The sequence below is a fragment of the Morus notabilis genome, unplaced genomic scaffold, assembly GCF_000414095.1.
Source record: "Morus notabilis unplaced genomic scaffold, ASM41409v2 Scaffold695, whole genome shotgun sequence".
Lineage (NCBI taxonomy): Eukaryota > Viridiplantae > Streptophyta > Magnoliopsida > Rosales > Moraceae > Morus > Morus notabilis.
Genome location: NW_010366382.1, coordinates 129,004 through 200,680, shown reverse-complemented (window position 1 = coordinate 200,680; position 71,677 = coordinate 129,004). Strand labels below are relative to the sequence as shown.

The 71,677-nt window shown below is 35.0% G+C and overlaps 5 protein-coding genes across 7 annotated transcripts in view; 1 reads left to right on the top strand and 4 right to left on the bottom strand.

Moving 5' to 3' along the window:
- Positions 1-1,226: 1,226 nt before the first annotated feature.
- On the bottom strand, positions 1,227-3,635 carry LOC21393965 (superoxide dismutase [Mn], mitochondrial). The gene is made up of 6 exons (XM_024173547.1): positions 3,304-3,635; positions 3,116-3,162; positions 2,688-2,813; positions 2,522-2,578; positions 1,956-2,033; positions 1,227-1,602 (listed from the first exon to the last, which is right to left on the bottom strand). The coding sequence occupies exons 1-6, from the start codon at positions 3,599-3,601 to the stop codon at positions 1,510-1,512; spliced, it is 699 nt and encodes a 232-aa protein (XP_024029315.1). The 5' UTR covers positions 3,602-3,635; the 3' UTR covers positions 1,227-1,509.
- Positions 3,636-4,919: 1,284 nt separating this feature from the next.
- LOC21393964 (UDP-xylose transporter 3) lies at positions 4,920-8,966 on the bottom strand. Its single transcript, XM_010110180.2, has 9 exons — positions 8,749-8,966; positions 8,589-8,656; positions 8,315-8,484; positions 7,332-7,516; positions 6,950-7,017; positions 6,153-6,285; positions 5,898-6,059; positions 5,520-5,792; positions 4,920-5,356 (listed from the first exon to the last, which is right to left on the bottom strand). The coding sequence occupies exons 3-9, from the start codon at positions 8,433-8,435 to the stop codon at positions 5,243-5,245; spliced, it is 1,056 nt and encodes a 351-aa protein (XP_010108482.1). The 5' UTR covers positions 8,436-8,484; positions 8,589-8,656; positions 8,749-8,966; the 3' UTR covers positions 4,920-5,242.
- An 8,249-nt stretch (positions 8,967-17,215) lies between these two features.
- Positions 17,216-19,020, bottom strand: LOC21393962 (expansin-A4). The gene is made up of 3 exons (XM_010110178.2): positions 18,689-19,020; positions 18,197-18,509; positions 17,216-17,823 (listed from the first exon to the last, which is right to left on the bottom strand). The coding sequence occupies exons 1-3, from the start codon at positions 18,834-18,836 to the stop codon at positions 17,520-17,522; spliced, it is 765 nt and encodes a 254-aa protein (XP_010108480.1). The 5' UTR covers positions 18,837-19,020; the 3' UTR covers positions 17,216-17,519.
- Positions 19,021-25,408: 6,388 nt separating this feature from the next.
- LOC21393960 (nardilysin-like) lies at positions 25,409-39,614 on the bottom strand. The gene is made up of 19 exons (XM_010110176.2): positions 39,214-39,614; positions 38,628-38,703; positions 38,455-38,501; positions 37,842-37,954; positions 37,450-37,523; positions 37,244-37,339; positions 37,046-37,165; positions 36,673-36,906; positions 36,043-36,191; positions 30,666-30,822; positions 30,286-30,435; positions 29,668-30,047; positions 28,793-28,942; positions 28,476-28,658; positions 27,856-28,059; positions 27,633-27,739; positions 27,027-27,180; positions 26,361-26,482; positions 25,409-25,846 (listed from the first exon to the last, which is right to left on the bottom strand). The coding sequence occupies exons 1-19, from the start codon at positions 39,571-39,573 to the stop codon at positions 25,603-25,605; spliced, it is 3,120 nt and encodes a 1,039-aa protein (XP_010108478.1). The 5' UTR covers positions 39,574-39,614; the 3' UTR covers positions 25,409-25,602.
- A 26,519-nt stretch (positions 39,615-66,133) lies between these two features.
- LOC21393957 overlaps positions 66,134-71,677 on the top strand; it is a 9,769-nt gene continuing 4,225 nt past the window's right edge. For 2 of the 3 annotated variants that reach the window (XR_002903275.1, XM_024173545.1), the window contains exons 1-3: positions 66,134-67,170; positions 67,721-67,798; positions 68,026-68,480. Coding sequence is in view for 2 of the 3 variants with exons in the window: in XM_024173545.1 (XP_024029313.1) it covers positions 66,342-67,170; positions 67,721-67,798; positions 68,026-68,480 (1,362 nt within the window). In the remaining variant the exon portion in view is untranslated. The remainder of the gene's footprint in view (positions 67,171-67,720; positions 67,799-68,025; positions 68,481-71,677) is intronic. The other variant, XM_024173546.1, reaches the window with a different exon arrangement.

Below are 71,677 nucleotides of genomic sequence, written 5' to 3'. Positions count from 1 at the left end.
TGAGCCCAAAAAAAAAAAAAAAAGAACTTAGATGTAGATTACGGTTTAAAACAAAACTCTATCACTTTACTTTTTGTCATACCTTACCATTATAATCTGATTATTCTAGTCTTTATTGTTTATTATCACTTTTTTTTTTGGACAAAAAAATAAAATAAAAATTTGCACCGTATGTTCTCATTCTCTTTTGAATTCTTCTCTAATTGCACTACCAGAGGAAACAAATAAAAAGAAATGCAATGTTTGAAAAGAAAAATTAGTAAAAATATTGCTTAAGGAAAAAATTGAAAATCTTGGAAAATACAAGTTTTCAATCGTACAAACAGAGAGAGAGAGAGAGAGGGTCATCACATTAGGTTAAAATCGTTTACCGTATTCAGTTTGTCAAATTAACTAATAAAAGAACAATATTTTACTTTCAAAACTGTAGTTGTTTACATTTTGTCGAATTAACTAATAAAAGAACAATGTTTTTCTTTCAATACTGTCGTTGTTTACATTATCAAACGACATGACCTATTCAGTTCAGTTTGTTACATTTAAATGATATATAACGAAAATACACGTCCTATTTAGTTCACTTAAAAAAATGATATTTTATGCTCCGTTTATTTCACTGATTTTAGTTTAAAATTTGAATTTTGTTACGGTAAAAAACTCTCAGAAATAATCACATTTAACTTTTTTACTACAATAATAAACTCTCACGTAAAATCACAACTCAAATCGAATTAAAAACTCAAATCAGCGAACTAAACATGCCTTTAATTTCTGCTTTCTTGTCATCTAGGTTAGAAGATATGACGCATCCCCTACCAAAACATTGTCATTTGTCAATAAACCACATGACGCTTTTGTTACAAAGGTTCATTGTCGTTTATTGGTTAAACGGCAAACCGCATGAGTCTAAAGTTTGTTGTCCCTGATAAAAATAATCAAATTTTTCTGCAAACCAAGAGCAGCAAAGCCATGGTTACAACGTTTAGAGGGTGTTTAGTATGAGAATTCGTGTCATGATTCGAATCATGGTCCGTGACTCGTTATAATATTTTCTCTCATAAAAAACACACGTAAACCGAAAATGATTCTGAATCATGACTTTGAATAATATTTCTAAGACTGAATCAAAGGGGTAATATTCTGCCGAAATTACAGATATACCCTTGCCTTTTATTTCTAGTTGAACTTGTACCCACGGCCAAAGCTCAAATGATTAACAGTCGAGATCCACAAAATTGAGCTTCGTGATCGAGTATTGACTATTGAGTATTGACTATCTCAACTTACAAGTCTTATTTGAAACTCAAAGGGTTTACATAAAAGAGGGAAGACAATCCAAAAGATCAGCCCCAAAGAAGCTAAAACACAAGAACAACAAACATACAGCAGATTTCGTAGCTTGGACTTCCATGTACACGGATGATTTATTATTTCTGTACAGACATAAGAAACTCCTACATTTAGGAACTGAACCCACTCAGCGAGTGATCATGTTATTCGCCTGTCGCCTCAAGGAGACTCTTTCTCGAACACTTCACTCACATATTTCCAGTTAATAACCTTCCATATGTTCTTCAGATAATCGGGTTTAACATTTTTGTACTGCATTGTGATAACATTCTAATTGTGAAAACATAATTCATCCAGAAAATGAAGGGTGGTCGCTAAAGATTAAATCACAGTATAGAAACATTAAACGAAGAAATTAATAGAGGGCAAAATCACTATGCAGGTTGCATTCCAAGTCTATGTGCAACCAATTGTTCTAAAATTTCAATCATCATTTTCCCCAAAACAGTTTCCCAAAATAATTATGATAAAAGCTATGCAAACATTTATGAACCTAGCAGAACACCTTATCTGTTTCATGCTTTCTTTTTTTATTTTTATTTTTATTTTTTTTAAAGAATTCCAAAATCCCATGTCACAGAGAATACAGTATCCAATAAATTTACCTGTAAGTAGTACGCATGCTCCCAAACATCAATTCCCAGCAGAGGAACTAAAGTTGCCGCCTTTGTCACAAGCGGATCCTATGAAATGTTTTTGTCAGCCAACATAATATGCAGCAGCCTGATGTAAATATTTGCAAAATATATTTACAAATGAAGGAAAACATTTCAAAAAACCAGACTTATAGCATTAAGCAATGTCCCTAATCACAGATCGTGCATTCATGACAAAGGCACCAGGACAATTTTACCATCTTTGCAGAAGCTGAAGCAGCTCAATAGTTAGCAATATTCAGTTCACTTACATCAACATAACAGGCTTGCAACCAATTTGATTAACCAAGTAAGCAAATTCAACCTTCTGCCTTAGCAATAAAATGCACCTTTTCTACATTGTCGTGAGTTGTATACTACGCAATACCTGAGATATTCTTGGGAAAAAAAAAATCTAATCCGCTTACTAATAAAACCACAACAAAGTTTCCGGGGAAAAAAATCCAAAGGAACAAAGAAAAATAAACAGATAAAGCTTCAGACTTACAAAGTGGAAACAAACACATGAACAGTACCTGATTAGCTGTGGTCTCAATAGAAAGTTTCTTAAATTCTTTGTCAAGAGCAAGCCACTACAAACATTTCAAATAAGAACAAAACCTTAGCAGACGTGCATTTAGTCAACAAAAACAGATGAAACAAAAAATGAAGTGTAAAAAAAAGAAGCGACAGAGAATATACCACCCATCCAGAGCCTTGCAGTGCAGCACCTTCTGTGTTGATTTTCAGAATCAGAGACTCCAGTGACCCAAACTGCGTATCAATGGCCCATCCCAGCGAGCCCTTTGGAGGCTCACCGCCCCCTTCCTGCCATATACATAGCATTTCACAAAACCTTCAATTCAAATGAGACAAAAACAAAATATTTTAGACTTCATTACCAAAACTATCAAATTTCGACCACTTGAGCGTTTCATTCGAATTTACCCATGTTCCGCGTAGAGTTTTCTTGTGCTTTGGGACCATTTGTATCGGTTTCGGTATTTGTATTTCTCTTACATGTAACAAAATTTACTCTTTTCAAAAATTAAAACTTAAGCATATATATATATATATATATATATATATATAACAAAATTGGGACTAAAATTTTGAGGAAATGGGCTTACGTTAACAGGAGCGAGATTCTTCCAGAAAATGGAGTGGTTTAAATGACCTTCAACAAGGAAGAAGCAAAATTCAGTTAACAGCGAAAAGGAATCTCGAAATCCAAGAACTTCTCATGCATGACAAGAAAACACAAACGCGAGGTTGAAATTCTGGAGAAAGAAGCAACGAGAGAGAGAAAAGAGCGAACCTCCGCCGTTGAATTTGACGGAGCTCTGCAATTTGACGGTGGTGGAAACGTCCCCCTTGTCGATGGCGTGGTCGAGCTGCTCTAGGGATTTGTTGTAGTTTGTTACGTAGGTCTGGTGGTGCTTCTGGTGGTGGAGAAGCATGATCTCCGCGCTTATGACGGGCTCAAGAGCGCCATAGTCGTACGGAAGGTCCGGCAGCGTGAAGGTCTTCAGGCCACGCACGAGCCCTAACCCTAATCGTCCTCCATTTCCGCCGAGATCAAGCAGAGCTTTTCTTCTCAGGCTTCCAAGTGCCATCTTCAGTCCTCTCTCTCTCTCTCTCTCTCTCTGGGCAACGCCACATACACTCTCACTGTCGCTGAATGACCGTTTTATAAGTGAAGAGTCAAAAGTTGTACGAATTTGCAATCGAGCCCCTCAGCTTCTCGTAATAATGTATATCCCCCTCTCTCTCTCTCTCTTTCCTTTTCTTTTCCTCACGAGAAATGTAAAAACTTCAGTCTTCAGTTACATTTTTTTTTCCCTTGAAAAAATAGTTTTTTTTTTTTTTTTTTTAAATATTTTTTTGTGGTAGGATGGAAATTTTTTCATGCAAGAGGCGAATCACCTTCTTTTAAAAAATAACTCAAAAAGACAAACAATCAAATTAAACTACACTATAAATAAACTAAGCATAAATAACTAAACAATAGATTACAGAATTACAGCAAAAGTAACCTTTTTAATGCTACCGATAACATAAGCTTTAGGTGCTCTTTGATTCGAACATCAAATGGCTTGAATGACATTGAGAACATCGACTCAAGGATCTACTCTTGAAAAACCACCTCTGGAGAATAATCAAGCTTATAAACAGTTGTTTCTAACACAAGCAAGTCTGACGGATATTGTGCAAAATACTAATGATGGTGACGATAATTATGATGTTGATGGTGATGAAAATCTTACAGCCCAAAACTGAAACTATTATTTTTTAAGTAAATATGTAGATTTTTTTCATAGCCAAATACTGTGTTCAAACTTGCAATATACTCCAGTTGACCTGCTCCACACTTGGCAGCGTCCCTTTAGTTGGTGCTTCTTTGGTGAAGTCCATATGGATGACTATTATACATACACATATATTACCATAAATATTTTGGCATATAGTCCATAGTGCTCACATTACACGCGTATTGAACTAGCGTGACATCGGCAGTAAATTTAAGATTATGAGAAAATGAGACAAATATTTCTTAAAATATATAGGTCAAAATTTTTACGCATTACTTTTAATTAATATTCTTTTTAGTTAAATAAGTATTATATTAATTAAAATGATATTAATTAAAAATAAAAGATATAAATCTATATTTATACACCCTGAATGTAAGCTCAAGATTTTTTTAATAACTTAATTCTTTTGGATGCGCCACATTAAGACAACTGCAACAGTTAATGTGGGCCCGAGAACAATTTTCACAGGCCACCACATACAAAAATCCTATCATCAAATTTGGCCACTAATCTGTCGCTCACTCCTTCCCAGTAAAAGGGAGCGAGGAATATAAAGATAAATCTAGAAATTGAATATCAAGGACAATTCACTGGCTAAAAGAAAAAAAATGATAAGGAGTTAAGGACAGTAACAACTGATTAGAATAAACAATAATAATGAATGTTCTTTTAGTATAGGTGACAACAGTATACATTTGCCATACCAAATTCTGGTATCTCATTTCCATGCCTGATTGATTCGTACAAAAATAATAATCAAAACTTCTATGTGAAAGGGAAAATCTTCAACTCTCAAAACTACTTCTACAGCACAAGATGAGACCGTGAGTTCGACACTGATGTTGAAATGCTGTCAGAAAACCCTTGCCAGCAACATCTTCATTGCCGGAGCCGCTAGATTTCACCTTAGGGCAAATGAATTATAAAAGCATTGTAAACATTTTATGCATGAAGGTCCTTGTTTGAATTCCACACAGGAGCCTTTGCAGCACCATCTCCTAGCATCCCACTTCCATTTTCCACGGTAAGCAAAGGATCTGATTCAGCTTCTTTTGCCTGCAACCATTTTCGGGAGTTAAAACAGAATTATAAGATTATTATAGAAGCAGAATATGTAAATCAACATCAGAACGAGAGGATAGGAAACAATATCAGAGATTGGTTTGACAATCATTTGCATCAAATGCATGAATGAGAAGGGAAAGAGAATTCCAATTACCTGGGATATTTGTGCAGATGCTTCACTGGCTTTCTGTTGGTTCTCAAGAGTGCAGTAATAAGAATAGAGTACCATTCCAATTACAGCAACTAAGATTCCAAGGATGTTGCGCCAGCTAAATGGGTCACGAAGCAGAACATAGCCAAATGTCAAAACTAGGCATGTTTTCAGATGTCCGAGGACCTGATAGGTAACAGGAGATGTCTTTCCAATAACCAAAAACGTGCTGAAGTTTACAGAGACTGATATCAGGCAGGACAAAACAATGAAGAACTGCAACACAAGATAAGAATAAATCTCAGAAACTAGAGAAATCAGAGACATGGAAGTAGGAAGAGGGAGTTTAGAAAGATTAGCTTTCAGTTTTTAGACGCTCACCAGCACTTGAGGGGTATAATTGAAAGCAAATACATTTTGATTAGTCAAAAGCCCATCCAGAAATGGACCGATGACAAACAGAGTTAATGCTTGATAGGGGCAAGACTGATACAGAAGTTGAGTTGAAGAAACTTTGAACTTCTTCTGAATGGTGTTGGTCATCTGAAATAACTGGTTAAGGACTAGAAAGAACATATAAAATAAAAAACAATCTTTAATCAGAATAGAAAAACCATGAGATACAGCTTAGGATACAATCTGAGCAACACAGGTTGTAAGAACTGCAAGCAGGGACAAGAAGGAACCCAAGGCATTGAGTTGAAGATCAGTCACTGTTGCAATCCCGACTCCCAAAAGTAAGATTGTAAGTGAAAACTGGATGCTTCGACTGTTAGAGGAAAGAAGTATCAATAAAAGGTCCATATTAATAATTGAGTTCAAATACTATGAATCAATAACCAACGCAAACCCTGTAGTAACCTCTGCAAGAAAACATAATGTGCATGACATAGAATTTAACACTACAGAGTTGGAATAAGTGACATAGAAATTATGTCGTTGGATGTTTCATGTAGCCAGAATTGAATATAAAGAGAGAGAGAGAGAGAGAGAGAGAGAGAGAGAACTAGAGAGGGATACAGCACAAATAAGGAAGGGGTGGATAACTAAAACATGCGCAAGAAACCATACAAAAAGATAGTTAAGATCAACACCGGCGACAAATATTATGCCATAAAGCTCATGAAAATCTCATAATCAATAATGCATGAGTGACGTGCAAATTTTTATTCTGCTTGACAAAAATTTGGACTCTACAGAACCTAAGAAAGTATCATCAAGTTAAAAGAACAATGCCACATTTCTCCATATAGCATTATGCATTATCCAAAAGCACATTGCTAGTATTGTGAGCAACTAGATCACACTCCTGATGCTAAGGGAAAGTTTACATATTGCTCTACTTGTATCAATATTGGAACTGGTCATACAACCAAAGGAGGATGAACACAAAAGACGTATCTCACCAGGTGTTGAAATGTAATCTCACTCACCTGAACTGCTTCCTAAAGAATAGTGTCTCCAAAAGAACAGTACAAGGGATAATTGCCAGTTTTGTCATCTGAAACGCAAAAGACAGAGCTATGGTTTAGCTTAGCATGAAATAAAGGTTGTCTTCAAGGAATGTAAAAAGAAATCTGAAGGAAACACATAGAGATATGTATTCTGAAGGATGGTCAGTACGTAGAATGCAAAGAGATATGTATTCTGAAGGATGGTAAGCTACAGCTATAGTCCAGCATATCGTAATAGACAGTAAAACCAAACTAGTAACCATTCAATGCTAGTTCTGATTTGGGAGAAAAAGAACAGAAAATAGAAATCCAGAATTTGAGTTGCAAAATGATGAGAAATGAATAAATAAAACAAAATTACCTGATAGAAACCAACAGAATTAAAACCCAAGCTAAGATTCAGAAGTCCAATGGAGATTCCATTCAGTATACCAAATCCCATGACAGCTCTTGCATCAAAAGGCTTGTGTTCAAACAGTTTCATCCATAATGCAACGTGAAGAGAACAAAATGTGACCAGAAGATGCCAGCTTGTCAGAGTTGTGGCTGTGCATTCCATATTCTGAGTTAGTATAGTAATTGAAGTCAAGGAAAGTAAATCCTATACGGCAATGAGCCAGTGACTATAACAAAATTGTCAGTAACGGTGTAATATTGACTCAAAGGGACCATAACCATAAAAAAAATACGCGTCAAAACTATCTGTATCTTGCCTGATTAAATGAGCGATGTTATGTGGGAGTTTACACCCACCTACAAGCAGTAAAAATAATAAGCTGTGTCTAAAGATTTTGGAGAAGAAATAAATCACAGAAATGCAAATTTTTGTTTCCCAATATGATTTGTAAAACTAACATATTACAAACATCACTAATAGTATATCGTTAAAGATGTAAGGGTATAGTAACACCCATCTCATAGAACTTCAAAATTGGTAGGTGATTTGCCTGAGCGCTGAGAAGGTATTGAATCTTTTTACAATTCCCAAATAAGAATATATGGTTATCAAGCCCATTCATTATTGTTGACTTTGAACTCCTCTATCACCAACCTCAATTCAACATGTTTTTTTACATGGACCAACATGACTATTATCAAATTATACTTCTTTATCCAAACAATCAACATCTATGCGAAGCAAATCACACTTAGCATCGTTCATACGTCAAAAATGGAACTTTTCAAGTGCAGTTGAGAGAAATTCACATTCCATAAAGATTCAAAAACCCATTTGAAATAACTTTGCAATTAGCACATTACCAATCCTGAACAGCAATAATATTGACCCCAAAAACATCAAATTTAAAATACTTTTAAATTGAAATAATATCTCTCGTCACTCACCAAAAGTGAAGCCAAGAGTGCTAATGAGGGCCTTGTTGCAAATGACAATGGACACAGACGACACCACCGACAAGCCCAAAGCTCCAATAGTCCCCAGCTGGAACCTCTGGCTCTCACCCATTTCCACTCTCGATCTAATTATCCCCTTACCAAACTAAAACTCGTCTTATCTGGATCAACCAATCACCACAAAATCAACAAAAATAAAAAATAAAAAATTCTCCACCAATTTAATTCCCAGACGAAAATCGCCAATCAACTACAATGATTATACCTCATTAAGCCAAAAAATCTAGTCCAGAATTCTGAAAACGCCAAAAAATCTCCCACCAAACAGCTTAACTGCAAAGACAGAACAATTCAGAAATAAAACTCTCGCGATCAATTCGTAAAACCCTAGATCTGCTGAGAAAAGAGAGAAAAAAGAGACTCACGGAGAATGTTATGCTGAGAAAGAGAGAGAAAGAGAGAAAGGACAAATCAAATCGTCGAGCAGTGAAGGATGATCGTGATAAGATCGAGAGAAACGCAAAATGTCGAATCGAAATTAATAAAGAAGCCCTGGCATTGAAATTGTTGTGTGATGGTGATGAGAAGGACTAGCAATGTTTCTTCAATGTTTATTTAAAGTTGGGAAGAATTGAATGGGAAAATGAAAAATTTTTAAATCTATAAAAAATAATAAAAAAAAGAGTGGAAAAAAGTGGAAAATAGAAAATAAATGTTTTTGGAATATCTTGACTTTCATGTCTGCTTCTCAGATTCAGAGGACCCTCATTAAAGCCGCGGGATGTATATGTCACTTTTTTATTAGTTTATGTTTTTTTAAATTTCTTTTTATTTTTTAAGTCTTTTTTGAGTATGAAAATAGGAAAATGTTTGTTGTGTTTGGAATTGTTCTTATTTTTATTTTTTATATTTTTTAAAAAAAGAAAATAAAAATAATTTTAAAATGGTGTTTGATATAATTAAAGATAAAAAATAAAAATAAAAATAATTTTTTAATTTAGTATAAAATGATAGAGAAATAAAAAATAAATTTTTAGTCGTTTTTAATTTTTATTTTCGTTTTCTTTTCTTCTATCTCGAGCAGAGAGAGACATTAATGAGTTTTTTATACTGAAAATAATCTCTTGATAAAACTACCAAATGCATTTTCAAAAATAATTTATGTCTGAGATTAAAAACGTTTTCATTTTCATTTTCATACAAAAAATAAAGGGTGCATTTGCAACTCGTTCTAAAATCTCGTTTGGTAACGTTTTCAAAATGATTTAATTTTCAATACAAAAGTAAAAATGAGATTGTTTTGAGAATCATTTTAGGATTGATTCTAAAATTGCGTTTACTTAATTTTTTAAGAGAATGTTTTGAGTATAATAAAAAAGTATAATCGTATTTGGTTATAATTTTTAATTAATATATTATACCTTTGTTAATAAGTACTAAGAAATGAAAACAGAAAAGGAAAAATAATTTTCAACCGTTTTCTAATTCCTTCATAAAAATCATTCTTACTGTTTTTTGTTTTCGTTTTCAAAATATTTGCTAAACAAACACAGTTTGAAGACCGTTTTCATTTTTGTACCTCAAAAGATGTGCAAAAACATTTTCAAAAACAAGCAAAAATCAATTCCAAACGCACCCAAAATGTTTTCAATCTCAGACAGAAATTATTTTTTAAAATGTGTTTGGTAGTTTTATCAAGAGATTATTTTCAGTATAAAAAACACATTAATGTCTCTCTCTCTCTTTGCTCGAGAGAGGAGAAAACGAAAATAAAAAATGAAAAATGACTAAAATCAAAAAATCATTTTTTATTTATCTCTCATTTTATACTAAACTAAAAAATCGTTTTTATTTCCGTTTTTGGTCTCTAATTGTGTCAAACATCGTTTTAAAATTATTTTCATTTTTTCTTTCTCAAAAAACATGAAAAACAAAAACAAGAACAATTCCAAACATGACATAAATCATTTTGAAACAAATTCTAAACGCATCCGTTATATTTTGTTGAGATAACCATATTAATATACTTTTTTTGTTTGCAATGACTTGTTTTTTTAATTTATTTATTTGCACAAGATTAATAGGTCATAAGAAAGAGAGAGTTAGTGAGTGAGAGTGAGAGAGTTTCACAAGAGTTTAGATTTTGGGGTTGGCGGTATGGCTTTTTACTTGACTACTGGCCTCCAAGTCTTGATAGAAAAATCACAGTAGTCACTGGAGACAGGTTCGTACCGACAAAAGTGTAGATAGCCATCGAAATGGAGCCATTTAAGGAGAAAAGGCCGCTGATATTTTGTCATAGACCTAGGAACGTTCGTCGCAGAATCTCGTTAAAACTCCGAGAACTAGATCACAGGAAAGAGGCGAAGAAGGTGCTCCGACGCGTGCATCAATCGCCGCCGGTCGACGAAGGAGCATGTGCCCCATGCGCCGCCGAGTTTCAAGTGCTTTCGTTGCCGTTTTGGGAGGCTTTTTCCGACCATGTTTCAACTGTTATTCTCATATTGTTAGCTTTAAGAGATAAAGCCGACTTATTCTTAAAGAATAATCAAGTTTAATCAGTGATAAACTATAATCAATCATGATTGATCACTAAATTAATCAGTATTGACCGTTAAATTAATCAATGATTAACTACTTAACTTAATAAAAAAAGTAATTTTTGCAATTTTATAAAATTTCGACTATTTATTAAAAAACATCTTTCAAAAAAGACCATTTGTAAAAAACATCTTTCAAAAAAGACCATTTGTGATGAAATCCAAAGAAAACCCTCCCTCCTCAGTCCTCACCTCACCCTGCCCGTCACGGCCGCCCCCGCCCCAGCTCTCCCGCATGGCCGCACCTCTCCCCACTCCTCATCTCCACTCACACCCTTACCGAACCCCGAAACCCATCATCACTCAAGCTCAGAACCCAAAAAAAAAAAAGCGACAAACTCAAGTGAGAATTTGAGGATCCATCAATCGGTGGACTTGCAATGGTGTGGGTCCTATACTACTTTTTACTTTTTTTTTCTTTTTCTTTTTGATATTTGCTATTTGTTTATTTAGGCCTCGTTCGTTTCGCTGATTTAAGTTTAGAATTCGAGTTGAGATGTGATTGTATGTGAGAGCTTTTTACTGTAGCAAAAAAGTTAAATGTGATTGTTTGTGAGAGCTTTTTACTGTAGCAAAACTCGAATTCTAAACTCGAATCAGCGAAACGAACGAGGCCTTAGATAACGAGTTTTACAGAAGTTTGGATCTCAGTGGAGGGTGAACTACAAGTGTTCGACGAAATGCAGCTATGGAATCACTCTTTTGTTCCCTGTCTCGTCGCCAGAGCCAAGGAGAAGGCTTCACTCTTTTGAAATTTAGAGGGTAACGTGTTATAAAAATCTTACTTCAGGAGAATTTTTGAAATTAATCCCAAGAAGAATGATACGGTGAAAGAGCTCAAGGGGCTCTGAATAACCTCATTCGACTTTGTTGATGATGAGAGTGTTCGCTCAATTGATGATATGAATAAAAGAGTTTTGAAATTTTTTTTTTTTATCTCTTTAAGAGTATGTGTGTCAATTTGGGGTCTCAACTAACTATTAATTTAAGATAGGGTACACATTATATTAAATCTAATGTTAAGGATATATTTGATAAAATTAAAAACTGAAGATATACTTTTTTAGTGAGAGATTTTCTTAGGTACGTCAATATACCGGTACGTCATGTTTTATATGCGTTAAATTTGTATAAAATCACGTAAAAATAAAAAAGTATACAGATTTAACTGTTAAAAAAATCTAACTTATCAATATGCCAAACGTATCAAAAAATTTCTCTTTTAATAAACTTAAAATACATGTTATAATAATGTAAACATCCCTAAAAATAATAATGATTTTTTGCTCAAACCTTTACATGCAGGTGAAAATACTATAAAACATAGAAGTATATGAAAAGAATTCAATTTTGAATAGTGGATTTGTATTAAGCTCTGTCTTTTTTATTTACATTGTATTTTGCTAAGATTTTGATATGCTTGGAATGATACAGTATAAAATCCTATTGTGTTATTTTATTTTATTTTATTTTTTGCTGAAAAGATATTTATAGTTCTCTTTTTGTAGCTTTTTTTTTTTCTATGGAAAAAGGTTTTGTGAGTATATTTGCACAGTTGCATTCTTACCAAATTAAAAGCTTAACTTGGCTTTCAAGTGATTTTCCTACAAAATTTTGGGTTTGTTCATTTGCATTTAAACTTAAAAAAAAAGATTTAAACTCAAGTTATAACTTTATTCAAGTTTATGTTCTTTTGTAAAATTTGAGTTTGAATTTGAATTTTAACTTGAGTTTGAGACTAAAATCTGAGTTCAAGTTCTCCCTTTAACTTAAGTTATTAAATTCAAACTCAAGTTAATGAACAATATTTTTTCTATTCTTAATAACGCCATAACTTTTTCGTTTTAATTCCGATTGAGATGATTTTTTTTCTATGCGTTCACAATGAAGAGACGAATAAAACCCCACCCATATACCCTATTAAAATTTTTCATAACTATTGAGTTTTTATTAAAATACTATCCAAATACAAATTCAAGTTTTGATCAATCCAAACACAAATTCAAGTTTTGACCCATCCAAACACAAATTCAAATAGATTCTCAATTCAAACCATAACTCAAAATGTGCACATCCAAATACAAACTCAAATTAAAGTCTCAACTCAAATCATACTTAAATACACCTTAACTCAAATCAAGATATGAACTCAAGTCACCGTAACTTAAAAAACGCAAATGAAGAAGCCCTTTGTTGCTCGCCAAGGTTTTTTCTACATTCTATTCCTGCTACGGTTGTTGCCATTTATCAGCTTTTCTTTTTCTCCATTTTTGGCTCTTAAACTAATAAGAAAGTGGGTTGGACATAAATCTTAGAAATAAATCTGATAGAATATAGTTTGGAGCATTTGATGTCAGTAGGATATCAATTGATTTCAGTAACAGTTTTTTTTTATTATTATTTTTTTTGTAAATAAGAAACTTCATTACCAAACGCCAACAAACGAGACAAAAGCGAGCTAGTGCACAACTAGGAGAAACTAGGCCAGAACCCACTCAGAAACATCCAAGAACAGACTCTCAGGTAACAAAGATAACTCAACATAACCAAAATGACAATTCTTAAGGCACCACTTAGCTACATTATGCGCTACAAAGTTGACAGACGTAGGAATCCAGTTGATGATAAGGTCATGAAGCAAGGCCAGTTGCCCAGGCATAGATTCCCAAATAAAACTAGCCCTCCAGTTTGAAGAAGGGTTTGTCGCCGTTTCAACCACAAATGGCGAGACCCCCTTCTCAACAGCAGTGCGGACAGCTTCCCTTAGGGCAAGGAACTCCAAAGTTTCAGCATCAGACGGTGGAAAATGAGCACTCCAAATCCAGGATACTATTTCATTCACGTTCCGGGCCATTACTGCCACCACACCATTTCTTTCGTCCATCGTAGCATCAATATTCAGTTTGATCCATCCTTGAGGGGGGGCTCCAAGAGACTGGTTTCTGAGGATGATCATAGATAAGGATAGCATGGTATTAATCAGTTTGATAAAGAATTAATCTATATTAATTAAAAGGGTATTAATAAAAAATTTAAAACAAAAGTGAATTCACTAATTTTCTCAAAAGTTTGTGATATTGCTCGGTGCTCATTTGATTGGAGGTTTCTCATAGGTTTGAACCCAAAAAGCAATTTAAACCCTTATTTGGTTGCATAATGTAATGGTTATCCCTGCCTCCCTTCCCGGGGTTTAATCCAAAATACTATTCACAAAACTAACTTAAAAGGTTACCACCAATTATTTTTACTAACATTTTAAAAACTCTTTCTAGTAATATAATCAAATGCGGGTTTAGATTTTATTTTTTATTTAGACCTTATACCATCAAATATCAGCTAAACCACAAAAAATGTACTTAAAGATTCAAATCTAAATATATAAACTCACACAATTTAAATTTACGAACTGAGAGAGAGAGAGAGAGAGAGAGAGAGAGAGAGAGAGAGAGAGAGAGAGAGAGAATTTGCAACGATCCTGAAGCCATGAGCTTAATTCCTCTAGAGGTTATTTATTTATTTATTTTTTTTTTATATTTTTTATCCTGAGATAAAAGAACTTTAAATTATCTAAACCTGCTATTACATTGAAATAGTTTTCTGTAGAATAAACGTTTTACTCTATTGTACTTTGCCAACGGTAATAGGTTTCAAATTGTTGCCGACATGGTAACTGAAAAAACTGTATTCACCTTATAAAATAAAAAAGGAAAAGAAAAAAAAAGACTAGGTTAACAATAGAAGCCCATTGTTGTCCCTATACTCCAGTTGTTTGGGTCATAAAGCCCAACAAGACGAGTGACTACAGCCCAAACCAGTTGGTTGACTCTTGACACGCGACATGAATTTTTTTTTCTCTACCTAAAAAACAATACAAAACTGTAATCACATAAAGCCTTTGTTTGGAAGTTTGGAACACGCCTTTTTCTGCCGAAATTTTTAACATTTTAAAATAATTTTATTTTTTAATATGAAAATAAAAATAAAAATATTTTTAATCTCAGACAGAAATTATTTTTAAAAATGTATTTGATAGTTTTATTAAGAGATTATTTTCAATGTAAAAAAACTCATTAATGTCTCTTTTTCTCTCTCTGCTCGAGAGAGAAAAAAACATAAATAAAAAATAAAAAACGATTAAAAGTCATTTTTTATTTCTCTATCATTTTACATTAAATTAAAAAAATTATTTTTATTTTTATTTTTTATTTTTATTACGCCAAATGTCATTTTAAAAATATTTTTTATTTTTTTCTTAAAAAACGTAAAAAATAAAAACATGTGAATTTCAAACACCACCTTTATATCTTTCAGGGACTTTGAAATTTCAGTCCAAGGTAGCCCCAGAAATTGGATAAAGTTTGCAACAAAATAATGTGAATACCGAATGGAATTGAAAACAATTTATCTTGCATCATTTTAAACGTTTAAAGAAGAGGAATTTTAAATAAAATAACTATGGACTGTTTTTTATAGGTCGTTCTATTATTATGATCCATTTATTATTCGTTAGATCTAATTAAAATTAAATAAAATTAAATAAATATATAACACATATAATTTTTAGTATAAATCTAACAGTTAAAAAAATATAACTATCAATAGTTTTATTTTTTCAATCCCAGAAAAAACTCCCAACTCTTCCAAATCAACATTAGCAAATGTTTTGAAATTCCCTCCCTCTCACCTTGGTTACTCGGATAGGACCAACCAAAAAAAAAAGAAAAAGAAGAAAATAAAGACAACTGTTTTTTTATTAATAATTTGCACAAATAATTTTTAAGTAACAGTTTAATCTTTAATTTTTTTTTTTAGTAAAAAAATTTTTAATTTTTTTAAAAAGTGACAATTTAATTATTTTTATTAAATTTTTAATAAAATTAATTATGTATAAAAAGTGATCTCGTTAATTAAAAGGATATTTTGATAAAATACGAATACAAGCTCTCTTTTTGTCTCTTTCTCTCTCTCATCTCTCACGCTCTCTCTTCTCTCTCTCATCTTTCTCTCTCTCTAGACACTGCAAAACCATCTCTCTTTCTCCCTCTTCGCACTATAAAGCAAAGAGATTCTTCCACGGCGAAGAGGAAGCGAGAGAAGGACGAGAACCAATCAGAAGACAGAAAAGAAAAGAAGAAGAAGTAGAAGAAGAAGTAGAAGAAGAAGAAAAGAATGGCAGAGGGATGATCATATGCACCTGGAGAAGTTCAACCATAACTGCTCCTGGGATCTTTAAGTTCTTCCAAGTTAAATAGAATCTGCTCTCAGAATTTGGATTTCTTTCTTGTGTTGGATTTGGAGGTCAAGGTTGAAATTCTTGAGTTCTCAGTGTTGACTTTTTCTCTTGAGTTGCCAGATTGAAATTAGTGGCGGAACTGGTGAGGAGGGAGTGTTTGGTTGTCGGCGGCTCGGCGGCTGTGTTTGGAGATTAATGGAGATGATCATGATGTTGAGGAGAAAGAGATAATTTTTTTTGGGGTATTTAAGTCATTTTATTAAAAATGATGTCACATCATGAGTCACGTCATGTTTTATTAAAAATTTAATAAAATTTAACAAAAAAAAAACTAAACTATCACTATTTAAAGAGATTATGGGCCCGTTTAATTCGCTGATTCGAGTTTTTAATTCGAATTGAGATGTGACTTTATGTGAGAATTTTTTACTGTAACAAAAAAATTAGATGTGATTATTTGTAAGAACTTTTTACTGTAACAAAACTCGAATTCTAAACTCAAATCAACGAAATAAACGGGGCCTGAGTCGTTTTACTTATAGGATGTTGCAATATTTAAGAAGTATTTCTTTCACATGCTCTCAATTGGGATCAAGGTTCACTTTAAGATTCATGCTTGATAAATAAACTATGGGGGATTTGTTTTCTGGCGGTGTGAGTGAAACCAAGTCAATCCTTTGAGTAGAATTGAACCGTGTTTTTCTGTTTTATAGGTAAATCACTGATTTTTTATTATAAACGAAGAGAACGAGAAATGTAATAGCTCTAATGATCCACCTTTTTATTGAGAAAAAAAAGAAGACATCAATTTCTCAATTTTTAAAAACTATTTAGAAGGAGAAAGAGGCAGTGCTACAACTTCCCCCCCCCCCCCCCCCCAAAGGCCTTTTTTTTTTTTTTTTTTTTTTTTTTTTTTTTTTTCATTATCTCTCGTGCCAAATTTAGTTATGAAATTGGTCCCCAACGGCCACCTTGGAGATTCTATAGATCGCAAAGTTTCCGCTTTAGAAAAGTTAAGGGATTTCTACCTTCATGCCAATGTCATACTCATTGCTCGTTTTCTACAGTTCTGACATCCATAAAAATGTGTTGTTCTTATAAATATTATAATCAAGGTTACAACTTACAACCGAGAAATGAGATAATTCCCTACAATAGGAAAATTAAAACATTTCTCAGAACTCTTTAAATTGTGAAAAGGCCTAGCGGGTGCTATTTAGTCACCACAGCTTTCCTAGGGCGAGGACTTACTCTGCCTTCTCAAACTTGGGAAAGAAGCAGAATATAGACTTATAGATATAATGATATACAATATTTCTTCTTTTTTGAAATTATAACTAAACTTACTTAATCCGATTAGAATTTAGAATTGAGACCCTTCGAATGTCTGACCGAACTGCCAACCGGCGGGCGCCACGTTGAAGCTTGTCACCGTCCTTCCGTCACTGGCAGTGACTTGGAAGGAAAGGCTCTGGCCATTGAGGTATGAGTTGCTTTGCCAGTTCTGGCCCCAGTTTCTTGACATGGCTTGCCAACCTGTTTTGGAGCCCTTGATGGAGACTGCATGGACGTCCCCTGCACTGCCGACGTTGGTGATCAAAACCAGGTTGAAGTAAGAGTGGCCGTTGATGGTGAATCTTATTCCTCCTTTCTTCACACATGGGACCCTGCCATGACCAACACCAAAGTATCACATCAGTAAAAAAAAAAGGACGAGTGAAAACATAACAATAATTATTGATTCTAATTTGTCATACTTGTCACATGTGCGGTGCCATATTAAAGAGCATTTTTTAAGACAAGAACTATTTGCCCAAATTTCCACTTTTGGAAAAAAATTTTGATATTTCCCTCAAAAACAGATATATTTTTTTTGTGAATATTGAGTTAGCAATGATACTAATATAAAAATATTCGAAATAATAATTACTTTCATATTACCTATAAAGGGAATAACTATAAGCGCAATAACTTTAACTAGGGGTGAACCTATTATATTTTACACAAATAAAAATACCTAAAATTATTTTCTCTTATTACCTTCTGAAGACGACGGGCACGATTCCAGCGCGGTACTGTGCAATTTGCAGGAAAGCGGGTTCCGCCAAGTCGAAGTGTTGGAGGGGAGGATTGCACCACCCACCGTTGTTGTTGGACAAGGCGAAGTTAGGCGGACAAAAGTTTGTAGCGGTGACGGTGATGGTGCCGGGGAGGCACCATCTGGGGTCATTGTTGCACCTCATTTGGTAGCAAGCACCACATGTCAAGCCATTGTTGAATAGGGCCGTGCTCAAAGCTGCAGTGTTGGTTCCGTACCCCTGGCTGTACAAGTTCCCATAACCACAAGCTCCTCCTACAATAGATGCAAGTCACAAAATGTCAACACTCCAATTAACAAGCCAAGGCACAAACATTGTACATTTATAGAAAATGCTAGATATCACCATATAATTTTTCATAAAGAAATTCGTCATTAGTTAAAAATCAGTGGTGTATGTAACGGTGTTTATAGTGTAGGCATCTTAGACTCACCCATCGTGCCCGAGGCATCACCGCCGCCGTAGAAAGTGGCGTGAGCGTTCTGCCAGCCACCGTAATTGGCGGCGGTGCCATGCAACTGAAGTTTGATGATGAGCATGAGGAAGAGAAGGGGAGCAAAAGACAATGCTTGAATTGCCATTGAAAAAGGTTTTTGGAGAAAACTAAGAAAAATAGAAGAATATTTGACGAAAAGGTATTTTTATTTTTTTGGTTTTTCTGCTGTAGAATGCTGCTCTTGGAGGGCCTCTATTTATAAGGAGAACAAGTGATGCTTAGTCGGGTTTAGACAGCCGGCCAAAGAGACACACAAGTTATTGAGAGAAAAAAAAATCAAGAACTGCACATGCGCTTGTTCTTGTTGGGCCTTAGCTACCAACTGCTAGGACCCTTGGGGCCCCTTGGGGGCGTTTTTTTTTTTTTTTTTTTTTTTTTTTTTTTTTTTTTTGCTTTCTCATCATCTTTTCTTATAATTTCATTAGTTAGTTAATGACTAAGATTTTCCTTTGTTGTCACTAGTACAAGTCTTTAGTTTTTGTGTGTTTATCTGGAAAGCAGGGAATAATACTCATTGGGCCATTGAAAAAGTTGAAAATTGCCCTTTCATTAAGATGATTCCTGCTCAATCGGATAATAGTATATCTAGGCACATGGGAGGAAATAATCATTTCCTAAAAGAAAAAAAAAAAAAAAAAAAAAAAAAATAAATAAATAAGGGAGCTTTGTTAATTAATCAATGCCGTTTTAATTACTTTTGGGGTCCAAATATTGCCCATCAGGCAGTCACACTAGGCCATATATACTCGTCATAGCACTATAGTGGATAAGCATCTTGCTTGGCGAAAACAATAGCTTGTTTAGCATCAACTTGGAGTCTTTATAACTACCTAAAAAAGAACTTGGGAGTCTTTATAAATGTACATTTATAGTGGCAAATAGCGATCACGCATAATAGAGTCCTGGTATTAAGTTTGGTAATGCATGTTTCATGTCCGAAAGTGGAAAGAACATAGCCCCACCAAATGGTCCATATATCCTCCGGATGGCACCAAGACCACAAAATCGTGGCTCTCATTTTAGTATTGTTCTTTCTATGTCCCATGCTCAAATATGGCCTCAAAGAGTTAAATTTCCCCTAAAACTCAAACTCCAAGCAAAATCATATCATATAATTACTATACAAATAGAGTTAATAGACAGCTGGATTATACTATCATTTAATCATATACTATGACGATTGAATTACTTTGTTAACGATCGATATGAGCGTCAATGTTAAAGATTTACAGTGCTCAACACAAAATTACTCCCATTCATAAATCAAATTGTTGAAAAATGAATAAAAAATGGCTAAAACTATAAAAACTACCGGTACAGTGAAAAATAAGAGTTTCAAGTAGAAATTCAGCGTTGAAAATCCAGTCATTCGAATGCTCGGCTGTCGTCGAAACTCTGCCTATAGCCACCATGAATAATAATTAATTGAGAGTAACAAAGATTTCTCAACGGAATGCAGAGTTTGAGGGGCTTACGTGGAGGTGGCAGACATCAGAGATGATATGTCCGCCTATTTGTTGGACGTTGAGTTCACATGCATGGCCGACTTTCATTGAATAGTTAAGGGGTGACGTGGAAAATTTTTCTCAACTTTGCCAATGCCATGCCAATCAAGCAAAGCAATATGACCTTGTTGAAGATGACATGGTGACCTTTAATGTGAGTCATTCCGAGATTGGAGGGTCAAAGTCTTAAAAAAAAAAAAAAAAAAAAGCACCCCATATTTATTTGGCGACTGTGTTATTGTGGCAATATAATGCAATTTTACACGTAGATTTTCGCCTGTATTACGTGACTATACTAAATAGGTGATCACAATAGTTAATATACGGTCAACGGTCAGCCCTGAGCCCTATATATATTTGCGTTGAAGTCAACACTGTTGGTGTTGTTTGTAGATATTTTGTAGCATTAATATTTACTAGATTACAAGGGGTGTACGTATTACATGCAGATGATCATATATGTGTTTTTACGTGACATTCTTTTGATCATATGTTTTGTTAGCACTAGTAGTATTAAAGAACAATATTGACTTTTTTTTAAGTAATTATTATATATGATCAGCAAAAAAAGAAAATTATTATATATGTTTTGCTTGTGAGATCATGGTTAATGATTTTTCCTGTTTTTTAATTGGACAAAGAAAATATATATCCATAAGGATCAGTTTCTTGTGAAGGTAATTTAGAAAGGGTTTAAACTGTAGTGCTAATTATGGCCGGTTGGTATTGGGACTTATGTATCTCATTTTTCAAACTATTACGATCTTTCTTTGTTATTCCATCTAAATAAATATAGACGTATAACTGTGTAAACAATATAAAAGACAATGAGCATCATTTGTAAAAAGATGCTATATGGCTTAAAAAAAGATGCTAAATGTTTTGAAAGACTTCTCATCATATATACTATTTACATATAATATATATATATATATATATATATATATTAAGATTGCATATGGACGTATATTCTGAGAAGTAGAGATGTGCACATCTATTGACATATATATGCAATCGAAAATTGATCAGACTCATGTACAAGCATCAATTAATACACGTTTCATGATCAAAATCTATTCAATGTCGGTGACGCGTGTGTGATTTATTATTGTGGGAATATAGAGCATAAAAATCCAATCTACATGGTTTAATGCATATGAATTTTAAGTTTAAATTAACTCCACAGAATCTTATAGTTGTCATTTCTCAGAAAAAGCAGAAAGTCTAGTTCATTTGCTAAAAGATATAATCTCTATAGCATCCTTTTGTCTTTTGGGATATACCAAAATTTTGATGATGAATAGAAATAGTGGCACTAAAACTATTGCATCCGTTGGATTTTGAAGAAAATTCTAATGGTTTGCATGGGCATCTACAACTTGAGAAAACATTTTTTCCCAAATAAAAAAAATTAAAAACGGAAAGAAAACACAATAAACTTATATATACTTGTTAATTCAACATGTCCTGGAAGGGTGTGACAGATTTGGATTTTGTTGTGTAATTTTGCAGTTTATAAAACACCAAAATCTGCCTTGAAAAAAGAAGAAAAGAAAATTGCTGATCAGAATATACTTCACCAAGAAACAGAAATAGAAACAGCCACGAAAACGCTAAAGCAAGACAAAACAAACAACCAGACTTCTGCACACTTAATTGGTGGTGGTGGGGCTAATTAGGATTAGGTAAAGTTTCCTTCCTAATTAATCTTTTTAAAATAATGTTAGAGATTCTAACATTTATATGTGATTTGTAAAAAAAAAAAAAAAAACTATTATGTCAATTATAATATTAACAGATTACATTTATTAATAAAAAGATTATAATTCACCGCTATATTTGAGTTTGTACCATAAAATTTGAGATAAAAGCTAATAAATTAATATCCTTAGAATTGCTCCTCTATCTCTTCTATTAAAGTGGTACGACACCATTTTTCCTGGTCGTCTCATTTATGAGTTGTTGTTTGAATAGGCCATATATATAGGGCTAATAAATATCCTTCGTTCGTTGTCGGTTCCTGAGACCCTTATATAAAACTATACTCACATTTTCTTTTAGCGGTTTTCACACTTGTCCTGGTTTCATAATCCATATATCATTAATTTCTTAAATTGACTATTGTTGTTGCGATTGCTAATAATACATAGATAGAGACGATGAAATTATTAGTACTTGTCTAAGAGAGAACTCCATTTACAAGTTTTAATGGTCCTACCATGTTAGTAGCACATGCAAGTTCCGGTTTTGCTGCGCCTAATATTCATGCATCGTTTTCAACAATCGTATAACTATAAGAAGAAGCACACCAAAATGAAATAATATATAAAAAAAATTATTTTTTATTTTATTTTTAGTGGTAGCGAACACAAAAAAAAAAAAAAAAAAGGCGATCAGTAACTGCATGCCAAGAGATGAAACAGAGAAATCAATAATAACCCAATTCTCTATGTCTTCTAATTAATACCAGAAAATCTTGCTCCTTTGGCTGCAACATGATTTTTTGTCTGCCCCGCAGAGAATATTTGAGTTGGGTAATTGAGGTTTTTATGGTAGTCTTCGGGATTCCACGAGGATGGGCAATCTATACCAGTGATTTTACACATCTTTCGGAGATTGCCTTGAGATTTTGATTCCCTCAAGGCCATTATTCATCTTTTTGCCACATTTCTATGGATCACTTACATAAAAAAAATGAGATTTATTATTTATATGTTTTTGCTCTGACTTTAATTTTCCAGTTTATTAATATTTTAGATGACGTTTAAAATTTAATTATTAAAGGTATTTGTGAAAATTTAAAACTTTAGGTGAGTGTGAAACGGTATAAAAACATTGAGAATACTTTTTGGATTATCAGAAATATAAGAGCACACATGATAATTAATAAAAACTCAAGGGGTATTTTTTAGATTTTTCCTTTGTTTTTCTAAAAGAAGCTTGTATATATGTACTTGGGATACCAAATTTGAAACTAAACAATAACATGGATAGATTGCAATAATCCAATCATCATAAAGTACCTTAAACAAGGTAAAGTACAATTTTTAAAAATACCCCTTAAAATAGAACCTCTTTCTATTTTTACCCCTTAACATTATCTCATATATTTCTACTTTTTAGACTAGAACTAGTTAAAAGATAAAGATTTTAAAAAAAGTACTTTTAGTAATCATGATTTATAACCATTCTCGATTTACATGTGTTTTTTGTGAGAAAAAATACTGTAGTAAGTTACGAACCATAATTTGAATCATGATACGAATCCTCGTACCAAACACCAATTAATTTACTTAAGAATGTAGAATCAGTAAAGGTAAAAGACAAAAGACAAAGCCCCAATCATATTGTACCAATTAATTTTCTAACAATGCGGTGTACTTGAAAGGCAAAGCATATAATAGTCTAAAGCCAGTGAACTTATTATATCAGCAATATTATAATACCATATATCTGTAGTTACTTAAATAGCAGTTCTAATAATAATCTGCCCGGATTACTTTATAGCTAGCCAGCTACACGTAAAAATTATAAGTTAAAGTAGATTTGTTACACCAACCTATTTTATTGGAGCTTGGTATTGTCACATAAAAATTGCCATCTATCAAAGAGGAAAACAAAATTGTCACAAAAAAAATATCCCAACCACAGAAACAGCCAAAGGCTGCAGTGTGTTCAGCCTAATAGTTAGTAACCCAAAATAAGGAATCTTGGCAGCAGTGGAGATCCAAACAACTTGAGCCATAGAATAAGAAACAGATTTTTCATTTCCTTGTCAATAATGATTTCAACTCCTTTTGAGAGATAATGTCGTAGGGGAAAATAGATTTGGTGATCCGAAAGCTCCGAGACATCCTTTTCCAGGACAATGGTTCAATCAAATTTTAAATAATCCACAAATGAGGCATACAGATTTCTTGAGTATCTTCTTTTGCTGTTAGTTAGGGGTGGCTGAGGGTGCCCTTCACAAGGGGTTGTCTTGAAATAAGTCCCACTGGTCTTGAGTTCAAAAGGGCAAAGCTGTCCTAACAGTTGTTTCATCACTATTTTCTAGATGCCCTTGGTGGGATTAAAGATAGCACGTTTCATTTCTTGAAACAAGTAGTTATGACCCAATATGGACATTCCTTAGTGTGCAGGGGCCGCTTTGATCATGACATGAGGTAACTATTGTTGGCCGCCCTTTCTTACACTTTCACTCACCAAAATTATATGAAAAATACTTGGGAGCGCCATCGGTATTGAGTATCCCAAGTAATAAAGAGTGACTATATACCAGTGTATAGTGTTAAACATTATTGGCGCCCTTAAGCATTGTTCAAAAGATAAAAGGGCAAAGCAGTCTTAAGAGTTGTTTCACCACTGTTTTCTAAGTGAGGGCAAATAGAGAACACCGTTGCAATGAGATTCAGCAGAGGACCCCACTTGAGCCCCCACGAAGATGCAGCTCTCAGTTGCCCCCACCACGTGCATTTTCCACTGGAACTCCAGAAAGAAGGAAGGCAGACTCAAAAATCAACATGGTCCTCTTTTTGAACTTTGTAGTACTGCTACTCCAATTATTTATGACGTTGGGGCTCTGCGTGGAAGTTGATATGTTTCGAACTTTGTCGGGATGAGAGAGTAACATGTAGGATTGTGCCAAGGACCAAAAACTTGTTTAACGCTCCATTCAGTAGCAAAACATACGCAATTGCTTTTATTGAGACGTAATTCCTTTGTCGTTGGTGTTCCATCAGTTGGTTGAAATAGATAATTGGATTTAAGCCACAATCAAAAAATAAAAAATAAAAAAGAAGAGAGAGAGAGAGAGAGAGAGAATTGGAGAATTATACTTTTATGTATAGGGTAGATGAGGCTTAGTTCCATGATTAATCCTAAATTACTGCGGAAATTTCATTTCAATACTTAAAACTAAATGCTGTAGTCTTTATAACTAGTTAAAAATTTTGCTTTCAAACCTTTAACCAAGAGGCTAGAATGAAACTTGCGTCAAAGTCTGGGCTACAAAATGAAGATTTTTCCATGCAATGTAGGAGAAAATGTTTAGGTACTACTCAATTGATTTGCAAGTCTAGTAACTGAAACAAAACTTTCATCATAGTTGAGATCAATCAAAGGACTAATCCGAGTAGATTATATCAATCTGACAACAACCGTTCACTTTATTAGTGACTTGCAAAAATGTTTTATATCAATGTGATACAAACGAAAATGTATCTATAAATCTCAAATTTTTCGTGCTTGAAATAATGCTCTGAACGAACTCGACCCCAGTCAAAATCAAGATCTTCCAACCGCTGAGACATAATAATTCGCAGCACATGTTGATAATGGCCGTCATTGTCAACAAATGCTTGGATAGAACCTAGACGACATCTTAAAAAATACAAGGTCTTTAATGACTTGCTCAGGCTCCGGTCGCATCTCCACCTCTTTCAAGTCTGTGTTGCAACCCCACACCCTAACTGCGAGCCTCCGACACTTGGGAGATGATTGTTGCAGATACGTTTTGTACCAGTTGACAACATCATTCTTTTGGATGCTTTCTAGTTCCTCAGCTTCTTTCTTTGACAAGTCAAAGATGTATCTAAAGATCAATAAGATTTGGATTAGAAACAGCATCAACAAAGCCAAAATTCAGATAAAGAAACTATTAACTTTCGGTGTCATGGTCAGTTAACACACTTTTCATCCTTAGACAAGGCATGTTCTATATTGCGTCACTGAATTACCAGGATCCATGACTGATAACTGAATGAACAGTCATATTCAAATATGATTCAATGGATTAAACAAGGTGACACTGCCATGTAGGACCCCTGCTTTTACATCTTTTCTTAATAACTATGAAAAGCGTATATCAAAGCAGAAAAAGCATTTAAGCAACATTTCTATTATCCCCTGATTGTATGCATATTTGCTCATTTTCTTGTTTCCTAAAAAACAAATAATTAAGTAAAGAACTTCTCAAAAAAAAAAAAAAAAGTAAAGAAGTTCTCAAAGTTCAAATGGATATATGCTGACAAAAAATTCTTATTTACTCGTGGAGAGAACATACTTGTTTTTAGTAAATACCTAGACTAACCACAAAGCGTACACACCTTTTATCAACAATCTGATTCCACAGACGGTTGGTTTCGTATGAAAGGGATGGATCTTTCTCCAATAGCTTTGCCATTAAACCACCTTTATAATTCTCGAAGGAATTATCGTCAAGCCCTTCCTGCAAACGTTAATGCTTTCTCAATAACGTAGGTTTTTATTCAACAATATGCATTATTTTAAGGAAATGACAAAATCTCACGACAGGAATCGATGTATGTGAAGTCAAAGTTTGAATCTATTCAAAAGCAAAGAAAAGCGATCATTTTCTTTAATTAATGCGCTTCTCATGTATTAAATAGAGCATTGGTCTCAAGTATAATCAATTTCTCTCCTTTTTCAATTATCTAGTACTATTCAAGCAAAAAAAATATATATATATCTAGTACTAGGGACTTTACATTGCCAGATACAATTTGCATGCTAAAACAATGTGCCATCTTTCTAGCGCATGGTCTATACCAAAATATGGGTTCACATGACGCACTACTTTAAAAGAGAATTCTGTGAGGCAAGTTTTTAAGTGCACAAAGTTTTTTTTTTCAAAGTATTTTTATGTGTATTTTTAGAATATTTTAAGCGTACAAAATTTTACAACAAATCGATCAAAAGTCAAAGATGGACATGGACCATAAAATAAGCAGCAGGAGTTGGAACATGCTTACCAATAATTCTTCAAGACCACATATGAAATTATCAACTCTCTCTTGCAAATAGATTGGGCTGCACTCGGATGATTGGACACAAAAACAAAATCCAAAAACACGGTATGTTATCCGTGGGCTACATTCGACAACATAACCCAGCTGCTCCTTTGTTCTACATTTGAAATTACGGAAAATAAGTTTTCAGAATGTATCAAAAACATAAATAATCCAGTCAGTTCAAATTCAAGTGGAACAAAGTACTAGCAATGTAAAGCAAAAATGGACTTCAGCGACTAAGATAAAAATAATGGTGACGCAGGCAGTTGTAATTATGCATCATGGTATCACAAATTAAAGAAGATCTAGCTCAAATACGTCTAGATTATTTATCTAACATTCCATCTGAGAAGGGGAAGAAATGTGCTAGTCTTGCAAAAATGATATTTTTGGCAACTTCTGTTTTCTCAGGCTAACATTGACGTAGGAATTGCCATAATACAGTCTCCAGAAAGCGCACGCATCCCCTCCCAACAAAGAATGATAAATAGAAAAGAAAAACCGAATTCAAGAATTAACAATTAGCACGGTCCATTATGAATCACTTCCAGTATCAAAGAAAATCACCTTAGCTGATTAAACATTGGTTCTTCCACTATTTCATTAAAGAGGTCTATCAATGCTTTCAGTTTAATGGAATCCATACCCAGATCCTGCTCAACTTGAAAATAACGCTGCAATTCAAAACCAAAAAACTCAGTGAAAAAATATACAAATACGTACAAAATGAGAACACAAAATATCATACGTCTTGTATCTATAGCTTGTAACTAGAAAAGTAATCCATTACCTCAATAACTGAGTTCTTTTCCATCTTATTCTTCACATTGACATCTCTAACAAGGTTAGCACCAGCAGAAAGACAGATGACATATTCTTTGTGCCTCATTTCATACGGAAGAGGTTGTGCAGAAAAAGTCGTCTTGAATATATTTGAGATTGCAATTGCTTCTTCTTCTAATAAATTACCATGGCAAATTCCCTCCACGTACAGCTGTACAAAATAACAAGTGAGATGTATGTAACAAATGTTTCAGCCAATATATTTTTTTCAACGATCTAATGGAATATAAAAATCTACGAAAACGAATAACTAGATCTATTTGGGGTTATGAATTGGATAAAAAACCACTTGATGTGCGCAGCAGAATAAAAGCAGTCACACACGAATCTTTTAGGTTAGACATCAGACAATAAATTATTAGACATGTGCAGCAGACTAAAAGAACTCAATTTGTAAGGGGATTTGTCCAGCTTTTAGGTCAGACATGTGAACAAGATTGTGCTGGCCTCCACTTATTGCAAGCGACTGCTAAATACTATGAAAAGAGAAGTTGAAATCGTACATAATGATAAACTTGAAGTATTGACTGTACTATGCCATGTCCAGTATGTCATATATCTCTATACCTGGGAACGACACTCGGGAATAAATGCCTTCAGATCATTAACAGACAACCGCTCTAAAAACTGAAGCTTCTCATCGACATCGTAAAAACTCTGACACAAAATTTGCAATCTCAAATATGATGAATGACTCAGAGGCTTCATATTAGTGTTCTTCAATGTTCTTTTCATATCTTCTCTAATCACCTGTTAAATTCAGAATCACCTTATCTATCAAAAGCCATAAAAAAAACAGAAGCTAATGAAAATTAATTAACTTAAATACAAATCAAACAAACTTAACAGGAAGTATAACAATGGGAATAAAAAGTGAAATATACTTCGAATCGATCTTCAGTTGGCAAGAAACTTTTGGCTCTTGCCAGAAGTTTGGACAGGAGAACAGGAAGCTTATTGTTGAAACCATAGATCTTCAGCTCCAGCTTATCACTAAAAACAGATACAGAAGTTTCCAACTTGGCAATGCTGGCCTGCATCAAAGAAAATCAAGCAGGTCACTACAGAGCAAGATTTTGGGAAAATGATAAGCAGAATAGGCGAGTTCAAAGCTAAATTGTGCACAATTATTTCAGTAGCAGAATAAATCTGTCCTTTAATTACTTACTGATGAAGAATAAGAAGTTGACTTTGAGAAGACAAATATAGAAAATAAATTAGATTGATTGGGATTGATTTTCAAGTTCTATCTAATTGATGCAGAACTAGAGAGAAGAAGAGGATTGAGAATAGAAAGAGGGGGAATTTAGAAGAAAGGAGAGAGTAATAGAAGAGGGATTAGGGATTTAGAAAGAAATTGAGATAGAACTTGAGAGAGAGAGAAGAGAAGAATATGAGAGGGAGAAACAATCTGATAATATTTTTCAATATTCATTCAAAATCAAAGCAGTGTCTAAAATTGAAATGATTAAATAAAAAGATTGAAAATGAGAAAAGTTGATCGAGAGAGCTTGCTAATATCTATTAAATGACTGCTATTGGAAAGAACACAACTCAATCTCAAAAGATGTGATTTTAATTTAGTCAAGTTTAAAGGCTGATTATAGTTCTAGATTACGTAAATAAAGCATCTCTGCTAAGCAACCAACCACAACCAGATTTATGACTGCATTGAATGTCACGTTTCCATGAACCAGATAGGAACATTAAGATACTCTTGTGTCAAAAAAGTCATTACTTGTCAAGATGAACTGCTAACCTGATATATAATCTCATTCAGCTCGTCCTTAAGAAGGAGAATAAACAGTTCCGTTAATACACAATTCTTTACATTGTCATATCCACCCTTCAAGTTGATCCTAAAATATGTATTTGCACGAGGAAGTTTGAAAGTGCTATCAAGCTTGTACCAGAACTTTATTAATGGCTCATCAAGTATGCATCTCGGAGAAGATACAGTTGCATGATTGTTTAAATCATTATCGGCATGGATGGAAAAATCAGAAGGAATAAACTCATTTTTTGAAGGCAGATGTAATGAAACATCAATTTCAGGAGGGTCCTTCCAAATATCCATCAGAGAAGAAGAAATATCTTCCTCAATATAGTGCGACCCAAACCAAGGCTCAACTTGGCATGCTGAAAAAGTGAGATTACAGAAGTTGACATAAGACAGCTCAAACAATTTCATATGCATAATTATTTTCAGCCTTCGTTATTTGGATGCAACACACATTTTGTTCCGTATTAGTCACATCCACCAGCCTAACTAATAAATGCTACTTGCAAAATAAGAAGACACAGACTGTAAGGAATATGGAAAAAGGGTAAATTTCTTATATTACTTTTTGGCTGTGAAAAGGTAATAGGAACTCACCTTTTGAATTAAAGGACTTTGATACCACATCAATCCTCATGTTTTCAGGTCTGAAGAAGTCAAGGACATATTTTAATAGTTCCTCATCCCATATATTGTATACATAGTCTCCATAAATAACATGCTCTGCAGGATAAAATAGTAAATTCTCTGCAAAAAAGAAGTTTGACGATGGTTAATTAAATGTATTGACATCCCAAAATATAGCAGATGGTGAGAATTCATTTACATGTAAATAAGATAAACAGACAGTAAATCTGACACCACGAGAGGAATTAATGTCAGATGCAAGTGTCACTTAAGACCGTACTAAATAAAAGGCAAAATAAGGAAGAAAATGAAACGTTAAAAAAAAAAAAAAAAAAAAAAAAAAGAAAAACCTGCAAGTTCTGCAGCATAATCATCCTGCGGCTGCTCTTCTGCAAATCTAAATTCCATGTTTCCAATCTCTTGGAGTTCCTTAAATATCCATTCTTGTGGAGAAACTTGTCGCATTAACTTAAGATATTGATAAACAAAACCAATGATCTCGAATATCTGCAAAAGATGCATTTCTTGTAACAAAAAAATAGAACACACGAAGCAGACTTTTGTTTCTTAAGAGATGTTCCACTTATGATAGGTGCTTCACGGGAACCTTGCAAGTGAGTGTTTATGATTCAATACTGTAGAAAAAACAAACTGTTTTTAGGAAAGAATCCGTGTATAGCTGTAACTGTATCATTAGTTAGATGTCAAATCTATATATTTAGGAAAGTATTGTTAGCAGTTATTTACTTTCTAGAATTAGTGATATTGTTTCCTTTTTTACTTAAGCTGTAATTGTATAAAGGTCTACTCAATGAATAAAATTATTCATTCCCCAATATTCTTTTTCGAGTTGGTATTAGAGCCTCCTTTTGTCCTCCTCTCTCTCGTTCTTTGCTACCCTTAATTCACCATGTCTGATATGTCGACTGAGTCTGAGTCCACTACCATTCCACCCGATCCTATCAAGACTAGCACAGACTCCCACTCTGTTCAGATTACAACCATTTGTTTGAATGGTGATAATTTCCTGCGCTGGTCACAAGCTGTTCGGATGTATATCAGAGTACGTGGAATGATGGGATATCTGATAGGTGAAAAGACAGCTCCACCAGAGACGGATCTAGCCTATGCTACATGGGATGCTCAAAATTCCATGGTTATGACGTGGCTCGTGAATTCTATGGAAGAGGATATTAGCTCTAACTATATGTGCTATTCAACAGCAAAAGAGCTATGGGAAAACGTGAACCAGATGTACTTAGATTTGGGGAATCAGTCAAAGATATTTGAATTGGCTCTAAAAATTGGCAAGATGCGGCAAGGAGAGGACAATATTACCAAATACTTCAATTCGTTGAAGCGTATCTGGCAGGACCTGGATCTCTTCAACACTTACGAGTGGAAATCACCCGAAGATGCAGGTCACCACAAGAAGGTCGTGGAAGATGGCCGTATCTTCAAGTTCTTGGCAGGACTCAATGTTGAGTTTGATGAAGTCAGGGGGAGAATCATTGGGAGGCAGCCTCTCCCTTCGATTGGTGAAGTATTTTCCGAAGTGAGGAGAGAAGAAAGCAGGAGGAACGTTATGTTGGGCAAGAAAGGACCTGGGACTGCTGCGGAGGTCTCAACCTTGGTGACCACTGGGGCAACATCGTCCAAAACTCTTGTGTATCAGCGCATACCTGGTGAGAAACCACATGTGTGGTGTGACTACTGCGACAAACCACGCCACACTTGCGAAAATTGCTGGAGGTTGCATGAGAAACCTGCGAACTGGAAGAGCAAGGCAGGAGAGAAAACTGGACGCTTCCCCACTGCTCATGAGGCCGAAGCCAGCCCCTTCACCAAATAGCAAATGGAGCATCTTCTTACACTGCTGAAATCTGGTTCGTCGTCATCTGATCCTCCTAATGCTTCTGTGGCACCCATGGGTAATAAATCAAAAGCTCTATCTTGCTGCATTAATTCTTCTGCTCCAGATAATAGATTCAGGAGCTTCCGACCATATGACTAATTCATTCAAATTATTTCAATCCTATACACCATATCCTGGAAACAAAAAAATTAAGATTGTCGATGGCAGTTTTTCCCCTATAGCAGGCAAAGGCCTGATACAAATCTCAAAAAAAATAAACCTAAAATCTATCCTCCATGTCCCCAAACTTGCCTACAACCTTTTTGTCTGTTAGCAAACTTTCCAAAGACTCTAATTGTTCTGTTACCTTTTTTGCATCTCATTGTGTTTTTCAGGACAAGAACTCGGGGATGACGATTGGCAGTGCTAGAATGACCGATGGTCTTTATTATTTTGAGGATAATTTACCTAGTTCTAAAATTGCTCAAGTATTTAGTAGTATCAGTTCTATGTCTGCTTATGATCAAATAATGGCTTGGCATTACAGATTGGGCCATCCTAGTTTTATCTATCTAAAACATTTGTTTCCATCATTGTTTAAGAATATTGATCCTTTAATATTTAAATGTGAAAGTTGCTTACTTGCAAAAAGCCAACGGAAAAGTTATATTCCAAGATCATATCAACCTTCAAAACCTTTTTATCTTTTCCACAGTGATGTTTGGGGGCCTTCAAGGGTAACCACAGTTTCAGGTAAAAAATGGTTTGTAACTTCTATAGACGACCATACTCGTCTTTGTTGGGTCTATTTGATGCGTGAGAAATCTGAAGTTGAAAGAATATTTAAGGATTTTTATAATATGATAGAAAATCAGTTTCAAGCAAAGATAAGCATTTTAAGGTCAGATAATGGAACGGAGTACAATAATAAAGTTTTAGAAACCTTTTTACAAGGAAAAGGAATTTTAAATCAATCTTCATGTCGTCCAGATACTCCTGAACAAAATGGAATAGCCGAGCGTAAGAATAAACATCTTTTAGAAGTAGCTCGAGCTATGATGTTTTACACGAACTTGCCAAAATATTTGTGGGGGGGTGCTATTTTGACTGCATCATATTTGATTAATAGAATGCCTACTAGAGTTTTACAGTATATCACTCCCTTGGATTGCTTAAAAAAAAATTTCCAGAATCCCGAATAAACTCTGATTTGCCATTAAAAGTCTTTGGCTGCATTGCCTATGTGCACATTCCAAAAAGATCACAGTCCAAATTAGACCCAAGAGCAGAAAAATGTATTTTTTTGGGCTATGTTCCAAATCAAAAGGGTTACAAATTTTCTAACCCATTGACCAAGAAATTTCATATTACCATGAATGCAACTTTTTTGGAAAATTTACCTTTTTTTTGCAAAAATTTAATTCAGGGGGAGAATTCAGGAAAATCAAATTTTTGGGAAACAGAACCTTTACCACAAATATTTTTTGATCCTATTAAAGTAAAATCTACTGAAATAGATAAGGAAACTAGGATCAATCAATCTGGAAACACTGAAGTTGACATTGGTCTGTCATATATGGAAATATTACGAATGGAAAAAAATCAATCTAATCTTGAGCCTGTGGTTTATTCTAGGAAAAATATCCTTGAAAGAGATAAAGATTATTTGTTTCGCTCAGCACGCGACCATGAGGAATTCCCGAGTGAAGTCCATCCAAACGCACTAGGTAACTCACCTTCCTTATCTTATATTCCAAATTCTAATGAAATAATTTCTCTTGAATCCAGTCCGGGTCCTATACCTGTTATTCCTACCCAAGAAACAGGCCTTAATCTTCCCATTGCCTTACAAAAAGGAACCCGAACCTGCACTAGACATCCTATTGCAAAATACATCTCCTATGACAACCTTTCTACCAAGTATAGAGCCTTTACTACAAAGATTTCAAAACTTGTGGTGCCTAGAAATATTAAGGAAGCATTAGATGAACCGAATTGGAAGTCAGCCGTGCTTGAAGAGATGGAGGCATTGAGGAAGAATGGTACGTGGGAGGTGGTTGAGTTGCCTAGTGAGAAGAAGGTTGTGGGGTGCAAATGGGTGTTCACAGTTAAAAGTAAAGCTGATGGTAGTATAGAGAGGTATAAAGCCAGGCTAGTAGCAAAAGGCTTTACTCAGACCTACGGAATAGATTACCAAGAAACTTTTTCCCCTGTTGTGAAGATAAATACAATACGTGTCTTGTTGGCTCTTGTTGTGAATTCTAACTGGCATCTGTTTCAACTTGATGTAAAAAATGCTTTTCTCAATGGTGACCTAGAAGAATAAGTATTTATGAGCCTACCACCAGGCTTTGAGGAAGAACTTGGGGTAGGAAAAGTCTGCAAACTAAAGAAATCCCTGTATGGACTCAAGCAGTCACCTAGAGCATGGTTTGATCGTTTTGTCAAGGCAGTGAGGAGGTACGGTTTTATACAGAGCCAAGCGGACCACACCATGTTTTACAAGCATTCAAGAGAAGGTAAAGTTGCCATCTTAATTGTGTATGTTGATGATATTATCTTGATAGGAGATGATTGTAGTGAAATAGATACACTAAAGAGGAGATTAGCCGAAGAGTTTGAAATCAAAGACCTGGGAGTGTTAAAATACTTCCTTGGAATGGAGTTTGCAAGGTCTAAGGCATTATTGTAAATCAATGTAAGTATGTACTTGATTTACTTGAAGAAACAGGTATGTTGGGCTGTAAATCGGTAGAAACTCCTATGGAACCGAATGTGAAACTACAACCAGCCAATGCTGAAGATGTAAAAGATAAGGAGCGATATCAAAGACTTGTTAATAGACTTATTTAACTGTCACACACGCGTCCTGACATAGCTCTCTCTGTAAGTGCAGTTAGTCAGTTTATGCACTCACCTGGTCCTGAACATTTTGAAGCCGTTTACAAGATTTTAAGGTATTTAAAGGGGACACCAGGTAAAGGGCTTTTCTTTAAATCCCGAGGACACCTTCAAATTGAGGCCTACACCGATGCAGATTGGGCTGGGAGTATAGCTAATAGAAGATCCGCTTCTGGGTACTGTACTTATGTTGGTGGTAACTTAGTAACTTGGCGTAGTAAGAAGCAAAATGTGGTTGCAAGGAGTAGTGCAGAGGCTGAGTTCAGGGCGGTTGCCCTTGGTATTTGTGAAGTAATGTGGATCAAGAGAATATTACAGGAGTTAAGAGCTTCAGAAGATCTACTTATGAAGTTGTATTGTGACAATAAGGCTGCTATTTCTATTGCTCATAATCCAGTTCTCCACGATCGCACGAAGCACGTTGAAGTGGACAAGCACTTTATCAAAGAGAAGATAGAAGGCGGTTTGGTATGCATGATCTATGTTCCGACTGAAGATCAAGTACCTGATTTGCTCACAAAGGGACTATCTAAAAAACAGTTCGATTTTTTAGTAAGTAAGCTGGTTATGAAAGATATTTTCAAACCAGCTTGAGGGGGAGTGTAGAAAAAACAAACTGTTTTTAGGAAAGAATCCGTGTATAGCTGTAACTGTATAATTAGCTAGGTGTCAAATCTGTATATTTAGGAAAGTATTGTTAGCAGTTATTTACTTCCTAGAATTAGTGATATTGTTTCCTTTTTTACTTAGGTTGTAATTGTATAAAGGTCTACTCAATGAATAAAATTATTCATTCCCCAATATTCTTTTTCGAGTAATACATTTCTCCAAATTTTGGAAAACAAAGGGAAAAATGAGGCCAATTGCTCTAAATAGAAACCATATTACTAATTACTAGACAAACAAACACCAAATCACATTAATTAAAATCATTATTCTCTGGTATCCCAAAAAGACATCAAACACAGTACCTTTTCCAAGCCAGAGTCAGTGAGGCGCATGGACATCCCAAAGATATACGCGATAGAAGAGTGGTGCATTCCTTCATCCCCAACACCAGCAGACAGAGATGTTGTCCAACCTCTAGCCTTGAGAAAGGAAAGCAAACTACCTCTACCCTCTACAAACGGACAACTTAAGTTCAGTACAAATAGTCAAGCAAACACCATTTACTGGACAAAAGATATAAAAGATCAAAAGTAGAGAAATGGAAACTAAGCAATGTGCAAAAACAATGCTATTCAGAGAGAGTGCAGAGATTATTTTAGAAGCTACCATTCAGAAATGGTGACAGGAGGGACTAAAGCCTAAACTATCTTGTTTACGGACCTCTGAGCGCCATACTAGATGAAACTCTAACACTACATTAATTCTTTACGGATCTCTAATGGGATGTTTGTTTTATATATTCGTCCCTGATTCTGAAGCATGATTCATGGTTCTCTACAGTGTTTTTCTCTCACAAAAAATACACGTAAAACAAAAATAGTTTTGAATCATGATTGTGAATCCATGAACTAAACGTCCACTAAGTGTCATAGTATTAAAACTCAACACAACAGTAATTCAATCTTTGTGAGTACCATACTAGATCCTCTTACCATGCCCAAGGAGATGCGCCATATAATCTTCTGGTTTCTTCAAATACTCTTGACGAAGACATGGCAATGTCCAAGTTAAGTCGAGAATATGAACATCTTTAACAGCCTCTAGCCTATAAACTTTTCCTGGTTTCCAAAAAGGACCTTCCACTTTGAACTCTGGATTTATCCGGGGGCCCTTTCTAATGTTACCAAATAATTCCACAACCCAATTCTCAAGAACATCAAGTGATTCTGCAGCAATTGTACACTTATAATTAATATTGGTGAGTAGAAAAAATCAGATTATCAAATGCATATAGATTATAGAAATAGAATAGGGAAACAAAGCAACAATGGCACCACGAAGATATAAGGGAAAAGAATACTTTACCTCCACCAATGACGACTAGCTTCATTAATCCACCATGGTAAAAATCTTTGTACAAGTTCAATATTTGTTTCCGCAAGTTAATCCCTTTCTCCATCGCATCAACCAGGCTCTTCTTATTCCCTACCAGGAAAATATAATATTTTACACAAACAGATACCATTTTAACAACAAAATGAAATATAATGGGTTCATACTTACCCCAAAAAAATCTGTTAAAAGGGTGACCAGGTGATGCCGTATGGCACTGAAGTTGTTGCAGACGGCAAGCATCACTTTGCAAAACCTGGTTAAACTCTATTTTCCATAACAGTGCATAATTTATTAGCAACACAACATAACTGCTAGAAATTTGGTTCATTTTTAAGAAGTAAAAACTACAAACAGTACATTTAGATAGCAAATACCTGAATCTACAGCCTGGACTTCTCGTTCCATTGCTTCCATTTTTACTAAAGGTGAAACAAAGAACTGAGAAAATCTGATAGACCAAACACAACACTAAAAAATAAGTCTTTCACATTCTTGTTTAATATTTCTCAAGAGAGAGAGAGAGAGAGAGAGCAAATTGTAGAAATAAAAATTTAAAAGACATCAATTTAATTAACTGAATTGCAGTTCCTCTAAGAAATGTCACTTTCGTGCTAATAATCTATCAGAAAATGGAGAGAAAATGTAATGCCAACAAAGGAAGCATGAAGAGAGACTAAAACTATACTTTATCCCCCACACAAAATATAATAAAATAAAGATAAAAGCAAAAACTACGATAACTGGTGCATGATGAGATCAGTGTTACCTTCTTAAGGCACCCTTAAGGAACTCCCGTTTCACTTCAAAATGGTAGCAGGTATGCTCCGTTTCTGTATACGCGTTTGATGACCCTCCATGCTTGGACAAATAACTATCATACTAGCAAAGGAAAGAGTCAATTCGGTAGCCGGAATATGTTAACATTACGACACATTGTGTTCTCTTTCTAGACATGAGAAAAACATACATAAAGCGTTTGTCCAAGTGAAAGAAACTAAAGTAATAATTATTCTATAGATAATCAATAAACTGACATCCTGGCCATGAACCTTAGTTCTCCAATTTCATAAGTGGACAAAAAAAAAAAAAAAAAAAAAAAAAAAAACCGCAACGATTCTTGAAAAAATAAACCTCTCTCTTGATTTAAAGGGAAAACCATATTTAATATCGAAAAGTATTCATATTCAATTTGTTTATAAAAGCAAATTCCAATCAAGGTCATCTCCAACTAAATTCAACTAGGATTTTGCCATCCCCACCGTGACTTAAGCATCAAAATAAGTTAAAGAGATGAAAGGAGGGGAAAAAGCAATACTAGAATTTATTTTTCCTTCAAACTCAAAAGTAGTGTTTAAGTTAAAAGAAATGGATAAGCAGACCTCATTTTCATCGGGAAATTCCTTGCTCCCCATGAAGAGCATATGTTCTGCAGATTCAGAACATACAATCTGTCAAGACTCTGACTATCTATGTATGAGCATATTAAAAATTGGGAAATACAACACGAGAAAATAATAGTGAATTGAATAAGAGTAAAGAAAGAACAACAAACCAAGAAAGTGTGCGAGCCCTTGCGCCTCAAAAGGGTCAGAGAAGCTGCCCATTCCCACACACATTGCAGCAGCCGCCTGTGCAGAAAAGAGAAGTATACATATAGACTCAAACTTCCAACAAAATATGGATAAAAAAACATTGAAGCAATTGAAGTAAATAAATGGAGAACAAACAGAGTTTATTTGTACTATATAAAGACTGGATAAGATAAACTAATTATAAATTGGAGACTGCAGTTCTTTGATAAAAATTTATTGAATTTCCATCACATTTAGATAACAAGCAATAATGCACCTGTAAGTTGCTAATTGATATAAACATCAGCAAATACCAAGAAAATGAGAATATTTTTCCCCAAAAAACAAACTTGCCAATTGGAAAAGACTAGGCAACCGAACAACGGCATTGAAGTGGCTATTTCTAGGTATTCAGCACAGCCCTAACTAAATCGAATCCCATATTTTCCACTCAGCCGCAATTTCCACAACTACTAATTCATTCAGGCGTATGCTAATTCAAGAACTCCATTTTGCATAAACATGAAATTGTGATTGCAGATTCAAATGCGATAAACAGGCACAAACCTTCTTAGTCTGGGAAGCACCTCCCTTTCCTTTCCCTTTCCCTTCATCGCCCCCATCCTCCTGCTCATCATCTTCACCTTCTTCAGCTTCGTCGTCTTCGTCGTCTTCTTCCTCATCGTCCTCATCCTCTTCTTCCTCACTGCCGTCCTCGGTCTCGTCTCCATCGCCATCGTCCTCGCATTCCATATCTTCGGCCTCGCTGTTCTTGTGGTCGGGAGGCCCGTCGGGGTAAATCTCGGGATCGTGGACGAGCAATGCGGAGAGGCCATTGTCAAGCTGGATTACTCGGTACAGCCGCCGGTCGTTCGGAGACTTTTTGACGATGTTATCGGCGGAGAAACTGCAGCCACCGCCCCCCATAGTATCTTTTCTCAGAGGTATAGAGAGAGTGAATTCAGATTTTCTCGGGGAGAAGGAAATCTATAGAAACATAGGGCATGTTTTTTAACTAACTTAAATCACAACTCAAACTCTTCGCTTTCGCCAGAGTATTTTTTTCTTACAAAAATTTAAATATAATTTTTTTATTATAGTATTTTCTCTCATATATTAAGCTTAAATTTTTAACTTAAGTTCAAGAAAAAAATTATGCCTATAGAGTTTATATGTGACTGTGAAATGGAATTTAGTGGATATTTAGTTTATAAATTCAGAACTATGATTTAGAACTATTATCAGTTTATGTGTTTTTTATGAGAGAAAATACTGTAGTGAACCACGAACGATAATTTAAATCATGATATGAATCTACCAACTAAACGCACACAGTTTTTCCAAGTGTATGCGTTTGTGAGAAATCAATGTCTGTGAGCGACTGCATATTACATAGCTTACGCACTATAACGCGCGTTTAGAATTAAATGTAATTTTTTTTAATGATCGTAAAATTATATCTTAATTTAGTTTTTCATTTTTAAAAAAAAAAACCTATGTTTGGTAGAGTGGAAAAGAGTGAAGAAAGAAATCAGAGAAAGAATTTTAAAGAGAAAAAAGAAATCTTAGGTTGTTTGGGAGAGAAGAAATGGGGAACATGGGAAGGAGAGAAATTGTAAATCTATGGGGTTGATATTTTTCGATCCTTCCAATTTTAAAAAGAAAAGAGGAGAAACAAATTTCACAAGTAATTGAGATGTAAAATAACTACTTTAACTCTAAATTATTCACCGTATTTTTATTTGTACTAGTTATAAACACACGCACGTGCGTGCATTCTTTACAACTTTTTACATGACAATATAAATTTTTTTCTAACATTTAGTTATATTTATTTATTACTCACATAATAATTGAGTTTAGTAAAAAAAAAAAAAGTTTAGTAAAACACATTTAAAAGAAAAAAATCACATAATAATTTATTTATGAAAAACATATAAAATGAAGGATTTTAAATAGAGTAAAGTGAGAAAAAAATCATTGAAGTATTTTGTAAAAAAATTAAATTACAAAAGAGCACTTGCCAAGAGATTAAAAAAAACTCTAAAAAATAGAAAAAATAAATAGAAATAAGAAAAAATAAATATAAACAAAAGAAGATTAGAAATAAGAAAATGTAAAAAATAAAAACAAAGACAGAAATGAGAAGTTCGCATGTGACAAAAAGAGCAACATCTTTACTTCTTTTATGTATGTTATGTTAGTATAAGCACGCGTTATGCGCATGCATTCTTTACATTTTTATATCAAAATATAAATTTTATTCTAACATTTAGTTGTATTTATTTATTACTCACCTAATAATTGAGTTTAGTGAAAAAGGAAAAAAAAAATTAGTAGAGCACATTTAAATGGAAAAAAAATATCAAATAGTAAATTATTTATGAAAAGGTATAAAATGAATGATTTTAAATAGAGTAAAGTGAGAAAAAAAATATTGAAGTATTTTGTAAGAAAATTAAATTATAAAAGAGGATTTGGCAAAAGATTAAAAAAAATCTAAAGAAAAAAACAAAAGAATAATAGAAATAAGAAAAAGTAAAAATAAACAAAAGAAAATTAGAAATAAGAAAATTTAAAAAAAAACAAAAAAAAAGAGATAAATGAGAGGTTGACATGTGGTAAAAGAGGAGCAACATATTTGTTTCTCAACCCCAAATTGGTGTGGGATGCACACATTCCCACTCTCATTCCAAGATAAAAATGGATAAGTAAATATGAGGTTGATTTCGATTCTTAATTCTCATTCCCCACTCTTGGTAAGTAAACATGCCATACAAGTTTTGATGAATGGATTTGCGGATTGAGCATTTTTCAATTCGTAAAATCCGCGAATCCAAAACATATTATATATACATATAATATATATAATTTAAGGTAAGTTTTAATTTTCGTTTGAAATTATTTATTTATTTATATAAATGAAAGATTTCATTTTGGATTTTATTGAATATATTTTAAGTTTTAATTGGCCTGTAACAATTTAGAATTTGTTTAAAGATTTTATATTATGTTATGTTTATGTGGGTTATATATGAATGTTGTAAATTTTGAAATTTAAAAATGTTATTGATAAATGATGAAGATTTCATATTGTGTTTATTTTGTACGAATATTTAATAATTTATTAATTTTAAATGTCATAATCCGTGTAATCCGTAAATCCAATCTGTAAAATCTAATATGTTTTATATTGTATTGAATTGAATCCGGAAAAGGTTTTGGATTAGACACGGATTATAATTTTCTTATTCAAAAGCTTTAGATTCAATTGTGGATTGACAACACTTAATCTGCAAATTCCAATTCATGAACACCCTTATTAACATTTATGTCATCTAGTTGTATAAATTTTAGATTTATGTTACTATGTTCACTTGAAAATGTCTAGTCTTTTATGATCAGTAACATAAATGCAAAGTTTTTGAATTTGGATGGAATGCTATGTAATTTTCTATTTTTTAGGGCTTTGTTAGTTAGTAGTAACTTTTTAAACTTGGGTTTGTTTCGTTTAACCTTAGGTTTAAAAATTGTGTTTTTGGTGGAGTTTCCCCTAGATTTTAGACAGAATTTGAAGACTGGTCCCTTTTTTATGTTGGATAACACTTCCTCCCCCAATTATTTTGCTTCAAATTTTAGAGATTAGAAAAACAACATACAACATTTTTACGCTTAAAGTCATGATGCCGTTTCATGTAAACCATATGTTGTTTATGTTTTCAAGTTTGTTGTCCTCTAACTCCTAAAGAATGTCGCTTGTACTTTACAATTTCACTATTTTGAAACGATATATATAGGCCCAGTTTATTTTACTGATTCGAGTTTAAAATTTGAGTTTTGTTACATTAAAAAGCTCTCAGAAACAGTCACATCTAACTTTTTTGTTACAGTAAAAAGCTCTAACATAAAATTACATCTAAACTCGAATTAAAAACTCGAATCAACAAACTAAACGGGCTTATAGTTTGCCTTTAAAAAAAATAGAATAAATCTATGAATGGTCTCTGAACTCTTTTCTCTCTCTAAAATTAGTCTTTGAAGTTAATTTTATCTCATAAACAGTCTTTGAACTCTAGAAAAGTCTTATAAATAGTATTTCTGTTAAATTTTAGATGGAAACCATTAACTTTGTCTCATAAAAGGTCATTTCACTATCTTCTTTCTTTATAAATGACCCTTTATTAGAAGTTGTATTAAATTTAATTTCTAAACTAAAAAAATAATAATATGCTAAAATTAATTCATATGTTAAATAAATAGAAGGAAACATTAAATATCAGTAGTTGTAAAAATTAGTCTCTAAATTGAAAAAATTGTGATTCTATTTACACTAATTACTATATAACCCCACGTGAGCAAAAATATTTTTGTTTTTTTATTACAATACATAAAATAATGGCTTCGTTTGGGATTGATTTTGAACCCGTCAAAAGCACTTTTTTAATAAGTTTTGGGTTTATTTGTGTTTGGTAAAAAGAGTAAAAAGTGCTTGTGAAAGAATTTTTGAATTATGGGATGCCAAAATCAGAAGCAGCCTTTATGCTGCTTCTGATTCTAGATTGTGCGGCAATCTAATTTGCCTTTTAATGAAATTTTTGTTATGACCATATTACCCCTGCTGAATTAGAAAAATCCCAAACCAAATTTTTCTAGATCTCTCGAAGAGTCTTTCTTCTTTCTCGAGTTCTCAGGCGCACTCTCTCTCTCCCTCCATTTCTCCTCTCTCTCTCTCTGTTGTCTCAGTCTCCTCTGTGCTCCTCAGGGTTTTAGGAGGCCCATGCAATTGAAGTTTTGGCGGAATCTCTCTCTCATTTCTCTGTCAAACAGGTCCGTGGTGGTTAGGGTTTTATGATCTCGTCGTGCGATTGTGGGATTGCCGGTTGGAGCTCTTCACATCAAGACTATTGCCTCTGTAAGTACTCAATTGATCTTCTTTTGTCTCGATTGGTTATGTTTTCACGGAAATTTTTTGCTCTGGATTCGTTTCTCTCCATTTCGAAAGAGTTTTCCTGTGAAGTTTATTTAGTGTTTGCTTCAATTCTGGCTTAGTTTGGTAGTCTGTAAGTGCTTGTGGGCTATATTTTTTCATGTTTAATCTGGGTGTTTTTGAGAAATGGTTTTCGTGGGAGATGGAAGGGGAGCCATGGAAAACAAGTTCTAGAGGGGAAAAACAGACTTATTTTTTGTTGCTATACATGGAAAAACAGATGCCTGGTATTTATATGATTAGGAATTGTAAATTCATTGGGTAATGCATAAATTTTGCATGAATATTGCATTTGCATCCATGCTTTCATTTCTTCGGAATTCCTTTTTGCAGTTAGTAGAAAACTATCCATTTAGAGAGCGATTCCTTTTTGCTGGTAGAATGCTAAGGTAGTTAGGTATGTTTGATTAAATTTTCATGAACTAAGACCATTGCAGCTCATTTTTATTAATCTACTAGATGTTTCTAAAATTTGGAAATAAACAGTTAATGGAGGTTTTGTATGGTGATTGCCTTTTGAAATGATTAAGAGTAGTCAGAAGAACGCTTGTGTTGGGGATGGTGGGGGGCAAAAAAGATGTGCTTTATTTTTATTTTTTTTCCCTTGGATTTTAGGCCTCTAGTTTGAAATCGATGGAAATTTGCTCTCATGTGTATGTTGGCCATTGTTGAATATATGGACGACATGTATACTTACTAGCTATCTCACACTTATGTGCATATATATATTATTTTATTTTTAGATATATACGTGATATGTGATAGATAACAAAATATCCCATGTACACCCTCCTTTTGTAAGCTTATAAGTCAGTCTTAAAATATAAGAAAAAGCTAATTCTTATCCAAGGCAATCTATTACTTGCTTAGATTTACCATGGCCCAGTAATATTTGGTTGCCTCCTCCAAATGAGAAAGATAAAGATTATAACATTTGCCAAACTTTCAGTTAGCATTTCCCAAATGAAGGGTGCTATACCACAAAGTAAAGCAATATGGGACTCTGAGACTGTAGATCGTTTTTGTGATTTGTGCATCAAAGAGGCAGAAGATGGACACCATCTCTCAAATGGATTTTCTAATCTTAAGTGCATTCAATGAGTTTAAAGTTAGATGTTCTTCATGTCATTAGATGTTAATCATGTCATTCTCTTACACAAACTGATTTGTTTATGTGCATGTAACTGAAGGCCTATATCAAACAAGAATAAGAAAATCTTTTAGACCTTGTGGATCCTAGTCTTGGTTCAAACTACTCCAAAAAAGAGGCTCTAATAATGCTTAACCTGGCGCTCTTGTGTACCAACCAGTCTCCCAGTCTTAGAATAACCATGTCCTCCGTGGTCAGTATGCTCGAAGGCAAAATCCTGGTCCAAGCACCAGTAGTCGATTGCAGCAAGGATGACCAGAATGCAACGTTCAAGGCCTTTGAGATGCTGGCACTAGACAGCCAAACTGATTTCTCTTTGTACTCCAACACAAGTCAACAATTAGGCAATTCTACAGGTGGGCCGTGGGTGGATTCCTCTATTTCTCTCCAAAGTAAGGATGATCATCTGGACACCTCCTCATCAAGAAAGCTTCTTTAGAATCTTTGGTGATTTGAATTTAGAGGGAAAATACTTGGAAAATGAAAGTTCTAATCGGTTTTGTCTACAATATTCCTCAGTAAAGTTGTTCTATATTATTGTGACAACAGTTTATCGTATTTCAATAAACTTAAGAGAAAATTTACTCTGTTGCTCGCCTGTTCTTTTACTCTCTTTTGGTGAAAACAAACTTGAGAGAAATTCTCTTCTGCACTGCTCATCTCTTCGAAGTTTTATTGAACGGATTTTTGGTGTTTGGAAGAAAAAATGGAAAATGTTGGGAGACATACTTAATTATTCATTTACAAAGCAAGTCAAGTTTTACTATTACTAGAAATAGATGAAGTACGAGATCAAATGAATGAACACGACTTAATTCTTTTCATGCCTCTATCAGTTTTTAAACATGGAATTTACATTTTTGTTCAACAAATTGATTACTCATTAATGCTCTTTTTAGTTGTAATTATATTGTGAATGAAGAAATGAAAAAAAAAGAAAATTAATTATCATAAATTTATTGTTAAAAAATTCAAAATCATAACATTATGTGTTTTTAAAGTTAAACAAGTATTTTTAAATACCAAAAATAATTATATATATTTAAGTTTCATATCATGTCTATTTTGGTCATTTTACATACCCACAGCAATTCCATCTCAAAATTTACTAAACGCTATTATACTGATTTTGGAATCAGCACAGCTACTATAATTACAGTTTACCAAACACTCAGCTGCTTCTTGGAACAGCTGCTTCTTCCTTCAACACAGCTAAAAGCACTTTTTTTAAAATCCACAGTACTACCAAACTAAGCCAATATCTAACAACTGTACCATACACTTTGGTGTGTAGTGGATTACAGTTAGTCGCTTTTATTATTTTTTTTATAAAAAAGGTTGAGAAATTTAGTTAGGATTTGTGAGTGTATAATACGTGTATAAAATTGTTTGTTTTTTTTAATTATATGTTTTTTAAGATAAAATAATATTGACATTAGTTTAAACTAGTTTTTTTGCCCGCGTGTTGCTGCGGGAAAGATTGTTATATTATAGAGAAAATCATGAGTTTTTACATTACAGTATCAATTTATATGTACATACATATACATATATATATATATATATATATATATATATTTGTTTAAAGATCTACTAAAAAGGTCTAATAAAAAGGTTTGTACATTGTATTACATTGTTTACTTTTCTTTTTTTGATGGTTCTTTAGAGCTGTAGCTGCAGAATAAATTTTTTTGAAAATATTAGTATAATTATTAGGAAAATTAAAATAAAGAATTTAGAAATAGTGATATTACTTGATTTTTGGTCGTTTTCTAGATGGCTCTGTCATCTGTTTGTCTTCTCAATTGCTTGGATACTTTTGATGACTTTAATAACATATGTTATTCAGTAAATAAAAAGTATTATAAATATGTTGATATATTAATAATAATTTTGATGTACTAATATGTTGGTTTATTTTAGGCAACAAGGAAATTACCAATATTATATATATTGCCATGTTCTATTTTTTGACAAATGATGTCTGAATCTTGTGCCCTTATCGATCCTTGTATTGCTTTATGTTGTAGATAGGAAAGATTAAAAAGTTAATTATATTACAATGTTCAGTACTGTATATGTAACACCCTGAAGAATTAATTAAGATTAATTAAAGTAAGGGAGAAAGAGGAAAATAGGCCAATATTTGAGATGAATTAAAATTAATAGGTCAATAGTTTACATAAGTTAATAAATAGGCTAAATTACTGTTTTTCTCCATAACTTGTCTGGTTATAAACCATAACTTGACAAGTTATTATCCATAATTCACGATTTTTGTCCATAACTTGTCTGGCTATGAACCATAACTTGACAAGTTTGTCCATAACTTATCTGGTTATGAACCATAACTTGACAAGTTATGGCCTATTAATTTCTATAACTAAAAATTGGCCTATATATTTTCTTAAACTTTTCATATTGGCCTATTTTCTACTATTTCTCTTAAAGTAATTGAGATTATTAGTGTGTCTAATCTGAATTATTAATTGAGTATTAATTAATAAATGTTTCTGACACGTGTGAATTTAAATAGTTCCAAGGTATTTAAATTATTCTCAGTAATTTATTTTAACTCAGAAGTGTGTATGGGCGTATTTCTGAACTGTTGTTTTAAAATATTGTACACATGTCCTTTTCTTTCCTTTTTCTTTTCTTTTCTTTTTCCTTTTCCTTTCCTTTTTCCTTTTTCCTTTCTTTTTCCCTTCCTTTCCCGTGCGTCTCTCTTCCTCACTCTCTCTCACCCTCACGTGCTCTCTCTCACTCACTCACTCTCTCATTTTTGTCCCAAATTAAACGGATCTTGAACCAAGGAAAGATTTAAAGAAGTTTTCAACATCAAGAGAAGGATTCGAGGTAAGATTACTGAAAGAACTTCTCTTGAATCTCAAGTTTTTGAATTTCAAAACTTACTTTTGGTACAAACCGGATTTCGATAGTGTTTTAGTAAAACTAGAGTAGAAATTGGAGATCTTGGGTTCTTTGGACTTGTTTTAGGACCTAGAACCTAGATATAGTAGTTTTCCTTTGAAATATCTCGATTTGGGGCTGGATTTGCAGGTTTTGGACTGATTTCTGTGAGCTTCTCTCGCGCAGCTGATTCTACCGATCGACCTGTGCGGTCGACCGGATCACATGGAAACCGGTTGACCTATGCGGTCAACCGGACTGTAGGCTGACCGGTCGACCGGTCCGGTCGACCGGTGTGTACACTACCGGTTGACCGGTAGTGTTGCACTGCTCTGTCACCGGTCGACCAGTTGACACGGGGTTTGACCCTGTTTGGCCTGAAATTGCTGTTTTGACCCCTGTTTTCTGGGAGAACCCAAATTAGCTTCATTTGGGGACTTGAGATAAATGGATTAGCATTGTTAATCATTGATTTGAGATTTGAAAACCCTTGGAATGATATTTTGAACATGGAAATGGATTAGGGCACACTAATTGAAAATCTTAGTACACAATTAAGATTTGGATCGCTTTAGGAATGAGAATTGATCCTAAAGTGTTGTCTTGCATCAGTGATCACTGAGGATTCAGACTGAAGGGGCTTGAGGAAGTGGAAGCTGGAAAAGGCAACGCTAGTCCCATGTTTGATCGTGCGAGGTAGGATTTCTATCCCTTTTCCTTGTGAGCCTGTTTTCAAAAAGGATTTCGGCCTTGAAAATGTTTTAAAGAAAGAGATTGGTTTGCGAAAGGAAAACGTTTTGAAAACCATGGCTTGTTTAGTTTATGGAGATCCATGGCTTGTCCTGTCCATGGAATCCATAGCTTGTTTAGTCATGGACCCTCATGGCTTGCCCAGTCATAAGGCCCGCGGCTTGAGTAGTTCGTGGGGTCATAAAAATGATTTCAGAAAAGTTAATGAATGATTTCTTAAGCAAATAGATCTTGTGAACTAGTAATAGAGTCTATTGTTGTAAGCCTAGATAGGATGCGGAGAGTGCATCCTCGGGTGCAGAACCCGAAACTCGGTCCGGGTAGGCGAGGCACTTGGTTAGGTAAGTAATTTGTACTAATTACTTGCTGAAGCCTGTAATATGGAGATTTTACATTTATTTCCTTTGAGAAAAAGGATGTGAGGTTCCGGCTGTCTGTTGGAACTGAATGTCTATTTATTTACGTACCTATTTATTTATTTACTTGCACTTTATCTATTTAATTATTTTACATCCTTGCAAATTATATCCTACTGGGCCTTTCACTCACGTTTTATGTTTCAAATGTATTAGACCCCTCCCAGGAGACTATAGGAGCGGTGCGGGATAGCAGAAGATTGCTACTGTTGGATCAAGAGAGGATTGAGTTCATCCTCTTGAATAAATGTAAGGAATTTGAGAATTCTGTAAACTTATGTAATATTTAGATTTACTAGACTGTTGTTAATGTCTGTTGTAATGATTATTTACATGAGCATGTATGTACGATACTGTATGTCCTGTAGGGTGGAGCCCTGTGTGTCAGAGGCTCCAGAATTCTGTAATTTATTTATATTTTAATGCAGTTAAGTGTGGGGCCCGGTTGGAAATCTGCTTTATTAATCTCAAATCGAGTTCCACGTCGCCCACCCCGTTTGGGGGGCGTGACAAAAGTGGTATCAGAGCCCTAGGTTAAGAAACCCCAGGATTGTACATACATGTGTGACATCTGTTATCCACTGAACGGTCTAGTTTTATTTCAGTTAAAGGAAATGGTGCCTCGCTGTAGGCCCGTTAATCAACCGGCACAACAGAATTAGGGATTTCTGAATGCCATGTATGTTGCCTTTCAAGACATGGCCACAAAAGCTCAAAACGAGCGGCCAGTTGAGGATATGAAGCAAGGTTACTTCCGGGAATTTCGGCGTGCGCCTATCCCCTCGTTTAATAGTAAGGGAGAACCCTAGGAGGCAAAGTTCTGGTTAGACTCCATAGCCAAGCATTTGAGTACTATGGGAGTTCCAGATGAATACTGTGTGGAATTTGCAGTATACAAGATGGATGGCTTAGCGAATACTTGGTGGAAACAGGTCAAGAGAAGAATAGATGTTGTACGACTGACCTGGGAGCAGTTTGAGACACTGTTCAATGAACAATATTTCCCTCAAAGTTATAGGGAGGAAAAAGCGCTGGAATTCATGTCTCTGCTGCAAGGTGACATGTCTGTAAAGGAGTATGAGGCCAAGTTTAATGACCTGTCTCGGTTTACGCCATCTTTGGTGGAATCTGAACACCTTAGATGCCTTAAGTTTGATAAGGGCCTCAAGAACTCTGTGAGGAGACCATTGGTGGCTTTGAGAATCCAGAATTTTTGAGATTTGGTGGATGCTGCTACTAGGGTAGAGCAGGATAACATAGCTTATCACTAGAGTAAAGAACAAGCGGGAAGAGTTTTAGTTTTTGGTGGACCATCTGTTTCCAGCGTGCCACAGCGGAGTGGTAGAAGGAACTGCAACTAGGGATAGCCTGGTGGGGGAGTGATTAGCGGTGGCAGTAGTTCGTCAGGAAGTGACAGAGGTGCTCCATACGGGCCTAGGTGTCACCATTGTGGGCAGGTGGGTCATATTAGGAGGAATTGTCCTAATCGACTGCCGGCTCAACAAGCCCAAAGTGACGCTTCCTACAGTCAAGAAGGGCCACCACCGTACATGCCATCATATCAGCCACAACACATGTCATATCCTCCTGTGCCGACTTATCAACCACCTCTGTTTACACAATTCCGGCCTCAAGCGCCGAGACTGGTACAACCACCTCCGCCACAACAGTATAGGCCTCTGACCCAACGGCCTAATGTTGGTGACAGAGGGAAAGGGAAAGTACAGGGACAAGCTTATGCCCTAGCGGGAGGCAGTTCTGGAGGTCAGACCAGCAACGCGATGGTTGAGGGTATGATTCTAATCTCTCATTCTTTCGCTCACGTGTTGTTTGTGCCACACACTCATTCATATCAAGTTATTTTGTACGGACTTTGAAATTGAAATCTGAGAATTTAGAAGTCCCGATGACTTTGAACTCCCCACTGGGATGTGTGGAGGTAATGAGTGTGTGTAAATCGTGTGAAATCACGATTGGCGATGATCGATTGAGAGCAGATTTAATTATCCTTCCGATGAGCCTGTTTGACGTGGTACTCGGAATGGATTGGCTGTCAAGGTACGGTGCGATTGTTGATTGCTACCGTAGAAAAGTAACTTTGGTGATGAATTCTGAAACAGTGATTTCTTATCAGGCGGATATGAATCCAGCCCTAGGAGAACGACTATTGAAGTACAGTGTTGGGGGACGAAGGAATCTAGCATGTTTTTCTTCTCTTCTTGCTCTAGAAGGTGAACCCGAGATAACTGGAGATAGTGCAGGAATCCCTGTAGTGGATGAGTTTGCAGATATATTTCCTGATGAGCTACCTGGTTTACCGCTAGATCAGGAGATTGAATTCTGTATTGATTTGGTTTCGGGAACGGCACCTATTTCCATTCCTCCATATCGGATGGCTCCGGCAGAAATGAAAGAGTTGAGAACGCAGCTTGAGGAGCTGGCAGAAAAGGGATATATCTGGAATAGTACTTCCCCTGGGGTGCACTGGTGCTATTTGTGAAGAAGCACGACGGATCTCTTCGATTGTGCATTGACTACCATCAATTGAATAGGGTAACTGTGAAGAACAAATACCCACTGCCGAAGATCGATGAGTTATTCGATCAGTTGGGTGGATCACAGTTCTACTCTAAGATTGACTTGAGATCTGGGTACCATCAGCTAAAAATCAAGGAGGAAGACATTCCGAAGACTGCTTTCAGAACTCGATATGGACACTTCGAGTTTCTTGTAATGCCTTTTGGGTTGACGAATGCCCTGACTGCATTCATGGATCTAATGAGCCGTGTCTTCCGGCTGTACTTGGATCGGTTCGTGATTATCTTCATTGACGACATACTGGTTTACTCGAAGACTTGGGAAGAACATGAGCAGCACTTGAGAATTGTTCTTCAGACTCTTCGAGAACACCAGTTGTATGCTAAGAAGGAGAAGTGTGACTTCTGGCTAACAGAAGTGAAGTTCCTTGGGCACGTAATTTCAGGACAAGGAATCTCTGTCGATCCTTCTAAGATCGAGACTGTGCTACAGTGGGAAAGGCTGAAGAATGTAGCAGAGATTCACTGTTTCCTCAGACTTCCAAGGTACTATCGGCGTTTTGTGAAAGACTTCTCGAGTATTGCTACACCGCTGACTCGGTTGACCAAGAAAGAAGTCCGATTCCAGTGGGACGCTGAGTGTGAAAATGCTTTTCAGGAATTGAAGGTCAGACTGACAAGTGCACCAGTCTTGACTATTCCTGATAGTGAAGAACCATATGAGGTGTATTATGACACCTCGGGAAGTGGGCTTGGCTGTGTCTTAATGCAAGACGGACGCGTGGTAGCGTACGCATCTCGTCAATTAAGACCACATGAACAAAATTATCCCACTCATGATTTGGAACTGGCAGCGGTAATATTTGCTCTGAAGATATGGAGGTGTTATCTCTATGGAGCAAAGTTTCAGGTCTTTTCTGACCATAAAAGTCTGAAGTACTTGTTTACTTAGAAAGACTTGAATCTTAGACAAAGGAGATGGGTGGAGTATATGGAGGATTATGACTTCACTCTGCAATATCATCCTGGAAAAGCTAATGTGGTGGCTGATGCCCTTAGTAGGAAGATGACAGGGACTCTGGCGTCCGTAGCTTTAGAAGATTGGAAAATGACTGAAGTGGTGAGTAAGTACGATCTTCAGTTCTACGAAGATCATAACCAGACTATGGTGTATAATCTGGTATCTACACCAGATATGGTGCAACAGGTTAAGCAGAATCAATGACAGGATCCACACCTCTAAGGAATTTGGATTCAGATCCAGAATGGAGAGCAATTCGAGGATTGGAGAATCCGAGAGGATGGAGCCTTATATTTTCACAACCGCCTTGCTGTTCCTAAGGCAAGTGAGGTAAAGAAGACAATTCTGCAAGAGGCACATAAATCGAGGTATGCTATTCATCCGGGAAGTACAAAGATGTACCAGGACCTGAGAAGACAGTACTGGTGGAGAGGCATGAAAAGAGACATTCGTGAGTATGTCTCGGAATGTGTGACTTGCCTCCGGATTAAAGTTAAGCATCGGAAGCCAGCGGGAGAGTTACAACCTCTTCCTGTCCCAGGATGGAAATGGGAGCATATCACTATGGATTTTCTGATGGGGCTACCGAGAACCGAGCTGAAGCACGACGCCATCTGGGTGGTGGTGGATAGGTTGACGAAGTCTGCGCACTTCATACCATTCGGTGCGACGTATTCTCGAAAGATTCTGTCAGAATTGTACCTGGAGCAAATCGTGAGGCTAGACGGGGTGCCATTGTCTATCACGTCAGATCGTGACACGCGTTTTAATGTAAGGTATTGGAGGAGTTTTCAGGAAGCCATGGGAACAAACTTGAATTTCAGCACAACATTCCATCCTCAGACTGATGGGCAGTCTGAAAGGGTAATTCAGATTCTGGAGGATATGCTTCGTGCTTGTATTCTGGAATTTGGTGGGAACTGGAAGAAATACCTGCACTTAGCCGAGTTTGCTTATAACAACAACTATCAGGCAAGTATTGGAATGACACCGTTGGTCGTCCTTGTAGGTTACCTATGTGTTGGTTGGAACCAGAGGATCGACTGAGCACTGGACCGGAAGTCATTCAAGAGAATAATAAGAAGATAGTTGTGATTCGGGAACGACTGTTGACAGCTCAAAGTCGTCAGAAGAGTTATGCTGACAGAAGGCGTAGGCCTTTGGAATTTCAAGAAGGCGACCTTGTCTTGCTGAAAGTTTCCCCATGCAAGGGAGTTGTTCAGTTTAGTGTGAAAGGGAAACTTGCACCAAGGTATGTGGGACCATTCCCGACCGTGCAACGCATCGGAGTGGTGGCTTATCGGTTGGCCTTACCACCTGGATTATCTCACGTGCATGACGTGTTTCAAGTCTCTATGCTTCGGAAATGTCAACCTGAGCCGGAAGCTGTAGTGCAGTGGTTTGACGTTCTGATACAGTATGACGCGTCGTACGAGGAGGCGCCAGTTCAGATTCTTGACCGGAAGATAAAGAGTCTGCGTCATCGTGAGATTCCTCTAGTAAAAGTAGTATGGCAGCACCATGGAGTTGATGAAGCAACATGGGAGCTTGAAACGACGATGCGGGAGCTGTATCCGCATCTATTCACACTTTGAGGTAGGCTTTAATTTCGGGGACGAAATTGCCTAAGGGAGGTGGAGCTGTAACACCCTGAAGAATTAATTGAGATTAATTAAAGTAATTGAGATTATTAGTGTGCCTAATCTGAATTATTAATTGAGTATTAATTAATAAATGTTTCTGACACGTGTGAGTTTAAATAGTTCCAAGGTATTTAAATTATTCTCAGTAATTTATTTTAACCCAGAAGTGTGTATGAGCACATTTCTGGACTGTTGTTTTAAAATATTGTACACATGTCCTTTTCTTTCCTTTTCCTTTTCTTTTCTTTTTCTTTTTCCTTTCCTTTTTCCTTTTTCCTTTCTTTTTCCCTTCCTTTCCTGCGCGTCTCTCTTCCTCACTCTCTCTCACCCTCTCGTGCTCTCTCTCTCACACTCTCTCTCTCATTTTTGTCCCAAATCAAACGGATCTTGAACCAAGAAAAGATTTAAAGAAGTTTTCAACGTCAAGAGAAGGATTCAAGGTAAGATTACTGAAAGAACCTCTCTTGAATCTCAAGTTTTTGAATTTCAAAACTTACTTTTGGTACAAACTGGATTTCGATGGTTTTCGAGTAAAACTAGAGTATAAATTGGAGATCTTGGGTTCTTTGGACTTGTTTAAGGACCTAGAACCCATATCTAGTGGTTTTCCTTTGAAATATCTCGATTTAGGACTGGATTTGCAGGTTTTGGACTGATTTCTATGAGCTTCTCTCGCGCAGCTGATTCCACCGGTCGACCTGTGCGGTCGACCGGATCACATGGAAACCGGTTGACCTATGCGGTTGACCGGACTGTAGGCTGACCGATCGACCGATCCGGTCGACCGGTGTGCACACTACCGGTTGACCGGTAGTGTTGCACTGCTCTGTCACCGGTCGACCGGTTGACACGGGGTTTGACCCTGTTTGGCCTGAAATTGCTGTTTTGACCCCTGTTTTCGGGGAGAACCCAAATTAGCTTTATTTGGGGACTTGAGATAAATGTATTAGCATTGTTAATCCTTGATTTGAGATTTGAAAACCTTTGGAATGATATTTTAAAACATGGAAATGGATTAGGGCACACTAATTGAAAATCTTGGTACACAATTGAGATTTGGATCGCTTTAGGAATGAGAATTGATCCTAAAGTGTTGTCTTGCATCAATGATCGTTGAGGATTCAGACTGAAGGGGCTTGAGGAAGCGGAAGTCGGAAAAGGCAACGCTAGTCCCAGGTTTGATCGTGCGAGGTAGGATTTCTATCCCTTTTCCTTGTGAGCCTGTTTTCAAAAAGGATTTCGGCCTTGAAAATATTTTAAAGAAAGGGATTGGTTTGCGAAAGGAAAACGTTTTGAAAACTATGGCTTGTTTAGTTTATGGAGATCTATGGCTTGTCCTGTCCATGGAATCCATAGTTTGTTTAGTCATGGAACCTCATGGCTTGTCCAGTCATGGGGCCCGCGGCTTGAGTAGTTCGTGGGGTCATAAAAATGATTTCAGAAAAGTTAATGAATGATTTCTTAAGCAAAGAGATCTTGTGAACTGGTAATAGAGTCTATTACTGTAAGCCTAGATAGGATGCGGAGAGTGCATCCTCGGGGGCAGAACCCGAAACTCGGTCCGAGTAGGCGAGGCACTTGGTTAGGTAAGTAATTTGTACTAATTACTTGCTGAAGCCTGTAATATGGAGATTTTACATTTATTTCCTTTGAGAAAAAGGATGTGAGGTTCCGGCTGTCTGTTGGAACTGAATGTCTATTTATTTATGTACCTATTTATTCATTTACTTGCACTTTATCTATTTAATTATTTTACATCCTTGCAAATTATATCCTACTGGGCCTTTTGCTCACGTTTTATGTTTCAAATGTATTAAAGCCCTCCAAGGAGACTCTAAGAGCGGTGTGGGGTAGCGGGAGATTGCTATTGTTGGATCAAGAGACGATTGAGTTCATCATCTTGAATAAATGTACGGAATTTGAGAATTCTGTAAACTTATGTAATATTTGGATTTACTAGACTGTGGTTGATGTCTGTTGTAATGATTATTTACATGAGCATGTATGTATGATACTGTATGTCCTGTGGGGTGGAGCCCTGTGTGTCAGAGGCTCTGAAATTCTGTAATTTATTTATATTTTAATGCAGTTAAGTGTGGGGCCCGATTGGGAATCTGCTTTATTAATCCCAAATCGAGTTCCACGTCACCCACCCCGTTTGGGGGGCGTGACAGTATCAAATAGTATGTAATTTAGTAATTATACAAGTTGTTACTTCTTTGTCAATTAAGATGCAATCAAGATTTATTAAATGTCTTGTAGTGAGGTTGTTGTTCGTTCATAATCTGGAGATTATTACTATGATAGTGATGTACACTTTATTTGGTCTTAGTGCACAAATAGGTATAGTCATTTTTCTTAATTGTCAAAAGTAATGAATAAATGTTTAGTATATGAATAAATTATTTTATTTTAACGGTATGTGAATTATAGTGAAAGAGGTGTATTAATACTGTAAAGAATTTGGTATTATACATATTTCTATCTTATGATCTATATTCTTGTGTAATATTTTGTACAATTTCTTTGTAGACTACATTTTTAATGTGATTTGGATATTTATTGATCGAATTGTGTATTAGTATATGTAATCCTTTTGGGGCTGTTGCTCTTGATAAAGCAACATATGGTTGGCCATGGGTAAAAATTTTGTTATCCAAGTATAATCCTACTTTATTTAACGATTGTCCTTGGCTTTTGTTTATTGTCATTGCATAACAAATTTTTACAAAAAATTGTCGTCTTTTTAATGTAAATGGTCATTTAGATTCATGTACATTCATTTCTATTCTTGGAATATAAACTTTTTCATTAATATTGTTTGAGTTTATTATTTGTCCTTCTATAATTTTATTTGTTAGTTGTGTTATAATAAGTCTTGTTCCATTGCATAATCCAATGGATTGATTTAGATTTCTTAATAACATGATTGGCGTTCCAACTTTAAGATTTAATTCATGTGGTGATATACCGTTGAAATTTAAGGTGTGTAAAAATTCTTCAGGATATAAAAGATTAAGTTCATCTATGTTTTCTGATGATGACATAATTGTGTCATAATTATAGTAAGTTTTTAATTCAGTTGGTACCAAGGATAGCATATGATTATTAATATCGTCAACTGTCTTATTTTTGGGCGTTACTATTGCACGTTGTTTCAAATATTCAATATCATTAAAGTAATAATTAAAGTTATCATAGATTAATGATGAAATTTTTTCAATTTGATCTGATTCATAATGTACTATATATTTTTTTGGTATTTTTATCCAAGTAGCATCTTCATTTTCTAGGTCTTTTATTCCTTTAGCAGTGCCATTTCCTATGTCTAATATCTAATTTGAAAATTTTGTGATTTCTTTTTTTTTTCTGCTTCAGTAATGTTATAGTGTTTTAAGCGCATATTTTCTGTTAATATTAGTACTCTGAAATATGGCCATAGATAAGAATTATTTATTGTTGCATCAATTATGGTTTCTTTTGTTCCGGTAGGAATTACTGGCAAAATTTGTCTAAAATCGCCGCCTAGTACAATAGTCATGCCACTAATGGTTGTTCAAAATTATTCTTCAAATCTTGAAGTGTTTTGTCTAATGCCTCAAAGCAATATTTGTTAGTTATTGGTGCTTCATCCCATAGTATAAGTGATGTTTTTTCAATTAATTTTGCTAATTGAGTTCCTTTTTTGATGTGATAGGTGGAAAATTTATCTATTGATAATGGTATTCGGAATCTGGAATGGGCGGTTCTTCCCTTAAGTAATAATAGCGATGCTATTCCAGAAGATGCAACAGCAAGAATTATTTCATTATTTGATCTAATCTTTGTGATGATTGCATTCCATAGATATGTTTTTCCAGTTCTACCATGACCATAGATGAAAAAGATATTGTCTTTTTTATGATTGATTTCTTCGTAAATAAATCTTTGTTCATTATTCAAGTTTTGTACTAATACAGTATTTTGATGTTTTAATTCATTTGTGTCATAATTTAGTTCTTCTCGTAGTAGTTTATTATTTAAATCTTCTATTAATGATCCAGTCGGAAGTGGTAAATTGAAATGTGTTAAAGTTGATGAATTTATATTTAATGATTTTTCTAATTCATATAGTATAAAATTGTATAATTCAATTTTGGGTATTTGAAAATTTGGATTATTGAATAAGGTTTTAATTTTATGCATGATATCATCTGTCATAAGTTTCCAATGTTTTTCAAATAATTTGATCGGATTATTTACATTACAAAATAGTAAAATTGTGACAAATAGTTGTTGTAATTGGATTGATGTTGACGAAAATGCAGCTTCTGATATTGATTCATCACATTCTCTATCATTTCCTAATAAGCCCAGTGCATAGCAGGGGGCTTGGTTTGTGAGATATATAATATTGTCAACTATTCAAAGTTCTTCATAATTTGTTATTGCTTTTCGATGATTCAGTAATAGTTTTAAATAGTATAATTCTCCAGTATTTGGATGTATATAAAAGGTTCGTCCAATTGTATGTCCTGCTTGTCTTGGGGACCAATATTTGTATTTATTATTCGAAACATATTTACTTGGAAATTCAATATAAGTTAATTCTCTAGCATTGATATCATGTTTATTAGTTTCCATCAATTCAGTAAGAGTTGTTTTATGAATACCAGGTGTCTTATTATGTTATTGAGGTGTTGATTTGAATGAAATGTTATATTTTGCGATTTTGGTAAATGTATTGATAATTGTTGAATAGCAGGATTTCTATGATGTATAGGATATTCATATAAACGCCACATTGCTTCATATGGCGTTATATATATGCAATTAATATAATTTTTTATTTCATCGACTTCTTGATAAATAATTTGTCTAGATTTTTCTGTACATATGTTGTCTTCTATAACAGCTCTTATTCTATCCGAAACTTTTGTTAAATATTTAAATAAATATTTTATAAGCATAGATTGTGTACAAATTTCTACATTGATGTGAGCATGAAATTTCATGCACAGGTCTTTATTTTAGGAAACTACGTATCTATTATCTAATTTTATGCCTTCTTTTTGTACATAAAAAACTGTATTTCTTCGTTTATAAGCTACAATTCCATTCTCTTGGATAATTGTTTCATTTCTTAATTGTCTTGGGAACTTTTTTAAGCATTGTGAATTTTTCATGCATGGAGCATTTGTTTTAGCCATACCACATGGTCCATGAATCATAAATTCAGCAACAACATTATGCTCTAATAAATTCTTTTCTGAATCTGGTATTTCTACAGAGATATATTTATCTATTTGTGATGGCTCACGCAATTTTTGATTAGGCTGTAGCCAAAACAGGAAGTGAGAATGTGGCAACCCCTGTTTTTAAAATTCAACAACATATAGATCTACAAAATGAACAGGGAAAAATAAGAGAAAATTGGTAAAATTTTGATTAAATGGGAAAAAAAGAAAACGATCAATAATTTCTATTTTTATTCATAAAATTCAGAAAATTTTAAAAAAGTTTACTAACCTGCTATGATTGTGCCAAAGATTTTCTCATTTTTGATAACTGATAAAAAGTGGTCTAATTTCATTTTAAAAATTATTGTAATGATATCTGGCCTGTCTTTAGGTTTTTGTCCAGGTATTTTTGCTAAGGCTCTAGTTTCAGGCCATTTTGGATTACATGTAAATGTTATAAATAAATCAGAATTTCCATAGAATCTACAAATTGCCATTGCATCTTGATAGTTTTGAATCATATATCTTGGACTTCCAGTGTGACTGGAAGGAAGAATAATTCTTTTTCCTATTGCTTGTGCATTTGTATCTCCTTTAGTTATAGCATCATGAATTCCTTGATAAATTTCAGATCTCAAATTTTTTTAATTTTTTCTAATATAGTCTAGACAATCTTCTTCTATAGAGGCATATGTATCAACTATATATTGTTGGAATAGTCTCCCTCCTCTAAAAAGAGTATTACATTGAAATTTGCATTCTTGCAGTTGATAGAAATAAAATTCTCGCATAGAAATTCTCTTTCTTGTAGATTTATTATTTGTGTTATGTGTAATTATTTTCAGATATGTTCTAAAACTGTCTTCGCCATAGGGAAATAGTAGAGGGTATTGTAAGGCCATATGAGATGGATGTAATTTAGTAATTCTTTGTAAAGTATCTGTTCTATCTTGAATTATTATATCTCTTCCTTGTTCATATTCACCGATATCGCCGACTATTAGACCACCTATATCATTCGAGGTTGGCAATTCATATTGGTTACTATCGGTATTTCTTCGGCTTATAAGTCTCAATTTCATGGATGGTATATCATATTCTTTATATCTATCTTTTATCATTCGAAACATTTTGACTAATACGTTTGTATTATCTAGCATTTTAATAAGACTTTCAATTATTAATCTGCTGAAATTCTGTGATTGATCATTGAATGAGAATGATGATAATCGATTTTCAATTTCATTTTCTGTACCATATATATAAAGTTGTGCAAATCTTAGACGATTATTATTAACTGGTAATAGAGATCCAAAAAGATGATATACTTGTCCACTTATTTTGAAAATATATGGACCATCGGAATTTATTGTATTTGTTTCTATGTTTGCTCTGATGGATGTAAATGCAAACATATAATTATATGTTCGTATATTTCTTTGAAAATGTCTACTTATTGGACCTCCATGATAATTAAGTAATTCATCTAATACAACAGGTGTTTGTCTAAGTAAAGACAATTTTACTTTGCCATTTATGCAACAAAGATTAAATATAGGAGGATTACTATTTTTTATTTGTTCATTAAACCAGAATAGAGCACCACAATATTGACAGGTGCAAGAACAATCTCCAAGATCAATATACATATTGATAGTACCTATAAAAGAAAATCAAGGAACCAACATATAAGGAGTTAATTTTATTATTATAAAGAGGAGTTTTAATTGCTAAAATATAATAACTACTATAGGTAAGGAAATAAGAAAACTACGTTGTTCATTACAACTGTCAGATGTTGACGAGAGTGACATGATATTATTTGGAGATTGCGAAGAAATCAACATTGCATCAAATCTAGATCGAAAAGTCGTTGATACAGATCCGCTATTTTGATTGATTTGGTTTCGATATTCATTAATCACGTTCTTGGAATCTCGATCCACCTCTAAAATAATACGATGCATATGCTGACTTGATCGTGATCATTTTTTTTCAATCTTTGTTTTATCCATTTGTTCAATACAATATGATATTATTTTGGCTATTAATAAAGGAAGAAAATATTAGTTTGCAGTAAGTAATATAAGTTTATAATTTAAATTTCTATCTTAAGCTAAAAACTATCGAAATTTTATTTGTTTATAAAGAGTTAATTTAATATCTAAAATTTTTATATAAATTCAACTTAACGTTTTTTATTATATTATAAATATAAATTTACATTGTAGGTTACAACGTAAGATTGCTTCAGCAATTATAAAGAAAATATAAAATTATTTGCCTAAGTAATGTAACTGTAACTGATTTTATAATCTATTTAAAGAAACAATTAACTATTATATTAAAGTTAGTACTAAATAATCCAGCACTAATTTTCTAATATTATTCAATCAAAATTTTTTTTTGTACATATCAAAAATGTTGAGTCATAGTGATTGATTAGTAATTAATTGAAGCAATAAATTTATTACATTACATATTTCTTACTGTGATGTAATCTAAATGAAATAATAAAAAAATATATAATAATCACATGTATTTATGATGGCAAAAAACTGAAATTAATAATACTCAATACAATTATATAAAAGACAGATTAATAAGATGAAAAATATACGTAAATCAAATTATATACAAACAAAGAAACAAACATAAAACTTTGTCTAATCAAAGAAACGATTTTTGTTTTATCTAATCAGATCCTATTACGAAAATAGAATTTGGCTTAAATAGTTTAAAAAAAATAGCAAAAGTTCAAGAATAAAGAGTTGTATATTGGAGGAAATAATGAACACCAAAACAAGGGAGGTGATACTGTTGCTGTATTGGAAATCAAATTTGTAAAATGATAAGAGAAATAATATGGTCCACTCTTTCGTTCCTTCATATACCTCCCCACCAATAGATAGAGATAAATAAGAATAACCAAACCACGTCTACAAAATGCCAGTATCATGCAGCTGCTTCAAAGCCAACGTGATGCTCCTTGGTCAGATCAAATTATATACAAACAAAGAAACAAGCATAAAGCTTTGTCTAATTGTGGCTCAGATATTACAATTTTTTTATATATAAAGCTAATCAAAGAAACGATTAGGAAAAATATATTTAAGTTCAAAACGTTTTTTTGTACACAAACAAAAAAATGAACACCAAAACAAGGGAGGTGATACTGTTGCTATATTGGAAATCAAATTTTGTAAAATGATAAGAGAAATAATATGGAAGAATTTAGTAAATAGAAATAGATAAAATTTAAATCAAGTGAAAATGCTCTTAAATTTTCCGGAGGGGAAAAAAAGGAAAACAGAAGAAAAAGAAAAAGAAAAAGAGAAACATTTAAACTATTGTAGTCAAAAGAAAAGAAAAAATTGAAATTCAAATAAGATAGATTTGTTCACAGCAATTTTTGAACACATTAGACGAAATTGAATAGGCCAAAACTGATCATCATCATTGCCACATACTATAGAAGAGGAAGAAGAAGAAAAAGAAAAAACATTTAAATCATTTTGCTCAATATGAGTAAGGGGCATTTCTTGTCAACAAATTTTGGACCGACTACAGAGAGGTCAAGAGATCAAATTTAATTGTAAGTATCATTGTCATATACAAAACCAAGTAAGGGTTAAATATATTAAGCAAAAATGGGTACAAATATATGCGTATGTGATAATGAAGAAAATATGGGCAAGAGTTAGTGAAAGTACTTGTAACAAATATTGCCTGAAATAGTGAATATGAGCCAATGAAACAGAAATCAGGCAGAGCCAGCTTAAAAGAATGAGTAGTAAATATGCCAAGATGAAACGAAAAAGCCAAAAAGCCAAAAGTGTTAGAGCAAGTAAAAAGGGAGAAGAAAGATGATATGAAGACAGTTTCGAGAACCATTTGAATCATTTCCATTACTTGATTTGATTCAAAGGGTTCTACACATCCGGGATTTTTTCAAAGAAGAGGGATAAGAAGGACTCGGCACTGTAATATTAATAAATATGGAAATACGAAAAAAAACAAATTTTAAAAAATTATAATAAAAAACGAAACCAAATCTATAAAAACACTAACAGATATGGAAAAATTAACATTAAAAAATTTCAGAAACACTAATAGATCTGGAAAAATGAAAAACAGGAAAAAAAACTAAGGCAAATCTAAGGAAATTAAAATGAAAAACAAAACTATAAAACAAAACAAACATAAAAGATGAATCCCAGAAGTCTTACAAAAAGGGAAAAAAAGTGAAAAAAACTTCACAAAAATAACCACATGCGGTAACATCCCAAAAACGTCACTAACATATATGGAAAAACGAGGAAAAAAACCCGAATACAAAATAGAAAGAAAAACTAAGCCAAATATATAAAAACACTAACAGATCTAGAAAAAGGGAAAAAATGAAAAAAAAAAAAAAAAAAAACACTAAGAGATATGGAAAAATGAAAAACAGGAAAAAAACAAAGTCAAATCTAAGGAAATATAAATGAAAAACAAAACTACAAAACCAAATGCAGATATCTAATCCCATAAACCTCAGTAACAGATATGGAGAAACAAAAAAAAGCTAAATCTATAAAAACACTAACAGATCTGAAAAAAGAAAGGAGAAAAAAAATGAATAAAAAAACAAGAAAAAACTAAAATAAAAACACTAAGAGAAAATAGTTGCAGAGAGATAAAAGAAACAGAGAATACAAATGTAAAAAATAAGTGAAACCCAGAAATTTTATGAAAAGTAAGAAATAGATAAAAAAAAGGAAAAAAAAAATTTCCACGGAAGAAATGAAGGTAAAAACTTCACGAAAATAAATAACCAGAGGCATGCACAAATGCAAAACATATTTCCACAGAAGAAATGAAGGTAGAAACTTCACGAAAATAAATAACCAGAGGCATGCACAAATGCAAAACATAAGAAACCAAAACGAAAATACAGAGAAAAAATGGAGAGAAAACGAAGACGAAAAGCATATTCAAAATAAAAGGAGCTTAAAACTCTGAAGATCTGAAGAGAAAGATGAGGAAGAAAACTTCACGGAAAGGATGAAAGAGAGAAGAAAAGAAACCCAAAAAATTGTGCAGAAGAAATGAAGCTGGAAGCTTCGAAGAATAGCAAAATACTATTCTGAAATCAAATTACGAAAATATACAAACAAAAAACAAAAACAAATAATCAAGGATAAAACGGTAAATACACAATTTAAGGACAGACGGAATTTTTCCAAATAAGAAAATTACGAAAATACCCAAACAAAAAACAAAACAAAAACAAGCAACCGAGGCTAAAACGGTAAAAACACAAAATTAGGCTACATTCGGGATTTTTTCAAAGAAGAGGGATAAGAAGAACCCGGCACTGTACTTAGAACAGTAACTGGGTGCCTCCTTTAGTAATAGGTATAATAATATAATATAATGTATAATTAATAATATGTATGTATGTTTTAAATTACTCACTGAGAGCACATATCCCCACTAGCTTTTATGTATCTTTTTACATAGTTACAATAGATATAATACAAAAGATGTTTATAAAATATATTTTTAAAAATTACTTAGAACATTTGTTAATATAGTGGGACGATTATAATCACTCAAAAAAAAAAAAAAACTCTATCAAAGTTACATGTGTGAATAAATAGATAAAATTAAAAAAAATGTATGTAGCAAAAGAATTAATTTTGGCTTTTTTCTTAGTCTAGGAACTACATATATTACAACTTCTTATATTTAATATTTTCATCTATTTAGTCACAAAAGAATGCTTTTGGCTTTTTTTAGTTTATGGACTAAAATTAGTACAACTTTTAATACAAGGGTCATTTATAGAGAGAAAATAGTTTATAGATTTTTTATGAGACAAAATTAACAGTTTTCATCTTAAATTTAACAGAATAATTATTTATGAAATTCAAGAGTTTAGAGAATATTTATGAGACAAAATTGACTACATGAACTAATTTTAAAAGATAAAAGTGTCATTCATAGATTTTTTTCTTCTTTTTTGGATTGCTACAGTACCGTAACCCATATTTACGTTGTCAGTAACGTAAATTTACTAAGCCGTTCGAGCAAGGCTCTTGATCGACTTCCCAAAAAAACAAAAATAGATATAACCGCATTCAATAAGACACTTTTCCAATCAGTTAATAATTTAAAAAAAAAAAAAAAGAAAACTCCTAAAAATCTGGTATAGATGAACACATTTATCTAATGGTGAGCTCATTATTTTTGGCCGTCCGATGCATTTCAATGGAGGACAAAATTCGCTATTCATATCGTCGAATGGAGGCCAAGGTATTGTAGTTTTTTCCTTTTTCTCTTTTTTAATGAAACCTTTGAAAAGTTTGTTGTGGCAGCCGGTAGACCAGAAACAAAGTTGCAGTTGAAGTTTGAAGTTTGGTGTCGTTTTTCTTGGTGAAGGACATCTGAAATTAAAGGGGTTGTTTTTGTAACAAAATTCAGACAAAGTTTAAATTTAAGTTACAATTTTATTCAAGTTCACGTTCTTTTAAGTTTTAACTTTATTCAACTTTATTCAACTTTATTTAAATTACAACTTCAGCTCAAGTTATAACTCAAATTTAACTAAAAAATTACACTCAAATTATATTCAAGTTACACTTTAAAAGAACAACTTAAAATAAAATTGTTTTCGCTTCAATCACATGTCGTTCATTCCGCGAAAAAAAAAAAACAAAATCAAAATTTTCTGTCATTTACATTTGTAAACGGGTGCCGCTGTTTTCAAAATCACCCCAATCACCTCAAATCACGAAAACGACATGTCGTTCTGTGTTTTTTAAATTTGGTTTTCAATTGAAACGATTCAACGTAGATCCCAACTCAATTGAATTACCATCTACCGTCACCAATGGCAAAATGCTTTTCTCCGACAATCTACTCAACTAGTCGTTAGTTTTCTTCAGAATCAGAAAATCTCACAAGTACCGAAGGATCAATTAGCATTTCATCATCCACCAAACCAACACTGAAAAAGCCCTAACTTTTACGCGTTTCGTTTCGTGATCAACGTTTCATTTTCCTCGATCTCTACCCATGGACGAACCGGACAAGACCCATTCTCGGCGGCTTCTCGAGTTCCTCCTCCGAAACTCCGACGACGAGCCGTTGGCCAAGAGAGCCCTCGCTGTTCTCCCCAGTCCGCACGACGACCCTCGCCTCAAGAAGACCGTGCTTCTCCGTACAATCGAATACGAGGTTTCGGAGGGTCTGGTCACTGAAACCGCACTCGGAAACCTCGAATTGATCGAGGAATTGGATTCCCGGCGAGGCTCCGCCGCCGCCGCCGCGGGGGACTCCATGAAAGCGGCGTACTGCGCGGTGGCGCTGGATTGCACGGTCAGAGTCCTGGTCGGCAATGGAGGCAAGCCGGGAGGAAAGTTCCTGAACGCCGTGAAGAGAATCTGGAGAGGGAGAGTCGGCCGAATGGAGAAGTCGGCGGCTGCGCGGGAGAGCCGGCTCCTCTCGAGCGATTTGCGGCGGTGCTGGGATGAGGTCGAGGCGGCGATTTGGGACGAGGGCGTGTCTAGGAAGCTGATGAGAATCAACACCAGGATCGACGCTCTGATGCTGCTCGGGGCTTATCTGAAGGAGGCGTGGGCGTCGATGGGCCCGTCGTTCGTGGCTTGGGCAGCTAGGTTGAGCGCCAAACGGAGATTGAGAGAGGATGGTAATGGTGAAGAATCTCGTGGCCGGGGGTTGAGTTTGAACGGTCTGATTGAGTTGAGGGCTGAGTTAAGGGACGAGGTGGGTCTGCGAGAATTGGCGAATGATCGGGTTCGAGAGAACGTTGTTGGTGGTGGTGTTGTTTTGCCTGATTCTGGTAGTTTGATTGTCATTGATGAACCTGAAACCACTGCCAAAGGTACCTTTTTCTCCCCTTTCTCTCTAGTAAAGGTTGCTCATTTATATGAATTTGAATGCGTGCTTTGTTCCATAATGTTTTCTTTACTTTCCCATGTTAGATTGTCTTATTTCTATATGTTTGGAGACTTAATTTTTAATGATTTCTTTTGTTTTTCATGCTACATTGTACTAGTTTTAGAAGCTAATATGTTTGGAGACTTGGTATTTGCTTGATGTTTACTTGCGTGTTATATAAAGTTATGGTGGTGGTATTTCGTTAATATACCTCCCACCATTGCGTGTTATATAAAGTTATGGTGGTGGTATTTCGTTAATATACCTCCTACCATTGTTTAAGGTACCGTGCAGAGAAAGGTTGCTCCTTTGTATGACTTTTTTTGAATGTTTTGGACTTCTCTGTTCGTACTCACTGAAGGGAATGTTGTTTTCTCTCTATTTTTTCTTTTCGTTTTCTTTCTCGTGCTAAATTGTCTTCTTTCTATGGTCAAATTTATTTGTGCGAAGCTAATATTTGCTTGATGCTTTATTTGCATGTTATAACGGATTAGCTGTTGATGATGGTGTTACTTTGCTTGGTTCTCATACTGATTTAGCCATCACGAATGGACCTGCCACCACAGATAAAGGTACCATTTTTCCATTCCCTCAAGAAAAAAGGTTATTCATTGAGGTGAAGGTACCATTTTTTGTTTTTCTTTTCCAAAAAAAAAAAAAAATGAAGAAAAGCTTTTTTCATTACATATTGTCATTTTTCTGTGAACAAAGGAAATTTCTTGAGACTTGATATTTGTTTGGCACCTTGCTTAACAACTAAATTCTGCAATGCGGTTTTGTTCTTTACGTTGATATACAGAAGTTCCAAGAGAAAAAGTGGTGCTTAGAAGCAAGCACGTTGGTTTCCAAAAACGGATTAGAGGACCTGTTAGGATTAGTGACGTTGAGGATTTGGAAACAGATCCATCTCCCCACAGATTCAATAATATCCCAACTCCTGAAGTTAATAAAGCACATGAAGCGCTTAAATCCAGTTCTTTGGAGCTACAAGCAGTCGTGACAGACCCATTTCCGGAGGCAGTACGTGAGGCCGAAACTGTTGTTTCTGACTTGACCACAAAAAATGTGATCCATGAGCATCCCTTGGAAAATCAGAGGAGAACAGAGGTAGATGCAGTCAATCCATCAATTGACACGAGCACTGAGCCTGTGCAATCTAGTGATGTCAATCTTGGGAACCCTTCTTGCAGTTATCAGAATAATGTCCCTCGACACAGCTTGATGGAACGTAATAATACTGCCCACCCGTATGAGGTAATTCTAATTGATTTTTCTCTTTTCTGATTACTTCTGTGACTTCTATGACATAGAGTTTGGGTAATTTATGTGAACCATATTTTACTAACAAACTAATAGGACTAAGCCTTTACTTAAGCAGGTGCTTGTTAGAAAGGGAAGGAGAGGAGAGAATAAGTAGCGTTGTTAGCTGTTAGGCAGTTAGAGAGCTTGTAGTGTGAACGCGGGAGTAGTCGGTTAAAGGGAAATAAGTGTGAATAAAAGGGGGGCAAGGTAGAAATTATCTGAGTCTTGTTGGGAAAGTCTTAGCTCAAAGCTGAGCAGGAGAGGTCTAGCAGTACCTCGAAGCACTGCATATGTAATTCATTCTTCAATTTGATAAAAAACTCATCTTTCTTTCTTCTCAATTCTTCTCATTTCTTGAGAATTGTCTTATTTCTTATCAATTTGGTATCACAGCACAATTATGGGCATCTGTGGAAAAGGAAGTCAGGGCGACGATGGAGAAAGGAATCAGCGAAGTTAGGGCTGAGTTAACCCAGAATCTTACTGAGATTCGTCGACTAATGGAGGAGTAGATGAAGCTCTTCTCTGCGCCGCCACCGGCACCGGAGAAGACGAGAGCTCCGACGACGGGGACTAATGATGGTCGCGAACTGATTCTGACCGGAGTTGCAGAGTTGCAACTGGCGGAAGGCGTTGGGTTGCGTTTGCGGAGTGAAGATCGCACAACGGATCCTAGGGTTCCGTGAAATCCTTGTCGGGAAGTGAGGGAAGATGGGAACCTCGAGTGCGTTGGCAGTAGAGATGCTCCGGCGAGCACTCAAGGGGAAGAATCGGTCCATTCCCATGGTTTTTGGAGAGGCGGGTTTGCGGAGGATGGACTACGCGGTTTTGATGGGGGAACACGGTCCGGCAACAGCGGTGAGGAAGGGCAGCGAGGAGTTGGCATGGGAAGAATACGCGGTTGTGATGGAGGAACACAGCTTGGCAAGAGCGGTGAGGAAGGGCAGCGAGGAGTTGATTGGGGAAGAATGCCCTACGCCGTGGGTCGGATTAGGGAACACAGAGAAAACAGAGGAGCGCGTGAGGAATTGCCGGAGAACGATGATTGGGCAGCTCTATGCCGGCGGTAGGTGGAATGCCCGATTTTTAGAAGAGATGATCCCGATGATTGGGTTTTCCGAACGGAGCAATTTTTCTCCATTAATCGCTGCTCAGAAAGAGAGCAATTGGTAACTTCTGGTATAGCCTTGGAGGGGGAAGCTTTGTCTTGGTTTCAATGGCAAAATGGGCGAAGGCCATTTTACAATTGGGCAGAATTTAAGATGGCCTTGCTGCAGCGTTTTCATTCTTCACATGAAGGCAGTCTTTGTGAGAGATTTTTGGCTATTCGACAAGAAGGATCGGTGGCTGAATACCGCAGAAAATTTGAGGTGTCGGCAGCACCACTTTGGGATGTTCAGGAGGAAATTTTAGAGCGTATCTTTGTTAATGGATTAGAGGCGGAAGTTTGGGCTGAATTACGGCTCTTGAAACTGGTCGGTTTGAATGAGATTATGGAAATAGCTCAACGGATTGAGGAGAAGAACGTGTTGCTCCATCGAGAGGTTGTTGGATCGAAGTTCTCGAGACCACAATATTTAGGAGTGTCGCGGACTGATTTTTCAGCACTTCCTTCGCGGGTGGCATCAGGAATAGAGCATCCACCACGAGTTCCTGCACCATTGGAGACAACGGCACCCCAAAAGAATGATTTCCCATTCCGAAAGCTGTCGGATTCCGAGTTACAAGAGAAATAAGATAAGGAATTGTGTTTCTGATGTGATGAGTAATTTACATTGGGACCTCGATGTAAGAAGAAAGAGCTTCGAATCATGCTTGTTAGTGATGAAGATGCACCCGAAGGGGAGGAAGAAGAAACTTTGCAACCATGGATTGCTTCGGAGGGAGGGCAGCCCGAGCTCATTGAATTGTCCTTGAATTCTGTAGTTGGGCTATCTACACCAAAAACTATGAAGCTTCGTGGAATGATTGCTCAACATGAGGTAATTGTTTTAATTGATTCCGGAGCGACTCACAATTTCATTTCCTTGAGTATTGTTGAGAAATTGTCTATTCCTATTGTCCCTACTGCCGGATTTGGAGTTCAAGTAGGAACAAGAGAATCTGTCCAAGGAAAAGGGCTTTGTAGAGAGGTGGCATTGAGTTTACCGAACTTGACAATTGTGGAAAATTTTTTGCCTTTGGAATTAGGAGGCGTGGATGTGATTTTAGGCATGCAATGGTTGGAAACGTTGGGGGGAATGCATGTGAATTGGAAGTCTCAAGTGATGAAATTTAAGGTGGGAGGTGAAGGGGTTACTTTGCGAGGAGATATGAGCGTTTCGAAAGCCATGGTTTCTCTTAAGGCTATGGTCCGCACCATTAGGCATGAGGGTCATGGTTTTTACTTGGAATTGCACACTTTAAGTGTGGAGGAGGATTCGGCATAGCAACCCCAAGAGCAGGTCCAATTGTTGCTACAGCGGCATTCTGGGGTTTAACATTTGCTAGCGGGATTGCCTCCTCGACGGATGCGAGATCATCGCATTATACTTCAAGAGGGCACCAGTCCTATTAGTGTTCGGCCTTACAAATACCCTCATTTTCAAAAGAATGAGATAGAAAAGTTGGTGCGAGAGATGTTGGCTGCCGGCACTATCCAACCCAGTACTAGCTGGTTTTCTAGCCCCATGCTTCTTGGGAAAAGGAAAGACTGCAGTTGGCGATTTTGTGTCGATTATCGCGCTATTGACGAAGCTACGGCACCCGACAAGTTTCACATACCGGTGATTGAAGAGCTTTTGGATGAATTATGTGGTGCCACCACCTTTACTAAATTGGATTTGAAATCGGGGTATAACCAGATTCGGATGAGCGAGGAGGATGTTCCCATGACGGCTTTTCGTACTCGTGAGGACCATTACAAACTCTTGGTTATGCCGTTCGGGTTGACCAATGCCTCGGCCACGTTTCAGTCTTTGATGAACGAGGTATTAAAGCCTTTTTTGCGGAAATTTGTGCTAGTTTTCCTTTGATGACATTTTGATTTATAGCAAGAATTTTGGTGATCATTTGACACATTTGGATATGGTTTTGCTTGCCTTGGAGGACAATCAATTGTATGTTAATCAAAAGAACTGCACTTTCGCTCGGCGTCAACTAGAGTACTT

What these genes read in the sequence shown, in the direction of transcription:
- LOC21393965 (XM_024173547.1), bottom strand. Translation starts at nt 3,601, where the DNA reads ATGGCACTTGGAAGCCTGAGAAGAAAAGCTCTGCTTGATCTCGGCGGA. An exon ending in AGAATCTCGCTCCTGTTAAC is followed by an intron (nt 2,814 to 3,115) that starts GTAAGCCCATTT and finishes TGTATATGGCAG; the next exon opens with GAAGGGGGCGGTGAGCCTCC. An exon ending in AGCATGCGTACTACTTACAG is followed by an intron (nt 1,603 to 1,955) that starts GTAAATTTATTG and finishes ATCACAATGCAG; the next exon opens with TACAAAAATGTTAAACCCGA.
- LOC21393964 (XM_010110180.2), bottom strand. Translation starts at nt 8,435, where the DNA reads ATGGGTGAGAGCCAGAGGTTCCAGCTGGGGACTATTGGAGCTTTGGGC. An exon ending in TTCTTTAGGAAGCAGTTCAG is followed by an intron (nt 6,286 to 6,949) that starts GTGAGTGAGATT and finishes TTCCTCTAACAG; the next exon opens with TCGAAGCATCCAGTTTTCAC. An exon ending in CATCTGCACAAATATCCCAG is followed by an intron (nt 5,357 to 5,519) that starts GTAATTGGAATT and finishes AAATGGTTGCAG; the next exon opens with GCAAAAGAAGCTGAATCAGA.
- LOC21393962 (XM_010110178.2), bottom strand. Translation starts at nt 18,836, where the DNA reads ATGGCAATTCAAGCATTGTCTTTTGCTCCCCTTCTCTTCCTCATGCTC. An exon ending in TGATGCCTCGGGCACGATGG is followed by an intron (nt 18,510 to 18,688) that starts GTGAGTCTAAGA and finishes CATCTATTGTAG; the next exon opens with GAGGAGCTTGTGGTTATGGG. An exon ending in GTGCCCGTCGTCTTCAGAAG is followed by an intron (nt 17,824 to 18,196) that starts GTAATAAGAGAA and finishes TGGTCATGGCAG; the next exon opens with GGTCCCATGTGTGAAGAAAG.
- LOC21393960 (XM_010110176.2), bottom strand. Translation starts at nt 39,573, where the DNA reads ATGGGGGGCGGTGGCTGCAGTTTCTCCGCCGATAACATCGTCAAAAAG. An exon ending in TTTTAACAGATTTTTTTGGG is followed by an intron (nt 37,166 to 37,243) that starts GTAAGTATGAAC and finishes TTTTCCTGGTAG; the next exon opens with GGAATAAGAAGAGCCTGGTT. An exon ending in TGAATGAGATTATATATCAG is followed by an intron (nt 28,943 to 29,667) that starts GTTAGCAGTTCA and finishes TCTTTGATGCAG; the next exon opens with GCCAGCATTGCCAAGTTGGA.